At 36.1% G+C, this 72089-nt stretch overlaps 2 protein-coding genes and 2 long non-coding RNA genes across 6 annotated transcripts; 2 read left to right on the forward strand and 2 right to left on the reverse strand.

Moving 5' to 3' along the window:
- Positions 1-33291: 33291 nt before the first annotated feature.
- LOC116618166 lies at positions 33292-36295 on the reverse strand. 2 transcript variants are annotated; one of them, XR_007314046.1, is made up of 4 exons: positions 36227-36295; positions 35017-35917; positions 34548-34657; positions 33292-34053 (listed from the first exon to the last, which is right to left on the reverse strand). It is a non-coding gene; the product is annotated as an uncharacterized LOC116618166 (long non-coding RNA). The 2 variants fall into 2 exon arrangements; XR_007314045.1 differs by lacking the exon at positions 36227-36295 and having other exon boundaries at positions 35017-36173.
- Positions 36296-41040: 4745 nt separating this feature from the next.
- On the forward strand, positions 41041-44852 carry LOC5499018. Its single transcript, XM_048733692.1, has 3 exons — positions 41041-42267; positions 42368-42659; positions 43220-44852. Exons 1-3 carry the CDS (start codon positions 42107-42109, stop codon positions 43673-43675), a joined length of 909 nt encoding a protein of 302 aa, XP_048589649.1. The 5' UTR covers positions 41041-42106; the 3' UTR covers positions 43676-44852.
- On the reverse strand, positions 43942-48545 carry LOC125573261. The gene is made up of 2 exons (XR_007314015.1): positions 47730-48545; positions 43942-45455 (listed from the first exon to the last, which is right to left on the reverse strand). It is a non-coding gene; the product is annotated as an uncharacterized LOC125573261 (long non-coding RNA).
- Positions 45482-47728, forward strand: LOC125573260. Of its 2 annotated transcripts, none has more exons than XM_048733693.1 (5): positions 45482-45684; positions 46007-46148; positions 46487-46667; positions 46965-47182; positions 47494-47728. In XM_048733693.1, the coding sequence occupies exons 1-5, from the start codon at positions 45633-45635 to the stop codon at positions 47651-47653; spliced, it is 753 nt and encodes a 250-aa protein (XP_048589650.1). In that variant the 5' UTR covers positions 45482-45632; the 3' UTR covers positions 47654-47728. The 2 variants fall into 2 exon arrangements, with proteins under 2 accessions (XP_048589650.1, XP_048589651.1); XM_048733694.1 differs by lacking the exon at positions 45482-45684 and adding an exon at positions 45761-45921 and having other exon boundaries at positions 46008-46148.
- Positions 48546-72089: the final 23544 nt, after the last annotated feature.

Consider the following 72089-nt stretch of genomic DNA (forward strand, 5'->3'; position numbering starts at 1 on the left):
TTCATTACAATTCCCTTCAGCAATGCCACGTTATTCTTTCGTTGCGGGCACTTGACTACTAACGCAGCTACCCGGGTTCGATTCCCGCTGATAGCCTATTTTTTTTTTTTTTATTTTTTTTTTAAATATCGATACTTAATTATACTGTTCTTGGTGTGTCATGACATAAAAAGAAGGTATAGGGACATTTTTATGTACTCTCAGCATCTTTGATGTGCTCATGCTTTGTTCAGGATCCTGTACATATTTTATGCACACAAGAACTAACTAGATTCCTTGGATAACTTGATTAAGTAGATTCTAACATAGAGCATAGCGCTCGATAGATTGATATACATTTTTTTCCGAGTATACTGTTTTATTTTTCCTAATGTTACTTTTTGGAATTTACATTCGAAAAAAAAAATTATCGATTGTAACCTTTTGGAGGTTACACTCGTAAAACAAATTCCCGAATGTAACCCTGAAGCTTTTCCCGAATGTAACCTCCAGTCCGATGGTGACTTTGCGTGGGATAGTTTACGATACCAATAGTATTAAAAGTAATTTTCATTACAATTCCCTTCAGCAATGCCACGTTAGTCTTTCGTTGCGGGCACTTGACTCCTAACGCAGCGACCCGGGTTCGATTCCCGCTGATAGCCTTTTTTTTTTCTTTATTTTTTTTAAAAATATCGATACTTAATTATACTGTTCTTGGTGTGTCATGACATAAAAAGAAGGTATATGGTCATTTTTATGTACTCTCAGCATCTTTGATGTGCTCATGCTTTGTTCAGGATCCTGTACATATTTTATGCACACAAGAACTAACTAGATTCCTTGGATAACTTGATTAAGTAGATTCTAACAAAGAGCATAGCGCTCGATAGATTGATATACCTTTTTTTCCGAGTATACTGTTCTATTTTTCCTAATGTTACTTTTTGGAATTTACATTCGTAAAAAAAAATTATCGATTTTAACCTTTTGGAGGTTACACTCGTAAAACAAATTCCCGAATGTAACCCTGAAACTTTTCCCGAATGTAATCTCCAGTCCAATGGTGACTTTGCTTGGGATAGTTTACGATACCAATAGTATTAAAAGTAATTTTCATTACAATCCCCTTCAGCAATGCCACGTTAGTCTTTCGTTGCGGGCACTTGACTACTAACGCAGCGACCCGGGTTCGATTCCCGCTGATAGCCTTTTTTTTTTCTTTATTTTTTTTTTTAAATATCGATACTTAATTATACTGTTCTTGGTGTGTCATGACATAAAAAGAAGGTATATGGTCATTTTTATGTACTCTCAGCTTCTTTGATGTGCTCATGCTTTGTTCAGGATCCTGTACATATTTTTTGCACACAAGAACTAACTAGATTCCTTGGATAACTTGATTAAGTAGATTCTAACATAGAGCATAGCGCTCGATAGATTGATATACCTTTTTTTCCGAGTATAATGTTCTATTTTTCCTAATGTTACTTTTTGGAATTTACATTCGAAAAAAAAAAAAAATTACCGATTGTAACCTTTTGGAGGTTACACTCGTAAAAAAAATTCCCGAATGTAACCCTGAAGCTTTTCCCGAATGTAACCTCCAGTCCGATGGTGACTTTGCTTGGGATAGTTTACGATACCAATAGTATTAAAAGTAATTTTCATTACAATTCCCTTCAGCAATGCCACGTTATTCTTTCGTTGCGGGCACTTGACTACTAACGCAGCTACCCGGGTTCGATTCCCGCTGATAGCCTATTTTTTTTTCTTTATTTTTTTTTTAAATATCGATACTTAATTATACTGTTCTTGGTGTGTCATGACATAAAAAGAAGGTATAGGGACATTTTTATGTACTCTCAGCATCTTTGATGTGCTCATGCTTTGTTCAGGATCCTTTACATATTTTATGCACACAAGAACTAACTAGATTCCTTGGATAACTTGATTAAGTAGATTCTAACATAGAGCATAGCGCTCGATAGATTGATATACCTTTTTTTCCGAGTATACTGTTTTATTTTTCCTAATGTTACTTTTTGGAATTTACATTCGGAAAAAAAATTATCGATTGTAACCTTTTGGAGGTTACACTCGTAAAACAAATTCCCGAATGTAACCCTGAAGCTTTTCTCGAATGTAACCTCCAGTCCGATGGTGACTTTGCTTGGGATAGTTTACGATACCAATAGTATTAAAAGTAATTTTCATTACAATTCCCTTCAGCAATGCCACGTTAGTCTTTCGTTGCGGGCACTTGACTATTAACGCAGCGACCCGGGTTCGATTCCCGCTGATAGCCTATTTTTTTTACTTTATTTTTTTTTTTTAATATCGATACTTAATTATACTGTTCTTGGTGTGTCATGACATAAAAAGAAGGTATAGGGACATTTTTATGTACTCTCAGCATCTTTGATGTGCTCATGCTTTGTTCAGGATCCTTTACATGATTTATGCACACAAGAACTAACTAGTTTCCTTGGATAACTTGATTAAGTAGATTCTAACATAGAGCATAGCGCTCGATAGATTGATATACCTTTTTTTCCGAGTATACTGTTTTATTTTTCCTAATGTTACTTTTTGGAATTTACATTCGGAAAAAAAATTATCGATTGTAACCTTTTGGAGGTTACACTCGTAAAACAAATTCCCGAATGTAACCCTGAAGCTTTTCCCGAATGTAACCTCCAGTAAGATGGTGACTTTGCTTGGGATAGTTTACGATACCAATAGTATTAAAAGTAATTTTCATTACAATTCCCTTCAGCAATGCCACGTTAGTCTTTCGTTGCGGGCACTTGACTACTAACTCAGCGACCCGGGTTCGGTTCCCGCTGATAGATTTTTTTTTCTTTATTTTTTTTTTAAATATCGATACTTAATTATACTGTTCTTGGTGTGTCATGACATAAAGAGAAGGTATAGGGACATTTTTATGTACTCTCAGCATCTTTGATGTGCTCATGCTTTGTTCAAGATCCTGTACATATTTTATGCACACAAGAACTAACTAGATTCCTTGGATAACTTGATTAAGTAGATTCTAACATAGAGCATAGCGCTCGATAGATTGATATACCTTTTTTTCCGAGTATACTGTTTTATTTTTCCTAATGTTACTTTTTGGAATTTACATTCGGAAAAAAAATTATCGATTGTAACCTTTTGGAGGTTACACTCGTAAAACAAATTCCCGAATGTAACCCTGAAGCTTTTCCCGAATGTAACCTTTAGTCCGATGGTGACTTTGCTTGGGATAGTTTACGATACCAATAGTATTAAAAGTAATTTTCATTGCAATTCCCTTCAGCAATGCCACGTTAGTCTTTCGTTGCGGGCACTTGACTATTAACGCAGCGACCCGGGTTCGATTCCCGCTGATAGCCTATTTTTTTTACTTTATTTTTTTTTTTAAATATCGATACTTAATTATACTGTTCTTGGTGTGTCATGACATAAAAAGAAGGTATATGGACATTTTTATGTACTCTTAGCATCTTTGATGTGCTCATGCTTTGTTCAGGATCATGTACATATTTTATGCACACAAGAACTAACTAGATTCCTTGGATAACTTGATTAAGTAGATTCTAACATAGAGCATAGCGCTCGATAGATTGATATACCTTTTTTTCCGAGTATACTGTTTTATTTTTCCTAATGTTACTTTTTGGAATTTACATTCGGAAAAAAATTATCGATTGTAACCTTTTGGAGGTTACACTCGTAAAACAAATTCCCGAATGTAACCCTGAAGCTTTTCCCGAATGTAACCTCCAGTCCGATGGTGACTTTGCTTGGGATAGTTTACGATACCATAGTATTAAAATTAATTTTCATTACAATTCCCTTCAGCAATGCCACGTTAGTCTTTCGTTGCGGGCACTTGACTCCTAACGCAGCGACCCGGGTTCGATTCCCGCTGATAGCCTTTTTTTTTTCTTTATTTTTTTTTTTAAATATCGATACTTAATTATACTGTTCTTGGTGTGTCATGACATAAAAAGAAGGTATATGGTCACTTTTATGTACTCTCAGCATCTTTGATGTGCTCATGCTTTGTTCAGGATCCTGTACATATTTTATGCACACAAGAACTAACTAGATTCCTTGGATAACTTGATTAAGTAGATTCTAACATAGAGCATAGCGCTCGATAGATTGATATACCTTTTTTTCCGAGTATACTGTTCTATTTTTCCTAATGTTACTTTTTGGAATTTACATTCGGAAAAAGAATTATCGATTTTAACCTTTTGGAGGTTACACTCGTAAAACAAATTCCCGAATGTAACCCTGAAACTTTTCCCGAATGTAACCTCCAGTCCAATGGTGACTTTGCTTGGGATAGTTTATGATACCAATAGTATTAAAAGTAATTTTCATTACAATTCCCTTCAGCAATGCCACGTTATTCTTTCGTTGCGGGCACTTGACTACTAACGCAGCTACCCGGGTTCGATTCCCGCTGATAGCCTATTTTTTTTTCTTTATTTTTTTTTTAAATATCGATACTTAATTATACTGTTCTTGGTGTGTCATGACATAAAAAGAAGGTATAGGGACATTTTTATGTACTCTCAGCATCTTTGATGTGCTCATGCTTTGTTCAGGATCCTGTACATATTTTATGCACACAAGAACTAACTAGATTCCTTGGATAACTTGATTAAGTAGATTCTAACATAGAGCATAGCGCTCGATAGATTGATATACATTTTTTTCCGAGTATACTGTTTTATTTTTCCTAATGTTACTTTTTGGAATTTACATTCGGAAAAAAAATTATCGATTGTAACCTTTTGGAGGTTACACTCGTAAAACAAATTCCCGAATGTAACCCTGAAGCTTTTCCCGAATGTAACCTCCAGTCCGATGGTGACTTTGCGTGGGATAGTTTACGATACCAATAGTATTAAAAGTAATTTTCATTACAATTCCCTTCAGCAATGCCACGTTAGTCTTTCGTTGCGGGCACTTGACTCCTAACGCAGCGACCCGGGTTCGATTCCCGCTGATAGCCTTTTTTTTTTCTTTATTTTTTTTAAAAATATCGATACTTAATTGTACTGTTCTTGGTGTGTCATGACATAAAAAGAAGGTATATGGTCATTTTTATGTACTCTCAGCATCTTTGATGTGCTCATGCTTTGTTCAGGATCCTGTACATATTTTATGCACACAAGAACTAACTAGATTCCTTGGATAACTTGATTAAGTAGATTCTAACATAGAGCATAGCGCTCGATAGATTGATATACCTTTTTTTCCGAGTATACTATTCTATTTTTCCTAATGTTACTTTTTGGAATTTACATTCGTAAAAAAAAATTATCGATTTTAACCTTTTGGAGGTTACACTCGTAAAACAAATTCCCGAATGTAACCCTGAAACTTTTCCCGAATGTAATCTCCAGTCCAATGGTGACTTTGCTTGGGATAGTTTACGATACCAATAGTATTAAAAGTAATTTTCATTACAATCCCCTTCAGCAATGCCACGTTAGTCTTTCGTTGCGGGCACTTGACTACTAACGCAGCGACCCGGGTTCGATTCCCGCTGATAGTTTTTTTTTTCTTTATCTTTTTTTTTTAAATATCGATACTTAATTATACTGTTCTTGGTGTGTCATGACATAAAAAGAAGGTATATGGTCATTTTTATGTACTCTCAGCTTCTTTGATGTGCTCATGCTTTGTTCAGGATCCTGTACATATTTTATGCACACAAGAACTAACTAGATTCCTTGGATAACTTGATTAAGTAGATTCTAACATAGAGCATAGCGCTCGATAGATTGATATACCTTTTTTTCCGAGTATAATGTTCTATTTTTCCTAATGTTACTTTTTGGAATTTACATTCGAAAAAAAAAAAATTATCGATTGTAACCTTTTGGAGGTTACACTCGTAAAAAAAATTCCCGAATGTAACCCTGAAGCTTTTCCCGAATGTAACCTCCAGTCCGATGGTGACTTTGCTTGGGATAGTTTACGATACCAATAGTATTAAAAGTAATTTTCATTACAATTCCCTTTAGCAATGCCACGTTATTCTTTCGTTGCGGGCACTTGACTACTAACGCAGCTACCCGGGTTCGATTCCCGCTGATAGCCTATTTTTTTTTCTTTATTTTTTTTTTAAATATCGATACTTAATTATACTGTTCTTGGTGTGTCATGACATAAAAAGAAGGTATAGGGACATTTTTATGTACTCTCAGCATCTTTGATGTGCTCATGCTTTGTTCAGGATCCTGTACATATTTTATGCACACAAGAACTAACTAGATTCCTTGGATAACTTGATTAAGTAGATTCTAACATAGAGCATAGCGCTCGATAGATTGATATACCTTTTTTTCCAAGTATACTGTTTTATTTTTCCTAATGTTACTTTTTGGAATTTACATTCGAAAAAAAAAATTATCGATTGTAACCTTTTGGAGGTTACACTCGTAAAACAAATTCCCGAATGTAACCCTGAAGCTTTTCCCGAATGTAACCTCCAGTCCGATGGTGACTTTGCTTGGGATAGTTTACGATACCAATAGTATTAAAAGTAATTTTCATTACAATTCCCTTCAGCAATGCCACGTTAGTCTTTCGTTGCGGGCACTTGACTCCTAACGCAGCGACCCGGGTTCGATTCCCGCTGATAGCCTTTTTTTTTCTTTATTTTTTTTAAAAATATCGATACTTAATTATACTGTTCTTGGTGTGACATGACATAAAAAGAAGGTATATGGTCATTTTTATGTACTCTCAGCATCTTTGATGTGCTCATGCTTTGTTCAGGATCCTGTACATATTTTATGCACACAAGAACTAACTAGATTCCTTGGATAACTTGATTAAGTAGATTCTAACATAGAGCATAGCGCTCGATAGATTGATATACCTTTTTTTCCGAGTATACTGTTCTATTTTTCCTAATGTTACTTTTTGGAATTTACATTCGTAAAAAAAATTATCGATTTTAACCTTTTGGAGGTTACACTCGTAAAACAAATTCCCGAATGTAACCCTGAAACTTTTCCCGAATGTAATCTCCAGTCCAATGGTGACTTTGCTTGGGATAGTTTATGATACCAATAGTATTAAAAGTAATTTTCATTACAATCCCCTTCAGCAATGCCACGTTAGATCGTTGCGGGCACTTGACTACTAACGCAGCGACCCGGGTTCGATTCCCGCTGATAGCCTTTTTTTTTTCTTTATTTTTTTTTTTTAAATATCGATACTTAATTATACTGTTCTTGGTGTGTCATGACATAAAAAGAAGGTATATGGTCATTTTTATGTACTCTCAGCATCTTTGATGTGCTCATGCTTTGTTCAGGATCCTGTACATATTTTATGCACACAAGAACTAACTAGATTCCTTGGATAACTTGATTAACATTTTACCAATGTAAATGAGATAGCAAATGAGTTCAATTACTTCTTTGCTAATGTTGGCAGAAATATCAGCAACAATATTCCAAAAGTAAACACTTTATTTTCAGAATTTCTTCCAACAGCTAATTCTAACAGCTTTCTTCTAGCTCCCACATCTACAGAGGAAATTAGAAGTATAATCTTAGGAATTAAATCAGGTAAAGCTTGTGGTTCTTCTAGCCTTCCAATTACAGTTCTTAAAATACTAAGCTCTATTATTTCAAGGCCTCTGGAGATATTATACAATCTGTCCTTTTCTTCTGGCATTGTACCTGATGCCTTCAAAATTGCACGTGTCATACCTATTTACAAATCAGGCTCTCATTTTGACACTTCTAATTTTAGACCAATATCATTATTATCTATTTTTAATCAGTTACTTGAAAGGTTAATGTATAACAGAGTCATAAAATTTCTAGACAAATACGATATTTTGTACAAAAATCAATTTGGCTTTCGAGCCAATCATTCTACAGAACATGCTCTTCTGCTTATTACCGATAAAATCCAAAGATCAATTGAGGGTGGTCAATACTCTTGTGGCATATTTCTTGATTTTAGCAAAGCTTTTGATACTGTTGATCATAAAATATTATTAGCAAAACTTTATTCATACGGCATCCGTGGCATAGCTTATGAATGGTTTGTTTCCTACTTATCAAACAGGCAACAGTTTGTTTCTATTGGTAATGTGTCATCTGCACCACTACCAATAACATGTGGAGTGCCTCAAGGTTCAGTACTTGGTCCCCTTCTCTTTCTTCTGTACATTAATGATTTTAATAACTGCTCCAACTTATTTGACTTTCATTTATTTGCTGATGATGCCAATTTATTTTGTGCCGATTCTTCATTGACATCCTTAGAGACCAAAGTAAACACAGATCTGTATAATATAAATCGTTGGCTTTGTGCAAATAAATTGGCTTTGAACATCAGTAAAACTAATTTTGTCATTTTTCGACCAGCACAAAAGAGGCTGGCTAGTTCTATTTCTTTATCAATCAATAATAATACCATTAAACAAAAAAATAATATCAAATATCTTGGTGTAGTTATTGACTCCTTTCTTAACTGGAAGGAGCACATTAACCAGTTAAGTAAGAAAATCTCCAGAGGGGTCGGAATAATAGCAAAGCTGCGTTACTATGTATCACCAACAATTCTCACTCAGCTATATTATTCTCTAATTTATCCATTTCTTACTTATGGTGCTATTATTTGGGGCAACACATATGAATCAACAATCAAGCCTCTTTTTATTTTACAGAAGAAAGCTGTTAGAATCATAACTTTCTCATCTTACATTGAACATACTTCTCCTATCTTTAGAAAACTAAATATCTTGAAATCTCCTGATCTAATCTATTACTTAAACACAATATTTATGTACAAATTTAATTTGAATCTACTTCCAACTCCTTTTGATTCTTTTTTTACTACGGTTGCTTCAAGGCACAAATATAATACAAGACTGGCTTCTAAATCATCGTACTGCCTCCCTTTACCTCGAACTAATTATGGAAAGTTTAATATTCGTTTTAAAGGTGCCTCAATCTGGAATAACATCAAAGAACCTACCAAAACCATGCGTTTGCCTAGCTTCAAGGCTGCAATAAAGACCTCAATCCTTGAAAATTATTAGCCTCTATCTAGTTTTTTTGTTTTATTGCATTTTATTTTGCTGCTGCTTTCATGTATTTTGTATTCGTGCCTTGTACGTCCTTGCTATACGCTCCATTTAATTGAACTATTTTGTGCTGCCTAGCCAGATTAGCTTTTTAGTTACTTCTAGGCAGCCAATACCCAAAATCTGTAATTATTATTTATTTTCTTACTGTAATTTCTGTGTGTGGTATAAAATAAAGTTATATTGTTGTTGTTGTTATTAAGTAGATTCTAACATAGAGCATAGCGCTCGATAGATTGATATACCTTTTTTTCCGAGTATACTGTTCTATTTTTCCTAATGTTACTTTTTGGAATTTACATTCGGAAAAAAAATTATCGATTTTAACCTTTTGGAGGTTACAATCGTAAAAAAAATTCCCGAATGTAACCCTGAAGCTTTTCCCGAATGTAACCTCCAGTCCGATGGTGACTTTGCTTGGGATAGTTTACGATACCAATAGTATTAAAAGTAATTTTCATTACAATTACCTTCAGCAATGCCACGTTATTCTTTCGTTGCGGGCACTTGACTACTAACGCAGCTACCCGGGTTCGGTTCCCGCTGATAGCCTATTTTTTTTTCTTTATTTTTTTTTTAAATATCGATACTTAATTATACTGTTCTTGGTGTGTCATGACATAAAAAGAAGGTATAGTGACATTTTTTATGTACTCTCAGCATCTTTGATGTGCTCATGCTTTGTTCAGGATCCTGTACATATTTTATGCACACAAGAACTAACTAGATTCCTTGGATAACTTGATTAAGTAGATTCTAACATAGAGCATAGCGCTCGATAGATTGATATACCTTTTTTTCCAAGTATACTGTTTTATTTTTCCTAATGTTACTTTTTGGAATTTACATTCGAAAAAAAAAATTATCGATTGTAACCTTTTGGAGGTTACACTCGTAAAACAAATTCCCGAATGTAACCCTGAAGCTTTTCCCGAATGTAACCTCCAGTCCGATGGTGACTTTGCTTGGGATAGTTTACGATACCAATAGTATTGAAAGTAATTTTCATTACAATTCCCTTCAGCAATGCCACGTTAGTCTTTCGTTGCGGGCACTTGACTCCTAACGCAGCGACCCGGGTTCGATTCCCGCTGATAGCCTTTTTTTTTCTTTATTTTTTTTAAAAATATCGATACTTAATTATACTGTTCTTGGTTTGTCATGACATAAAAAGAAGGTATATGGTCATTTTTATGTACTCTCAGCATCTTTGATGTGCTCATGCTTTGTTCAGGATCCTGTACATATTTTATGCACACAAGAACTAACTAGATTCCTTGGATAACTTGATTAAGTAGATTCTAACATAGAGCATAGCGCTCGATAGATTGATATACCTTTTTTTCCGAGTATACTGTTCTATTTTTCCTAATGTTACTTTTTGGAATTTACATTCGGAAAAAAAATTATCGATTTTAACCTTTTGGAGGTTACACTCGTAAAACAAATTCCCGAATGTAACCCTGAAACTTTTCCCGAATGTAACCTCCAGTAAGATGGTGACTTTGCTTGGGATAGTTTACGATACCAATAGTATTAAAAGTAATTATCATTACAATTCCCTTCAGCAATGCCACGTTAGTCTTTCGTTGCGGGCACTTGACTACTAACTCAGCGACCCGGGTTCGGTTCCCGCTGATAGCCTTTTTTTTCTTTATTTTTTTTTTAAATATCGATACTTAATTATACTGTTCTTGGTGTGTCATGACATAAAAAGAAGGTATAGGGACATTTTTATGTACTCTCAGCATCTTTGATGTGCTCATGCTTTGTTCAAGATCCTGTACATATTTTATGCACACAAGAACTAACTAGATTCCTTAGATAACTTGATTAAGTAGATTCTAACATAGAGCATAGCGCTCGATAGATTGATATACCTTTTTTTCCGAGTATACTGTTTTATTTTCCCTAATGTTACTTTTTGGAATTTACATTCGGAAAAAAAAATATCGATTGTAACCTTTTGGAGGTTACACTCGTAAAACAAATTCCCGAATGTAACCCTGAAGCTTTTCCCGAATGTAACCTCCAGTCCGATGGTGACTTTGCTTGGGATAGTTTACGATACCAATAGTATTAAAAGTAATTTTAATTACAATTCCCTTCAGCAATGCCACGTTAGTCTTTCGTTGCGGGCACTTGACTATTAACGCAGCGACCCGGGTTCGATTCCCGCTGATAGCCTATTTTTTTACTTTATTTTTTTTTAAATATCGATACTTAATTATACTGTTCTTGGTGTGTCATGACATAAAAAGAAGGTATAGGGACATTTTTATGTACTCTCAGCATCTTTGATGTGCTCATGCTTTGTTCAGGATCCTGTACATATTTTATGCACACAAGAACTAACTAGATTCCTTGGATAACTTGATTAAGTAGATTCTAACATAGAGCATAGCGCTCGATAGATTGATATACCTTTTTTTCCGAGTATACTGTTCTATGTTTCCTAATGTTACATTTTGGAATTTACATTCGGAAAAAAAATTATCGATTTTAACCTTTTGGAGGTTACACTCGTAAAACAAATTCCCGAATGTAACCCTGAAACGTTTCCCGAATGTAACCTCCAGTCTAATGGTGACTTTGCTTGGGATAGTTTATGATACCAATAGTATAAAAAGTAATTTTCATTACAATCCCCTTCAGCAATGCCACGTTAGTCTTTCGTTGCGGGCACTTGACTACTAACGCAGCGACCCGGGTTCGATTCCCGCTGATAGCCTATTTTTTTTCTTGATTTTTTTTTTAAATATCTATACTTAATTATACTGTTCTTGGTGTGCCATGACATAAAACGAAGGTATAGGGACATTTTTATGTACTCTCAGCATCTTTGATGTGCTCATGCTTTGTTCAGGATCCTGTACATATTTTATGCACACAAGAACTAACTAGATTCCTTGGATAACTTGATTAAGTAGATTCTAACATAGAGCATAGCGCTCGATAGATTGATATACCTTTTTTTCCGAGTATACTGTTTTATTTTTCCTAATGTTACTTTTTGGAATTTACATTCGAAAAAAAAATTATCGATTGTAACCTTTTGGAGGTTACACTCGTAAAACAAATTCCCGAATGTAACCCTGAAGCTTTTCCCGAATGTAACCTCCAGTCCGATGGTGACTTTGCTTGGGATAGTTTACGATACCAATAGTATTAAAAGTAATTTTCATTACAATTCCCTTCAGCAATGTCACGTTAGTCTTTCGTTGCGGGCACTTGACTCCTAACGCAGCTACCCGGGTTCGATTCCCGCTGATAGCCTTTTTTTTTTCTTTATTTTTTTTTTAAAATATCGATACTTAATTATACTGTTCTTGGTGAGTCATGACATAAAAAGAAGGTATATGGTCATTTTTATGTACTCTCAGCATCTTTGATGTGCTCATGCTTTGTTCAGGATCCTGTACATATTTTATGCACACAAGAACTAACTAGATTCCTTAGATAACTTGATTAAGTAGATTCTAACATAGAGCATAGCGCTCGATAGATTGATATACCTATTTTTCCGAGTATACTGTTTTATTTTTCCTAATGTTACTTTTTGGAATTTACATTCGAAAAAAAAATTATCGATTGTAACCTTTTGGAGGTTACACTCGTAAAACAAATTCCCGAATGTAACCCTGAAGCTTTTCCCGAATGTAACCTCCAGTCCGATGGTGACTTTGCTTGGGATAGTTTACGATACCAATAGTATTAAAAGTAATTTTCATTACAATTCCCTTCAGCAATGCCACGTTAGTCTTTCGTTGCGGGCACTTGACTACTAACGCAGCGACCCGGGTTCGATTCCAGCTGATAGCCTATTTTTTTTCTTTATTTTTTTTTTTAAATATCGATACTTAATTATACTGTTCTTGGTGTGTCATGACATAAAAAGAAGGTATAGGGACATTTTTATGTACTCTCATCATCTTTGATGTGCTCATGCTTTGTTCAGGATCCTGTACATATTTTATGCACACAAGAACTAACTAGATTCCTTAGATAACTTGATTAAGTAGATTCTAACATAGAGCATAGCGCTCGATAGATTGATATACCTTTTTTTCCGAGTATACTGTTTTATTTTCCCTAATGTTACTTTTTGGAATTTACATTCGGAAAAAAAAATATCGATTGTAACCTTTTGGAGGTTACACTCGTAAAACAAATTCCCGAATGTAACCCTGAAGCTTTTCCCGAATGTAACCTCCAGTCCGATGGTGACTTTGCTTGGGATAGTTTACGATACCAATAGTATTAAAAGTAATTTTAATTACAATTCCCTTCAGCAATGCCACGTTATTCTTTCGTTGCGGGCACTTGACTATTAACGCAGCGACCCGGGTTCGATTCCCGCTGATAGCCTATTTTTTTACTTTATTTTTTTTTAAATATCGATACTTAATTATACTGTTCTTGGTGTGTCATGACATAAAAAGAAGGTATAGGGACATTTTTATGTACTCTCAGCATCTTTGATGTGCTCATGCTTTGTTCAGGATCCTGTACATATTTTATGCACACAAGAACTAACTAGATTCCTTGGATAACTTGATTAAGTAGATTCTAACATAGAGCATAGCGCTCGATAGATTGATATACCTTTTTTTCCGAGTATACTGTTCTATGTTTCCTAATGTTACATTTTGGAATTTACATTCGGAAAAAAAATTATCGATTTTAACCTTTTGGAGGTTACACTCGTAAAACAAATTCCCGAATGTAACCCTGAAACGTTTCCCGAATGTAACCTCCAGTCTAATGGTGACTTTGCTTGGGATAGTTTATGATACCAATAGTATAAAAAGTAATTTTCATTACAATCCCCTTCAGCAATGCCACGTTAGTCTTTCGTTGCGGGCACTTGACTACTAACGCAGCGACCCGGGTTCGATTCCCGCTGATAGCCTATTTTTTTTCTTGATTTTTTTTTTAAATATCTATACTTAATTATACTGTTCTTGGTGTGCCATGACATAAAACGAAGGTATAGGGACATTTTTATGTACTCTCAGCATCTTTGATGTGCTCATGCTTTGTTCAGGATCCTGTACATATTTTATGCACACAAGAACTAACTAGATTCCTTGGATAACTTGATTAAGTAGATTCTAACATAGAGCATAGCGCTCGATAGATTGATATACCTTTTTTTCCGAGTATACTGTTTTATTTTTCCTAATGTTACTTTTTGGAATTTACATTCGAAAAAAAAATTATCGATTGTAACCTTTTGGAGGTTACACTCGTAAAACAAATTCCCGAATGTAACCCTGAAGCTTTTCCCGAATGTAACCTCCAGTCCGATGGTGACTTTGCTTGGGATAGTTTACGATACCAATAGTATTAAAAGTAATTTTCATTACAATTCCCTTCAGCAATGTCACGTTAGTCTTTCGTTGCGGGCACTTGACTCCTAACGCAGCTACCCGGGTTCGATTCCCGCTGATAGCCTTTTTTTTTTCTTTATTTTTTTTTTAAAATATCGATACTTAATTATACTGTTCTTGGTGAGTCATGACATAAAAAGAAGGTATATGGTCATTTTTATGTACTCTCAGCATCTTTGATGTGCTCATGCTTTGTTCAGGATCCTGTACATATTTTATGCACACAAGAACTAACTAGATTCCTTGGATAACTTGATTAAGTAGATTCTAACATAGAGCATAGCGCTCGATAGATTGATATACCTTTTTTTCCGAGTATACTGTTCTATTTTTCCTAATGTTACTTTTTGGAATTCACATTCGGAAAAAACATTATCGATTTTAACCTTTTGGAGGTTACACTCGTAAAACAAATTCCCGAATGTAACCCTGAAACTTTTCCCGAATGTAACCTCCAGTCCAATGGTGACTTTGCTTGGGATAGTTTATGATACCAATAGTATTAAAAGGAATTTTCAGTACAATCCCCTTCAGCAATGCCACGTTAGTCTTTCGTTGCGGGCACTTGACTACTAACGGAGCGACCCGGGTTCGATTCCCGCTGATAGCCTTTTTTTTTTCTTTATTTTTTTTTTTAAAATATCGATACTTAATTATACTGTTCTTGGTGTGTCATGACATGAAAAGAAGGTATATGGTCATTTTTATGTACTCTCAGCATCTTTGATGTGCTCATGCTTTGTTCAGGATCCTGTACATATTTTATGCACACAAGAACTAACTAGATTCCTTGGATAACTTGATTAAGTAGATTCTAACATAGAGCATAGCGCTCGATAGATTGATATACCTTTTTTTTCCGAGTATACTGTTCTATTTTTCCTAATGTTACTTTTTGGAATTTACATTCGGAAAAAAAATTATCGATTTTAACCTTTTGGAGGTTACACTCGTAAAACAAATTCCCGAATGTAACCCTGAAACTTTTCCCGAATGTAACCTCCAGTCCAATGGTGACTTTGCTTGGGATAGTTTATGATACCAATAGTATTAAAAGTAATTTTCATTACAATTCCCTTCAGCAATGCCACGTTAGTCTTTCGTTGCGGGCATTTGACTACTAACGCAGCGACCCGGGTTCGATTCCCGCTGATAGCCTTTTTTTTTTCTTTATTTTTTTTTTAAATATCGATACTTAATTATACTGTTCTTGGTGTGTCATGACATAAAAAGAAGGTATAGGGACATTTTTATGTACTCTCAGCATCTTTGATGTGCTCATGCTTTGTTCAGGATCCTGTACATATTTTATGCACACAAGAACTAACTAGATTCCTTGGATATTTGATTAAGTAGATTCTAACATAGAGCATAGCGCTCGATAGATTGATATACCTTTTTTTCCGAGTATACTGTTTTATTTTCCCTAATGTTACTTTTTGGAATTTACATTCGGAAAAAAAAATATCGATTGTAACCTTTTGGAGGTTACACTCGTAAAACAAATTCCCGAATGTAACCCTGAAGCTTTTCCCGAATGTAACCTCCAGTCCGATGGTGACTTTGCTTGGGATAGTTTACGATACCAATAGTATTAAAAGTAATTTTAATTACAATTCCCTTCAGCAATGCCACGTTAGTCTTTCGTTGCGGGCACTTGACTATTAACGCAGCGACCCGGGTTCGATTCCCGCTGATAGCCTATTTTTTTACTTTATTTTTTTTTAAATATCGATACTTAATTATACTGTTCTTGGTGTGTCATGACATAAAAAGAAGGTATAGGGACATTTTTATGTACTCTCAGCATCTTTGATGTGCTCATGCTTTGTTCAGGATCCTGTACATATTTTATGCACACAAGAACTAACTAGATTCCTTGGATAACTTGATTAAGTAGATTCTAACATAGAGCATAGCGCTCGATAGATTGATATACCTTTTTTTCCGAGTATACTGTTCTATGTTTCCTAATGTTACATTTTGGAATTTACATTCGGAAAAAAAATTATCGATTTTAACCTTTTGGAGGTTACACTCGTAAAACAAATTCCCGAATGTAACCCTGAAACGTTTCCCGAATGTAACCTCCAGTCTAATGGTGACTTTGCTTGGGATAGTTTATGATACCAATAGTATAAAAAGTAATTTTCATTACAATCCCCTTCAGCAATGCCACGTTAGTCTTTCGTTGCGGGCACTTGACTACTAACGCAGCGACCCGGGTTCGATTCCCGCTGATAGCCTATTTTTTTTCTTGATTTTTTTTTTAAATATCTATACTTAATTATACTGTTCTTGGTGTGCCATGACATAAAACGAAGGTATAGGGACATTTTTATGTACTCTCAGCATCTTTGATGTGCTCATGCTTTGTTCAGGATCCTGTACATATTTTATGCACACAAGAACTAACTAGATTCCTTGGATAACTTGATTAAGTAGATTCTAACATAGAGCATAGCGCTCGATAGATTGATATACCTTTTTTTCCGAGTATACTGTTCTATTTTTCCTAATGTTACTTTTTGGAATTTACATTCGGAAAAAAAATTATCGATATTAACCTTTTGGAGGTTACACTCGTAAAACAAATTCCCGAATGTAACCCTGAAACTTTTCCCGAATGTAACCTCCAGTCCAATGGTGACTTTGCTTGGGATAGTTTATGATACCAATAGTATTAAAAGTAATTTTCATTACAATTCCCTTCAGCAATGCCACGTTAGTCTTTCGTTGCGGGCATTTGACTACTAACGCAGCGACCCGGGTTCGATTCCCGCTGATAGCCTTTTTTTTTTCTTTATTTTTTTTTTAAATATCGATACTTAATTATACTGTTCTTGGTGTGTCATGACATAAAAAGAAGGTATAGGGACATTTTTATGTACTCTCAGCATCTTTGATGTGCTCATGCTTTGTTCAGGATCCTGTACATATTTTATGCACACAAGAACTAACTAGATTCCTTAGATAACTTGATTAAGTAGATTCTAACATAGAGCATAGCGCTCGATAGATTGATATACCTTTTTTTCCGAGTATACTGTTCTATGTTTCCTAATGTTACATTTTGGAATTTACATTCGGAAAAAAAATTATCGATTTTAACCTTTTGGAGGTTACACTCGTAAAACAAATTCCCGAATGTAACCCTGAAACGTTTCCCGAATGTAACCTCCAGTCTAATGGTGACTTTGCTTGGGATAGTTTATGATACCAATAGTATAAAAAGTAATTTTCATTACAATCCCCTTCAGCAATGCCACGTTAGTCTTTCGTTGCGGGCACTTGACTACTAACGCAGCGACCCGGGTTCGATTCCCGCTGATAGCCTATTTTTTTTCTTGATTTTTTTTTTAAATATCTATACTTAATTATACTGTTCTTGGTGTGCCATGACATAAAACGAAGGTATAGGGACATTTTTATGTACTCTCAGCATCTTTGATGTGCTCATGCTTTGTTCAGGATCCTGTACATATTTTATGCACACAAGAACTAACTAGATTCCTTGGATAACTTGATTAAGTAGATTCTAACATAGAGCATAGCGCTCGATAGATTGATATACCTTTTTTTCCGAGTATACTGTTTTATTTTTCCTAATGTTACTTTTTGGAATTTACATTCGAAAAAAAAATTATCGATTGTAACCTTTTGGAGGTTACACTCGTAAAACAAATTCCCGAATGTAACCCTGAAGCTTTTCCCGAATGTAACCTCCAGTCCGATGGTGACTTTGCTTGGGATAGTTTACGATACCAATAGTATTAAAAGTAATTTTCATTACAATTCCCTTCAGCAATGCCACGTTAGTCTTTCGTTGCGGGCACTTGACTCCTAACGCAGCTACCCGGGTTCGATTCCCGCTGATAGCCTTTTTTTTTTCTTTATTTTTTTTTTAAAATATCGATACTTAATTATACTGTTCTTGGTGAGTCATGACATAAAAAGAAGGTATATGGTCATTTTTATGTACTCTCAGCATCTTTGATGTGCTCATGCTTTGTTCAGGATCCTGTACATATTTTATGCACACAAGAACTAACTAGATTCCTTGGATAACTTGATTAAGTAGATTCTAACATAGAGCATAGCGCTCGATAGATTGATATACCTTTTTTCCGAGTATACTGTTCTATTTTTCCTAATGTTACTTTTTGGAATTCACATTCGGAAAAAACATTATCGATTTTAACCTTTTGGAGGTTACACTCGTAAAACAAATTCCCGAATGTAACCCTGAAACTTTTCCCGAATGTAACCTCCAGTCCAATGGTGACTTTGCTTGGGATAGTTTATGATACCAATAGTATTAAAAGGAATTTTCAGTACAATCCCCTTCAGCAATGCCACGTTAGTCTTTCGTTGCGGGCACTTGACTACTAACGGAGCGACCCGGGTTCGATTCCCGCTGATAGCCTTTTTTTTTTCTTTATTTTTTTTTTTAAAATATCGATACTTAATTATACTGTTCTTGGTGTGTCATGACATGAAAAGAAGGTATATGGTCATTTTTATGTACTCTCAGCATCTTTGATGTGCTCATGCTTTGTTCAGGATCCTGTACATATTTTATGCACACAAGAACTAACTAGATTCCTTGGATAACTTGATTAAGTAGATTCTAACATAGAGCATAGCGCTCGATAGATTGATATACCTTTTTTTCCGAGTATACTGTTCTATTTTTCCTAATGTTACTTTTTGGAATTTACATTCGGAAAAAAAATTATCGATATTAACCTTTTGGAGGTTACACTCGTAAAACAAATTCCCGAATGTAACCCTGAAACTTTTCCCGAATGTAACCTCCAGTCCAATGGTGACTTTGCTTGGGATAGTTTATGATACCAATAGTATTAAAAGTAATTTTCATTACAATTCCCTTCAGCAATGCCACGTTAGTCTTTCGTTGCGGGCATTTGACTACTAACGCAGCGACCCGGGTTCGATTCCCGCTGATAGCCTTTTTTTTTTTATTTTTTTTTTAAATATCGATACTTAATTATACTGTTCTTGGTGTGTCATGACATAAAAAGAAGGTATAGGGACATTTTTATGTACTCTCAGCATCTTTGATGTGCTCATGCTTTGTTCAGGATCCTGTACATATTTTATGCACACAAGAACTAACTAGATTCCTTAGATAACTTGATTAAGTAGATTCTAACATAGAGCATAGCGCTCGATAGATTGATATACCTTTTTTTCCGAGTATACTGTTTTATTTTCCCTAATGTTACTTTTTGGAATTTACATTCGGAAAAAAAAATATCGATTGTAACCTTTTGGAGGTTACACTCGTAAAACAAATTCCCGAATGTAACCCTGAAGCTTTTCCCGAATGTAACCTCCAGTCCGATGGTGACTTTGCTTGGGATAGTTTACGATACCAATAGTATTAAAAGTAATTTTAATTACAATTCCCTTCAGCAATGCCACGTTAGTCTTTCGTTGCGGGCACTTGACTATTAACGCAGCGACCCGGGTTCGATTCTCGCTGATAGCCTATTTTTTTACTTTATTTTTTTTTAAATATCGATACTTAATTATACTGTTCTTGGTGTGTCATGACATAAAAAGAAGGTATAGGGACATTTTTATGTACTCTCAGCATCTTTGATGTGCTCATGCTTTGTTCAGGATCCTGTACATATTTTATGCACACAAGAACTAACTAGATTCCTTGGATAACTTGATTAAGTAGATTCTAACATAGAGCATAGCGCTCGATAGATTGATATACCTTTTTTTCCGAGTATACTGTTCTATTTTTCCTAATGTTACTTTTTGGAATTCACATTCGGAAAAAACATTATCGATTTTAACCTTTTGGAGGTTACACTCGTAAAACAAATTCCCGAATGTAACCCTGAAACTTTTCCCGAATGTAACCTCCAGTCCAATGGTGACTTTGCTTGGGATAGTTTATGATACCAATAGTATTAAAAGGAATTTTCAGTACAATCCCCTTCAGCAATGCCACGTTAGTCTTTCGTTGCGGGCACTTGACTACTAACGGAGCGACCCGGGTTCGATTCCCGCTGATAGCCTTTTTTTTTTCTTTATTTTTTTTTTTAAAATATCGATACTTAATTATACTGTTCTTGGTGTGTCATGACATGAAAAGAAGGTATATGGTCATTTTTATGTACTCTCAGCATCTTTGATGTGCTCATGCTTTGTTCAGGATCCTGTACATATTTTATGCACACAAGAACTAACTAGATTCCTTGGATAACTTGATTAAGTAGATTCTAACATAGAGCATAGCGCTCGATAGATTGATATACCTTTTTTTCCGAGTATACTGTTCTATTTTTCCTAATGTTACTTTTTGGAATTTACATTCGGAAAAAAAATTATCGATATTAACCTTTTGGAGGTTACACTCGTAAAACAAATTCCCGAATGTAACCCTGAAACTTTTCCCGAATGTAACCTCCAGTCCAATGGTGACTTTGCTTGGGATAGTTTATGATACCAATAGTATTAAAAGTAATTTTCATTACAATTCCCTTCAGCAATGCCACGTTAGTCTTTCGTTGCGGGCATTTGACTACTAACGCAGCGACCCGGGTTCGATTCCCGCTGATAGCCTTTTTTTTTTCTTTATTTTTTTTTTAAATATCGATACTTAATTATACTGTTCTTGGTGTGTCATGACATAAAAAGAAGGTATAGGGACATTTTTATGTACTCTCAGCATCTTCGATGTGCTCATGCTTTGTTCAGGATCCTGTACATATTTTATGCACACAAGAACTAACTAGATTCCTTAGATAACTTGATTAAGTAGATTCTAACATAGAGCATAGCGCTCGATAGATTGATATACCTTTTTTTCCGAGTATACTGTTTTATTTTCCCTAATGTTACTTTTTGGAATTTACATTCGGAAAAAAAAATATCGATTGTAACCTTTTGGAGGTTACACTCGTAAAACAAATTCCCGAATGTAACCCTGAAGCTTTTCCCGAATGTAACCTCCAGTCCGATGGTGACTTTGCTTGGGATAGTTTACGATACCAATAGTATTAAAAGTAATTTTAATTACAATTCCCTTCAGCAATGCCACGTTAGTCTTTCGTTGCGGGCACTTGACTATTAACGCAGCGACCCGGGTTCGATTCCCGCTGATAGCCTATTTTTTTACTCTTTTTTTTTTTAAATATCGATACTTAATTATACTGTTCTTGGTGTGTCATGACATAAAAAGAAGGTATAGGGACATTTTTATGTACTCTCAGCATCTTTGATGTGCTCATGCTTTGTTCAGGATCCTGTACATATTTTATGCACACAAGAACTAACTAGATTCCTTGGATAACTTGATTAAGTAGATTCTAACATAGAGCATAGCGCTCGATAGATTGATATACCTTTTTTTCCGAGTATACTGTTTTATTTTTCCTAATGTTACTTTTTGGAATTTACATTCGAAAAAAAAATTATCGATTGTAACCTTTTGGAGGTTACACTCGTAAAACAAATTCCCGAATGTAACCCTGAAGCTTTTCCCGAATGTAACCTCCAGTCCGATGGTGACTTTGCTTGGGATAGTTTACGATACCAATAGTATTAAAAGTAATTTTCATTACAATTCCCTTCAGCAATGCTACGTTAGTCTTTCGTTGTGGGCACTTGACTACTAACGCAGCGACCCGGGTTCGATTCCCGCTGAGAGCCTATTTTTTTTTTCTTTATTTTTTTTTTAAATATCGATACTTAATTATACTGTTCTTGGTGTGTCATGACATAAAAAGAAGGTATTGGGACATTTTTATGTACTCTCAGCATCTTTGATGTGCTCATGCTTTGTTCAGGATCCTGTACATATTTTATGCACACAAGAACTAACTAGATTCCTTGGATAACTTGATTAAGTAGATTCTAACATAGAGCATAGCGCTCGATAGATTGATATACCTTTTTTTCCGAGTATACTGTTCTATGTTTCCTAATGTTACATTTTGGAATTTACATTCGGAAAAAAAATTATCGATTTTAACCTTTTGGAGGTTACACTCGTAAAACAAATTCCCGAATGTAACCCTGAAACGTTTCCCGAATGTAACCTCCAATCTAATGGTGATTTTGCTTGGGATAGTTTATGATACCAATAGTATAAAAAGTAATTTTCATTACAATCCCCTTCAGCAATGCCACGTTAGTCTTTCGTTGCGGGCACTTGACTACTAACGCAGCGACCCGGGTTCGATTCCCGCTGAGAGCCTATTTTTTTTTTCTTTATTTTTTTTTTTTAAATATCGATACTTAATTATACTGTTCTTGGTGTGTCAGGACATAAAAAGAAGGTATTGGGACATTTTTATGTACTCTCAGCATCTTTGATGTGCTCATGCTTTGTTCAGGATCCTGTACATATTTTATGCACACAAGAACTAACTAGATTCCTTGGATAACTTGATTAAGTAGATTCTAACATAGAGCATAGCGCTCGATAGATTGATATACCTTTTTTTCCGAGTATACTGTTCTATGTTTCCTAATGTTACATTTTGGAATTTACATTCGAAAAAAAAATTATCGATTTTAACCTTTTGGAGGTTACACTCGTAAAACAAATTCCCGAATGTAACCCTGAAACGTTTCCCGAATGTAACCTCCAGTCTAATGGTGACTTTGCTTGGGATAGTTTATGATACCAATAGTATAAAAAGTAATTTTCATTACAATCCCCTTCAGCAATGCCACGTTAGTCTTTCGTTGCGGGCACTTGACTACTAACGCAGCGACCCGGGTTCGATTCCCGCTGATAGCCTATTTTTTTTCTTTATTTTTTTTTTTAAATATCGATACTTAATTATACTGTTCTTGGTGTGTCATGACATAAAACGAAGGTATAGGGACATTTTTATGTACTCTCAGCATCTTTGATGTGCTCATGCTTTGTTCAGGATCCTGTACATATTTTATGCACACAAGAACTAACTAGATTCCTTGGATAACTTGATTAAGTAGATTCTAACATAGAGCATAGCGCTCGATAGATTGATATACCTTTTTTTCCGAGTATACTGTTTTATTTTTCCTAATGTTACTTTTTGGAATTTACATTCGAAAAAAAAATTATCGATTGTAACCTTTTGGAGGTTACACTCGTAAAACAAATTCCCGAATGTAACCCTGAAGCTTTTCCCGAATGTAACCTCCAGTCCGATGGTGACTTTGCTTGGGATAGTTTACGATACCAATAGTATTAAAAGTAATTTTCATTACAATTCCCTTCAGCAATGCCACGTTAGTCTTTCGTTGCGGGCACTTGACTCCTAACGCAGCTACCCGGGTTCGATTCCCGCTGATAGTCTTTTTTTTTTTCTTTATTTTTTTTTTTAAAATATCGATACTTAATTATACTGTTCTTGGTGTGTCATGACATAAAAAGAAGGTATATGGTCATTTTTATGTACTCTCAGCATCTTTGATGTGCTCATGCTTTGTTCAGGATCCTGTACATATTTTATGCACACAAGAACTAACTAGATTCCTTGGATAACTTGATTAAGTAGATTCTAACATAGAGCATAGCGCTCGATAGATTGATATACCTTTTTTTCCGAGTATACTGTTCTATTTTTCCTAATGTTACTTTTTGGAATTTACATTCGGAAAAAACATTATCGATTTTAACCTTTTGGAGGTTACACTCGTAAAACAAATTCCCGAATGTAACTCTGAAACTTTTCCCGAATGTAACCTCCAGTCCAATAGTGACTTTGCTTGGGATAGTTTATGATACCAATAGTATTAAAAGTAATTTTCATTACAATCCCCTTCAGCAATGCCACGTTAGTCTTTCGTTGCGGGCACTTGACTACTAACGCAGCGACCCGGGTTCGATTCCCGCTGATAGCCTTTTTTTTTTCTTTTTTTTTTTTTAAAAAAATATCGATACTTAATTATACTGTTCTTGGTGTGTCATGACATGAAAAGAAGGTATATGGTCATTTTTATGTACTCTCAGCATCTTTGATGTGCTCATGCTTTGTTCAGGATCCTGTACATATTTTATGCACACAAGAACTAACTAGATTCCTTGGATAACTTGATTAAGTAGATTCTAACATAGAGCATAGCGCTCGATAGATTGATATACCTTTTTTTCCGAGTATACTGTTCTATTTTTCCTAATGTTACTTTTTGGAATTTACATTCGGAAAAAAAATTATCGATTTTAACCTTTTGGAGGTTACACTCGTAAAACAAATTCCCGAATGTAACCCTGAAACTTTTCCCGAATGTAACCTCCAGTCCAATGGTGACTTTGCTTGGGATAGTTTATGATACCAATAGTATTAAAAGTAATTTTCATTACAATCCCCTTCAGCAATGCCACGTTAGTCTTTCATTGCGGGCACTTGACTACTAACGCAGCGACCCGGGTTCGATTCCCGCTGATAGCCTATTTTTTTTTCTTTATTTTTTTTTTAAATATCGATACTTAATTATACTGTTCTTGGTGTGTCATGACATAAAACGAAGGTATAGGGACATTTTTATGTACTCTCAGCATCTTTGATGTGCTCATGCTTTGTTCAGGATCCTGTACATATTTTATGCACACAAGAACTAACTAGATTCCTTGGATAACTTGATGAAGTAGATTCTAACATAGAGCATAGCGCTCGATAGATTGATATACCTTTTTTTCCGAGTATATTGTTTTATTTTTCCTAATGTTACTTTTTGGAATTTACATTCGAAAAAAAAATTATCGATTGTAACCTTTTGGAGGTTACACTCGTAAAACAAATTCCCGAATGTAACCCTGAAGCTTTTCCCGAATGTAACCTCCAGTCCGATGGTGACTTTGCTTGGGATAGTTTACGATACCAATAGTAATAAAAGTAATTTTCATTACAATTCCCTTCAGCAATGCCACGTTAGTCTTTCGTTGCGGGCACTTGACTCCTAACGCAGCTACCCGGGTTCGATTCCCGCTGATAGCCTTTTTTTTTTCTTTATTTTTTTTTTTTAAAATATCGATACTTAATTATACTGTTCTTGGTGTGTCATGACATAAAAAGAAGGTATATGGTCATTTTTATGTACTCTCAGCATCTTTGATGTGCTCATGCTTTGTTCAGGATCCTGTACATATTTTATGCACACAAGAACTAACTAGATTCCTTGGATAACTTGATTAAGTAGATTCTAACATAGAGCATAGCGCTCGATAGATTGATATACCTTTTTTTCCGAGTATACTGTTCTATTTTTCCTAATGTTACTTTTTGGAATTTACATTCGGAAAAAACATTATCGATTTTAACCTTTTGGAGGTTACACTCGTAAAACAAATTCCCGAATGTAACCCTGAAACTTTTCCCGAATGTAACCTCCAGTCCAATGGTGACTTTGCTTGGGATAGTTTATGATACCAATAGTATTAAAAGGAATTTTCATTACAATCCCCTTCAGCAATGCCACGTTAGTCTTTCGTTGCGGGCACTTGACTACTAACGCAGCGACCCGGGTTCGATTCCCGCTGATAGCCTATTTTTTTACTTTATTTTTTTTTTAAAAATATCGATACTTAATTATACTGTTCTTGGTGTGTCATGACATGAAAAGAAGGTATATGGTCATTTTTATGTACTCTCAGCATCTTTGATGTGCTCATGCTTTGTTCAGGATCCTGTACATATTTTATGCACACAAGAACTAACTAGATTCCTTGGATAACTTGATTAAGTAGATTCTAACATAGAGCATAGCGCTCGATAGATTGATATACCTTTTTTTCCGAGTATACTGTTCTATTTTTCCTAATGTTACTTTTTGGAATTTACATTCGGAAAAAAAATTATCGATTTTAACCTTTTGGAGGTTACACTCGTAAAACAAATTCCCGAATGTAACCCTGAAACTTTTCCCGAATGTAACCTCCAGTCCAATGGTGACTTTGCTTGGGATAGTTTATGATACCAATAGTATTAAAAGGAATTTTCATTACAATCCCCTTCAGCAATGCCACGTTAGTCTTTCGTTGCGGGCACTTGACTACTAACGCAGCGACCCGGGTTCGATTCCCGCTGATAGCCTATTTTTTTACTTTATTTTTTTTTTAAAAATATCGATACTTAATTATACTGTTCTTGGTGTGTCATGACATGAAAAGAAGGTATATGGTCATTTTTATGTACTCTCAGCATCTTTGATGTGCTCATGCTTTGTTCAGGATCCTGTACATATTTTATGCACACAAGAACTAACTAGATTCCTTGGATAACTTGATTAAGTAGATTCTAACATAGAGCATAGCGCTCGATAGATTGATATACCTTTTTTTCCGAGTATACTGTTCTATTTTTCCTAATGTTACTTTTTGGAATTTACATTCGGAAAAAAAATTATCGATTTTAACCTTTTGGAGGTTACACTCGTAAAACAAATTCCCGAATGTAACCCTGAAACTTTTCCCGAATGTAACCTCCAGTCCAATGGTGACTTTGCTTGGGATAGTTTATGATACCAATAGTATTAAAAGTAATTTTCATTACAATCCCCTTCAGCAATGCCACGTTAGTCTTTCGTTGCGGGCACTTGACTACTAACGCAGCGACCCGGGTTCGATTCCCGCTGATAGCCTATTTTTTTTTCTTTATTTTTTTTTTAAATATCGATACTTAATTATACTGTTCTTGGTGTGTCATGACATAAAAAGAAGGTATAGGGACATTTTTATGTACTCTCAGCATCTTTGATGTGCTCATGCTTTGTTCAGGATCCTGTACATATTTTATGCACACAAGAACTAACTAGATTCCTTGGATAACTTGATTAAGTAAATTCTAACATAGAGCATAGCGCTCGATAGATTGATATACCTTTTTTTCCGAGTATACTGTTTTATTTTTCCTAATGTTACTTTTTGGAATTTACATTCGGAAAAAAAATTATCGATTGTAACCTTTTGGAGGTTACACTCGTAAAACAAATTCCCGAATGTAACCCTGAAGCTTTTCCCGAATGTAACCTCCAGTCCGATTGTGACTTTGCTTGGGATAGTTTACGATACCAATAGTATTAAAAGTAATTTTCATTACAATTCCCTTCAGCAATGCCACGTTAGTCTTTCGTTGCGGGCACTTGACTATTAACGCAGCGACCCGGGTTCGATTCCCGCTGATAGCCTATTTTTTTACTTTATTTTTTTTTTAATATCGATACTTAATTATACTGTTCTTGGTGTGTCATGACATAAAAAGAAGGTATATGGTCATTTTTATGTACTCTCAGCATCTTTGATGTGCTCATGCTTTGTTCAGGATCCTGTTCATATTTTATGCACACAAGAACTAACTAGATTCCTTGGATAACTTGATTAAGTAGATTCTAACATAGAGCATAGCGCTCGATAGATTGATATACCTTTTTTTCCGAGTATACTGTTCTATGTTTCCTAATGTTACATTTTGGAATTTACATTCGGAAAAAAAATTATCGATTTTAACCTTTTGGAGGTTACACTCGTAAAACAAATTCCCGAATGTAACCCTGAAGCTTTTCCCGAATGTAACCTCCAGTCCGATGGTGACTTTGCTTGGGATAGTTTACGATACCAATAGTATTAAAAGTAATTTTCATTACAATTCCCTTCAGCAATGCCACGGTAGTCTTTCGTTGCGGGCTTTTGACTCCTAACGCAGCTACCCGGGTTCGATTCCCGCTGATAGCCTTTTTTTTTTCTTTATTTTTTTTTTAAATATCGATACTTAATTATACTGTTCTTGGTGTGTCATGACATAAAAAGAAGGTATATGGTCATTTTTATGTACTCTCAGCATCTTTGATGTGCTCATGCTTTGTTCAGGATCCTGTACATATTTTATGCACACAAGAACTAACTAGATTCCTTGGATAACTTGATTAAGTAGATTCTAACATAGAGCATAGCGCTCGATAGATTGATATACCTTTTTTTCCGAGTATCATGTTCTATTTTTCCTAATGTTACTTTTTGGAATTTACATTCGGAAAAAACATTATCGATTTTAACCTTTTGGAGGTTACACTCGTAAAACAAATTCCCGAATGTAACCCTGAAACTTTTCCCGTATGTAACCTCCAGTCCAATGGTGACTTTGCTTGGGATAGTTTATGATACCAATAGTATTAAAAGGAATTTTCATTACAATCCCCTTCAGCAATGCCACGTTAGTCTTTCGTTGCGGGCACTTGACTACTAACGCAGCGACCCGGGTTCGATTCCCGCTGATAGCCTTTTTTTTTTCTTTATTTTTTTTTTTAAAATATCGATACTTAATTATACTGTTCTTGGTGTGTCATGACATGAAAAGAAGGTATATGGTCATTTTTATGTACTCTCAGCATCTTTGATGTGCTCATGCTTTGTTCAGGATCCTGTACATATTTTATGCACACAAGAACTAACTAGATTCCTTGGATAACTTGATTAAGTAGATTCTAACATAGAGCATAGCGCTCGATAGATTGATATACCTTTTTTTCCGAGTATACTGTTCTATTTTTCCTAATGTTACTTTTTGGAATTTACATTCGGAAAAAAAATTATCGATTTTAACCTTTTGGAGGTTACACTCGTAAAACAAATTCCCGAATGTAACCCTGAAACTATTCCCGAATGTAACCTCCAGTCCAATGGTGACTTTGCTTGGGATAGTTTATGATACCAATAGTATTAAAAGTAATTTTCATTACAATCCCCTTCAGCAATGCCACGTTAGTCTTTCGTTGCGGGCACTTGACTACTAACGCAGCGACCCGGGTTCGATTCCCGCTGATAGCCTATTTTTTTTTCTTTATTTTTTTTTTAAATATCGATACTTAATTATACTGTTCTTGGTGTGTCATGACATAAAAAGAAGGTATATGGTCATTTTTATGTACTCTCAGCATCTTTGATGTGCTCATGCTTTGTTCAGGATCCTGTTCATATTTTATGCACACAAGAACTAACTAGATTCCTTGGATAACTTGATTAAGTAGATTCTAACATAGAGCATAGCGCTCGATAGATTGATATACCTTTTTTTCCGAGTATACTGTTCTATGTTTCCTAATGTTACATTTTGGAATTTACATTCGGAAAAAAAATTATCGATTTTAACCTTTTGGAGGTTACACTCGTAAAACAAATTCCCGAATGTAACCCTGAAGCTTTTCCCGAATGTAACCTCCAGTCCGATGGTGACTTTGCTTGGGATAGTTTACGATACCAATAGTATTAAAAGTAATTTTCATTACAATTCCCTTCAGCAATGCCACGGTAGTCTTTCGTTGCGGGCTTTTGACTCCTAACGCAGCTACCCGGGTTCGATTCCCGCTGATAGCCTTTTTTTTTTCTTTATTTTTTTTTTAAATATCGATACTTAATTATACTGTTCTTGGTGTGTCATGACATAAAAAGAAGGTATATGGTCATTTTTATGTACTCTCAGCATCTTTGATGTGCTCATGCTTTGTTCAGGATCCTGTACATATTTTATGCACACAAGAACTAACTAGATTCCTTGGATAACTTGATTAAGTAGATTCTAACATAGAGCATAGCGCTCGATAGATTGATATACCTTTTTTTCCGAGTATCATGTTCTATTTTTCCTAATGTTACTTTTTGGAATTTACATTCGGAAAAAACATTATCGATTTTAACCTTTTGGAGGTTACACTCGTAAAACAAATTCCCGAATGTAACCCTGAAACTTTTCCCGTATGTAACCTCCAGTCCAATGGTGACTTTGCTTGGGATAGTTTATGATACCAATAGTATTAAAAGGAATTTTCATTACAATCCCCTTCAGCAATGCCACGTTAGTCTTTCGTTGCGGGCACTTGACTACTAACGCAGCGACCCGGGTTCGATTCCCGCTGATAGCCTTTTTTTTTTCTTTATTTTTTTTTTTAAAATATCGATACTTAATTATACTGTTCTTGGTGTGTCATGACATGAAAAGAAGGTATATGGTCATTTTTATGTACTCTCAGCATCTTTGATGTGCTCATGCTTTGTTCAGGATCCTGTACATATTTTATGCACACAAGAACTAACTAGATTCCTTGGATAACTTGATTAAGTAGATTCTAACATAGAGCATAGCGCTCGATAGATTGATATACCTTTTTTTCCGAGTATACTGTTCTATTTTTCCTAATGTTACTTTTTGGAATTTACATTCGGAAAAAAAATTATCGATTTTAACCTTTTGGAGGTTACACTCGTAAAACAAATTCCCGAATGTAACCCTGAAACTATTCCCGAATGTAACCTCCAGTCCAATGGTGACTTTGCTTGGGATAGTTTATGATACCAATAGTATTAAAAGTAATTTTCATTACAATCCCCTTCAGCAATGCCACGTTAGTCTTTCGTTGCGGGCACTTGACTACTAACGCAGCGACCCGGGTTCGATTCCCGCTGATAGCCTATTTTTTTTTCTTTATTTTTTTTTTAAATATCGATACTTAATTATACTGTTCTTGGTGTGTCATGACATAAAAAGAAGGTATAGGGACATTTTTATGTACTCTCAGCATCTTTGATGTGCTCATGCTTTGTTCAGGATCCTGTACATATTTTATGCACACAAGAACTAACTAGATTCCTTGGATAACTTGATTAAGTAGATTCTAACATAGAGCATAGCGCTCGATAGATTGATATACCTTTTTTTCCGAGTATACTGTTTTATTTTTCCTAATGTTACTTTTTGGAATTTACATTCGGAAAAAAAATTATCGATTGTAACCTTTTGGAGGTTACACTCGTAAAACAAATTCCCGAATGTAACCCTGAAGCTTTTTCCGAATGTAACCTCCAGTCCGATGGTGACTTTGCTTGGGATAGTTTACGATACCAATAGTATTAAAAGTAATTTTCATTACAATTCCCTTCAGCAATGCCACGTTAGTCTTTCGTTGTGGGCACTTGACTCCTAACGCAGCGACCCGGGTTCGATTCCCGCTGATAGCCTTTTTTTTTTCCTTATTTTTTTTAAAAATATCGATACTTAATTATACTGTTCTTGGTGTGTCATGACGTAAAAAGAAGGTATATGGTCATTTTTATGTACTCTCAGCATCTTTGATGTGCTCATGCTTTGTTCAGGATCCTGTACATATTTTATGCACACAAGAACTAACTAGATTCCTTGGATAACTTGATTAAGTAGATTCTAACATAGAGCATAGCGCTCGATAGATTGATATACCTTTTTTTCCGAGTATACTGTTTTATTTTTCCTAATGTTACTTTTTGGAATTTACATTCGGAAAAAAAATTATCGATTGTAACCTTTTGGAGGTTACACTCGTAAAACAAATTCCCGAATGTAACCCTGAAGCTTTTTCCGAATGTAACCTCCAGTCCGATGGTGACTTTGCTTGGGATAGTTTACGATACCAATAGTATTAAAAGTAATTTTCATTACAATTCCCTTCAGCAATGCCACGTTAGTCTTTCGTTGTGGGCACTTGACTCCTAACGCAGCGACCCGGGTTCGATTCCCGCTGATAGCCTTTTTTTTTTCCTTATTTTTTTTAAAAATATCGATACTTAATTATACTGTTCTTGGTGTGTCATGACGTAAAAAGAAGGTATATGGTCATTTTTATGTACTCTCAGCATCTTTGATGTGCTCATGCTTTGTTCAGGATCCTGTACATATTTTATGCACACAAGAACTAACTAGATTCCTTGGATAACTTGATTAAGTAGATTCTAACATAGAGCATAGCGCTCGATAGATTGATATACCTTTTTTTCCGAGTATACTGTTTTATTTTTCCTAATGTTACTTTTTGGAATTTACATTCGGAAAAAAAATTATCGATTGTAACCTTTTGGAGGTTACACTCGTAAAACAAATTCCCGAATGTAACCCTGAAGCTATTCCCGAATGTAACCTCCAGTCCGATGGTGACTTTGCTTGGGATAGTTTACGATACCAATAGTATTAAAAGTAATTTTCATTACAATTCCCTTCAGCAATGCCACGTTAGTCTTTCGTTGTGGGCACTTGACTACTAACGCAGCGACCCGGGTTCGATTCCCGCTGAGAGCCTATTTTTTTTTTCTTTATTTTTTTTTTTTTAATATCGATACTTAATTATACTGTTCTTGGTGTGTCATGACATAAAAAGAAGGTATTGGGACATTTTTATGTACTCTCAGCATCTTTGATGTGCTCATGCTTTGTTCAGGATCCTGTACATATTTTATGCACACAAGAACTAACTAGATTCCTTGGATAACTTGATTAAGTAGATTCTAACACTGGACGAAAAAACGGATTTGCAGATATAGTAAATATGTTTTGCAACTATGGTGAAGTCCATATTTACTCGCCTTTACTCAAATTCAAATATTGAATTTGCTTTATATTTGGCACCAAGACAAACCAAGTGAAGGCCGATTTTACTTCATATTTGCTAATATTTAAAAACAGTGCAAAGAACGGATTTGCAGTTATATTCACGCACCGGTAAATACGATAGCAAATGTTATGTTTTCGTCATGTTTGCTTGCATTTGCTCATGATGCAAAGAGTGTATATTCATTATATTTACTACTACAGCAAGGGTCACTTTTGCAAATTATTTGCCCATCAAAAAACATCTTAGCAAATTTGCCTTTTGCACGGCGTGCGAATGTTACCAATTAATACATTTGTTCTAAATTTGCAGTCAGGACAAACCAATAGATCCCATCTGCCCCTTCCCACAAAATATGTTAAGATATATACAGAGAGACCAACAAGAATATCTAGTGAAATCATTTATTTCGTGTATTTTCTGTAATCAGTAAAATATAATCGGTATTTATACATTTGGTTTGGTCCAATAAGTGTATATTTCAAAATCAATAAATTACTATAAACATTATTTTATCAGCTCTTGGTCAAAGTAATAATTCTTTGAATATTATTCTTTCAATATTCTAAATAAATCATATCTCCTTTATTTAATAAATTGTAGCCTCATCTACTGTTTTTCGAGGAAAATAGTTCAATAATAAATCTGAATACTCATAAACTTGTTGTAATAAAAATCGTTGTGAATTTGTAAATCAAGTCGATCACTATATGCTTTAACAATAACATTTTTGTGCCAACGCACAAGTCCATCATTCATAGCAAAATAGAGAAGATGGTGCTAATTCGAAAAGAATAGCTTGCATGTAGGCAACCTAAAGCTGATGCTTCACAGCCCAATCGGGAGCATCAATTGGTGCAGTTCTTTTCGAATTAGCACCATCTTTCCTCCTGTACATGATGTTTGTGCTTCTCTGGCCCCTGCCCTTCCAACTTTTTAGGCCATCAATGAATCCCCCTCCTCACTCCTCCATGGAAGCTTATGCTTGTAAAGCAGTTTAGGTGCTTCCTCGTCAGACCCCTCATTTTCTCCATCAGACCTTGTGTGCTCCGAGGACATATAGTCCACGGACCTGATTTCAAAGTATTTCCCTTTTCTCTCCTCGTTGATGCTGGAGCTTTCCCTCAAGGTCTTTTTTCGTAGCGTTGTTTTCTACAAAAAGAGAAGAGAAACAAATGTATTTGATTTTCTGAATATTGTGAGTTGTTGTCCAGGGAATTCTTGCCTTTTTGAATCATGCATTAAAAATTGAGATTTGGACCTTGACTATATAAACTGAATCACAAGAGTACCTTGTTTTCATGTGACTGTGAAATAGATACTAACCAAATACCTACTGCTATACACAATGAAGGTAATTTTTATTGTATTTTCCTTTTCACTCTTGACTAGTAAACACTATTAAACACTGATTATTAGTAGTTTTTGTTTCAAAGTCAGATGAATACCACTCTAAGGGGCCATTTACATAGACTAGGGTTCCTCGGGGGGGGGGGGGGGGGGGGGAATTTGGATTTGATAATTGGTAGAAATATCTAGCAATAGTCTGGCAATGGGATAGGAGACCAACATCTTAGAGGATTAAGGTCTTCAAAATTATCTATGCCATAGCTATCACATCAATCATTAGTTTTAGTCATACTCACTGTGTTAAGCTGGCTGCGCTTTCTCGGCCTGTTTAAGGTGGCATCATAACTGTCATTTGCTTTTGTGACATGCCCCCTCTTTTTAGTTCTGAAATAGACATGCATTGCAGCTGCAAAAGAAAAAAAAAAGGAATTTGTCATCAGGGGCAGATGCAGGATTTTTCCATAGGGGTGGTTGCAGTACTAATTTGAACTGGTGGGGAGTATAATGGATCATTGATTAAATGGGTTTCATCATGGGTATATGTATAGGTGTATGGTGGATGTGTGCCCCTGGTCATGAGTCAAGGTTAGTAGCAAAAGACCTGTGAGGAAGTAGACGATTTTGCCTTCAATCTAAACAGTTTGGTTTCTTAACAATATCCAGGGTCCAGAATAAGCTTTTGAAAAAGGTTGTCTGCTGAGATGAACGGTAATACTCACTGTGGACCTAGGCACACAGAGACAACTCTCCGTCACACAAACAAACCTTTTATGGCAGTTGACGATGACTTGCTATCTGTACTGCGCACTCCCGCAAATATGCCACGACTAACTTCTTTGTTGAAGTCATCATCATAACTAAAATAAACAATAACAAGTTTTATTTTTTATTGTACTATATATTTATTTGAACCGGAACTTTATATTTATTTGAACCGGAACAATCGTTAAATTATTATTACAATTATTAAAACACATTTAGTCAATTATTTGGCCAAAGAGCTTTAGAGACTGATCAGGTTTTGTTTTGTTTAGCCCTTCTAATTTCTAGGGTGTCAGGATGCCTGTGTTTTGCTGAAATCCCAGGTCATATGCTGATCAGTTCCATCTTCGTCGTCATTGCTGAGCTCTTTATAGACCTGCCTAACATGAGCCTAAAACAAAATGTTCTATCATTACAACTTGAAACTTCTTTGTAGGGATTTTGAATGACCAATACGCACACCCAATGCTTTAAAGGGTATAATCACTGTAAGGTGATTAGAATGTGAGAAATCAATGCTCTCATATAATCAACATGAAAAATCTCTCAGCTACATATAAGCTATGAGTCATTATGAGTCCATTCGTCCAGCTTCAAATTGTCTACTCTACTCCATGGAATATTCAAGACCCCGGGGTGCTGGGGTGGGGTTCCCGAAATGTCAGGCGCAGCCGCTTGGCAAGAAAACATACAACTAGAAAATGGCTGTAGAAAAAGGTTTTGGAACAACCATCCTATTGTCGACATGATTGTCTTTTTTACAAAGGGAAAGGCCATCTTAACTATTTTAGCTGCTTCTACTTTGTTTATAGTGAGGTATTTATACTTGAGAAGTTTAAAGACATCATCACACTTTGTCTTCCATGACTTTGAATTTTCCAAGCCTTCCATCTGTGTTTTTAGCCTGAGTATGACATAAAAGTATCACAATTAAGATGGATAATTAAATAATAACTGTAGCATAACATAAAAGCAATTGATTGTAGTGTCTAAACCTATATCTCATAATTATTTATAATATAGACACCAGTGTTTTGCTAGGTAATAAGCTTATATACACAACTCGTAAAATTATAATATAGGAAACTACATTCGGGACCTCGAGTGATGAATTCTGATGAATCATTTGAAGCGATTTTGTCTGTTTTTTTGTGTATGTCTATATAATTAAGGTAAAAAACGGTGGTAGTAAGATTACATGGCCAATGCTTACCATTCAGCTTTCTCTGCTCTAAAATCGGACTCCAGCTTCATGGAGGACGCCATCTTGTGAGTAGAATACAAATGTCACGTGGTTTTACTGTATGTAAGCGACATACAGAGAAACCACGTGACTGTGACGCAAGATACTAAAATATCTTGACTGCAGGATTTTCGAACAATGTTTTAAGGGTAAAATAAATAAGTTATTTACCGACTTGAGGTCGGTCCAAATAGAGAAAAACTGTGACAGAGGTCTGGGAAATGCTGACCGAGGCCGGACCTCCCAGCCGGTAAATAACCTTACACCGCCATCTGGTCGCTCTCGCCTTTTTTCCATCAAACCCGCGTATAAGAAACACACACAAAAACCCCGACGATTTTCACTAGTACCTTGATGATGATTTTAGATGTTTGGCCTACTAAAAGCGACAACAAAAAAATTTGTCGCACACGACTGTCACCGTCAAACACTAAGTGATATTACAACACACCTTGCAGATATAAGTAAAGATAATCTAGTGAGTGTAAATCCATGCAAATCTAAATTCGATCTTTGAACTGTATTTGCACAAAATACAAACATGAAATTTACATACAAATTTACCACCCAAGCAAATTATTCAAAGTTGATCTTTGAACTGTATTTGCACAAAATAAAAACATGGAATTTACATAAAAAATTACCATCCAAGCAAATCAGTCAAAGTTGATCGGATCAGTTCACCGTCCTGGGCCATCGTGAAGGATTTTCAAAATCGTGAAGGATTTCGAAATCCTTCACGATTTTTAAAATCCTTCACGATTTTTAAAATCCTTCACGATTTCGAAATCGTTCACGATTTTTAAAATCCTTCACGATTTCGAAATCCTTCACGATTTTTAAAATCCTTCACGATTTGGAAATCCTTCACGATTACGAAATCGTTCACGTTATTGTATTAGTCCGGCTTCACGACTTTCGAATTTGTGTGAAATTGTTATAGCGGATATAGCTTTCCCGTTCGCTTAGCCACCAGTGCACGGTGGAATGCGGCAAGTGCGCCCACTCGAATGGTTTCACAAGTCATTTAGATAGAAGGAAGTAGTTTGTTAAAATACTGCTCATGGGTAATACAATGTTTGAACTTAGTCTATACACTGTAATATTTTTGTTCTCTTTTGTTCTGGCTTGACTATTACACATTAACAATTACATTTTGTTGCACGGGATTTTAAAAACCACTCTATCACCTTTGTTAGCTTGAACATGTATTTTTCATTCAGTTCGGAGATATAGTGACACGGCATCGAACATACGCGTTTGGGAGGGGGGGGGGGGGGTTCAATTTGGATTTTTTTTAGGTAATAAACAATGCAACTTATCCACTTCTCCGTATACAAATTTAGTACATAGGTTTGGCTGAAAGTGAATTATAAAGTCAGAGTCTTCATCAACATCCCCATCATCTTTGGAGGGTTAAGTATTTAGAGCAAAATTCTGTCTCTCCGATTTCTTAGCGAAATCAAATCACCAGGATCTGCTAGATTTTTCGAAAAAGTTTGTTCTTAACTGCGCATATTTACTGCACGACAAAGTGGAACTCGTCCTCTACCGTGTCCGGACATAATTGGTATGTCCGTTCATGAACTGTTACACCTCCCCTTCTCTATTTCGAGGTCATGGTCGAGGTAAAAATGGTGGCGCAAAGTATGACGCCTCCCCCCCCCCCCCATCCCCCAAGCAAAAAATTAAATAATAATAATGAAATAAAGGGCTTGTAATTTGTATAAGTTGTCTTTGTTGAAATAACATTCCATAGTCATGTGATGTGGCGACTCAATAATCACCGGGTTTTTCTAGCTATTTAAGTACCGTAATGACTGGTAAAGACGCCCTACTTCAGATAAGCGCCCCTCTTCGATCTCGCATATTGAAATAAGTTCACCCTTCCCTATGAGCACCCCCCCCTCCTTTTTATCTATCTCACATTGACATCCACACACCACACGACGGTTCCTTTTTATCCGTTCATCTTCTATGTCCAATGAGCGCCTCTCTCCCTGGCCCAACTGCGTACACGAGCTAGTGATACCCGAATCCGCACAAGTACTGCCTAAGGAGGTCCGGTAGTTTAGTTGGAGAAGCTGATATGGAACACTGGACCTTACGTCAATCACTTGTGTACTACAGGAGGGACTTCTACATACTAGCTTGTAGTACAAGCTAGTATGTTATTTGTTGCAAAAAACATTGATATGTATAGGTAATCTAGTTATCTAAATATAGTTTTCCATACTCATATTTATATTATATTATTCTAAATCAGTGTACTTTTACCTTGAACGTCGAAGATTATTTTTGATCGCTATTGCCTCTCTTGGATCAAGCCACTTGTTGTACCAGAGTAATTAAAACGATAAACCAAAAAGTGAAGCGGACTCTAAAAAGTTTTCGTTGACCGTCGTTGCAGACAAAACCATTTTTATGAAAAAGGTTTTAAATCAACGACGGGAAAAAACTCTCAAAATTTAATAAAATTACATTTTGAAGAAAGCAAAGCACACATTGCGGTTGTGAAAGGAAGAAAAGTAAGCAGGAGATGAACACGTATCGATTCTCGAAAAAGTTCTTCCATTATGTACAGTATGTCGTTTTTTGTTAATATACGCAATTTCTTGTAACGTTTCGTGTTGATACCCCTCCAAAAGTTCTTCTTAGTTGTTAGTAAAAGTATTCTTTATCATTGTAGTATAATCAGCCCTTTTTGTTCCCAAATTTTATTTATGCTTATATAAGTTTACTGATTGAAATTAGTTTTTTTTTTCTTCTGGGTTAAATGGTAATGGTAATTAATATATATTTACATTAGTATAAAAGTTGTACAACCGGTTCAAAATGGCGGCCAAATCAATATTCATTATTAAATCAGAAATTAAAACCGAATTGAGTTTGGCTCTATATCCTATCTTGTAAAATTGATAACTTTAGCAAAAAATGCGCAATTCAAGGTAAAAACTGCACATATCCGCCGGACTAATAGTTAGGTACATTTTTTCTTTCTATCCAAATTTTCTCACGGGCGGTGTCGCGCCCGTGGAGCACCCTCGCGTAAAAGCCGGTTTGCAAAATAAATTAATTTCGGGTCCAAAGTCTTTTCTAATTAAATGTTTTTCTTTTTCAGTTTACACATTTTATAGTGGAGTTTGGGCAAGGGATTAAAAATTAGTCAAATAACTCTCCCTTTTTTCTCTCTCTAGATTCGCGCGCTACTATAAACTTACTTTCAACTGCAATTCTGCCTTCGTATACTCAAATTGAATCTCTTTATTCCTAAAATACACCAAAAACTGGAAATCGACTCTGCCAAATTTTCGTCTTTAATAAGACTTCTTCAGGGCAGACTGAAGAAGGTGAATCGTTACAAGCTTTTTTTACATCAGAATAGTGGCGCGAGACGCAAAAACATTACAACTGACAAAAACGCGCATTTTCTAGGATAGCGCGCGCTATGGATAAAAAGAATTTACACATCTCTACGTGGGTTCCTACTACAAAAAAAGTCATCACTATTAAGACCCCGCGGGTAGATAGACTTAAGCCGATAAGCCCACTGGCCTTCCCTTTCCATAAGCTGAGCCTCAGAGTTACACTTATCTATAAGTTGTACCATAACATTATTAAGACCTAAATGATTGTCGCAATGAAAATGTTGATAGATCAGGTCATCCTTAACTCTTTCACTAACCGGTAAACTAGGGTGCTTATTTAACCTACTTTTATGATTATTAAAACGCTTCCTAAAACTATTGATAGTAGACCCTACGTATTGCTTGCTACACATAGAGCAAGTAATTAGATAAACAACAAAATCTGAGTTACAGTCCAAGTCAAAATTAATGACATATTTCTTATTAGTAACTGTACTGTGAAACTCCCGCCCTGTCTTAAGAAAGTTACACACCCTACACCTTTTACCGCCACACTTACCACAACCTCTAACCTGAGTACTATCCTCTTTAAGAGAGGAGTGCACCAACATATCCTTTAAACTCCTAGGTTTCCTATAAGCCACCATAGGTACCCTACCAATAGCACCCCTACATCTACTAGAAGATTTTAGAACTGGCTGTAAATTACGAAGAATACCAGGCAAATTAGGTAAAGCTGGATGAAAAGTGACTACAAAAGGTACACGATCATTCTTACCTTTACGCCTGTCTTTCAATGTGTCGTCCCTAGGAATACGTCTAACCCGGTCAACTTCCCTCCCCACAAACCTGCTGTCATAACAGGGGAGGGAAGTTGACCGGGTTAGACGGATAGCATTGAGGGTGTGGTCAACAACAATTCTTACCCCTAAGGACTTGTAACACCTGCACACGATTCCTTAAACCATCACGATAATCAGTTATGTGGATCCAACTTCTTTATTAGTGGAAATATTTCCCTTACATGTTTCTCCCACCTTGAATTATCATTTCTCCCCAAATGGAAGTATCATACAGATAATACGCTACGGAGAAAAGGAGGAACTAGAAAAATCAAGAAAATCACCATTGACAATCCTAAGCCAATTGGGGGTAATTGAGGGATACTTTCTACTTCATTGATAAGGCAGAGAGAGGAGCTGCTCTCCACAAAGACCCAAAAAGCAGGGGCGTACGCAGGATTTTAACAAGTTGCAGTCAAAGCATTCAGAAGCTAAATAAAGGCGTGGCCCCTTATCCCGCATCCCCGTGAAGAATTCATAACTCCCGCTTTTGGGTTTAAAATTGGCGTCAATGCGTCAGACTTTTCGGAATATTACACGATCCTCTGTCAACCTCGATCTGAAATAGGACTTCATTCGTCGCGTGGCACTGAACGACATAACAATATGTTTGGAAATCATCTGTAGATTAACATGATTAAGAAAATTATAGTTTTTATCCTCATCATATATATAAAACTACGTGCATAAAAATGAATGAGTAAGCATTTGATTTTTTGCCCTCTTAATGCAAATAAGATCGCCAAATTCTTTTGCAGTCCAGTAACTGCAGGCCTATAGGCTGCGTACGCCCCATATCTCATAGCCAAAAGCACCATTCAGAATTTCGATGTTTTCAAACAAGTCTCATTTAGTTTTCTGGCGAGGTGTTGCCAGGGTAGCACTTTGAGGACTTTCTTTTGGCGTCTTTCACGAGTACAGAACCGGGGTTCGAGCTCGGGCCGCAGTGTCGAGGGGCCAGTGTGATAGCCACCAGCCCACCTGTGCTTCACGATGGTTTGAGTAGTGTCCGTGCGAAACAAAGCCACATCTATTCCGATGACTGCAATCTGTACTCATTGCTTAAAGGATGTCCATCTGACACTCCTTTGTTTTGTTTTGCGTTAAAAATGCATGGTCTATTTGCAAGATAAATAACCATTCACAATTGAATAATTATACTTTGACGACAATTTTTTATTGAAAGGACTTCAGTTTATACTTGCTTGAATTAGCCGATGGAAATGGATGCTTTGTGTCACTCGGTATTGAGCGGGGGTGTAAAATGACGGCGTGATTGGCCTTCTTAAAGGTCGTTACTTCGATTCGTTTATGTCTTTCCGTTCATTAATACCGCGGAAACAGCAGTTAAACAGGTTTATTCACCGGCGAAATAAGAGATGAAACGCGCGCATCGAGTCCTACCACCAAATACCCCGATCAAATTGCTCTCAAAGACAACTGTGCTCTTTCAAAACAAAACAAATCAGTTTGGTTGCCAATAAGGCCTTTCAGTTACATGTTTCTTTAGAAATTGAGGTGTGAAGTCCATTTGTCCGCACATCCTACCTTAGACTCTGGGCATATATTAAGAAACTTGAAGTCTGGGCTAACGTTTCATAACAACAGCAACAAATAACACGATATAAAAAAAAATCAACATGCAAAATATATTACAGCTTGCTCAAGTAGTATGTGGACCGCGTAGAGAATTCTACGATTGGCTACTAACTTTAAATTTTCTCCACACCCTCTACTGCGGGATGTGTGGAATTAACATGGAGCTTAAAGAAAGAGCAACACATATCGATGGTTATCAGTGGTAAGTAATGATAATTTGGTAAGTAATGATAATTTTGCATGATATATCTTCTTTAAGGACGTAGTAGGCGAAATCTCATAACTTCTATTTGTTCTCTTAGGAAATGTCCGCGTTGCCTTATTCGTAGGAGCCTAAGAACCAACAGCTTTTTCGAATTGTTTCCCAAGACGCCCCTTTCGAAGCTCGTTGTTCTCATATATTTCTGGTCGGTGGAAGTTTTACAAGTGCAGGCAAGCACAATGTTAGGTATGACACCTCAAATGGTTGGAAAAGTCTGCAGGGCCTTAAGACTATTGTGCTCGCGGGATGTCGTCGATCGCCCAGTCTATCCGTTCGGCGGCCCGAACCATGTTTGCAAGTGCGACGAAACCGTTATTTCGTTCAAGCGAAAGGTGGGTGAAAAAACTATCCTGTAACTGCTACAAAACGGTATGGTTGGAATTATATGTCTTGTTATTTTTACTTGGCCACACAAGGTGCATATAAATGACATTTAATGGATTTCATTCTAAGGTGATTCTACATGACGGAAAAACATGACGTGAGGCTTCAAATAAGCCCACTTCACATCGAATAAGGCGGAGAATTTCTCTGAGTACTTAGTAACTTATAGCAAACAAAATAGCAAGTGCGACTTTTTTTAAATTGATGCGATCTTTTGTAAAGTGTCATTGGAATTTGAGCTTTTCGTTCCTGAACTGATACACAGGGCAATTATGATCAAGGAAAAATTATCTTAAAAAGCCAAAATCTGGTTATGTGCACCTCTGCCTCATCTTATTTGTGTTTTGAAAATCAGTCCGTAATATAAGGAACCTATAGCCATTGTAAGAAATTGTGTCTTTTCTCTCTATCTGGAATTGCGCGTTTTCCAGGTTTTTCCGTCATGTCAGGTGATTCACATGTGATAGAAAAACTAACTATAGAACAATTTGCTTTATTATGTTTATAGTATGGCAGAGGAAGGATATCCCGACAAAGATGGGTGTTTGGTCTGGTGACTACGGCCTTCCAGCCTTGCCGAGGGTATTACACTGTTGTAAACAAGCGAACGAGAGAAGTCTTGGCGCCGATTATTCAGGAAGTCCTTCAGCCAGGAAGTGTTCTCCATTCGGATGACTGGGGGGCATACAGGAACATTACTGCTCATGCTCCCAACGTTTCCAGTCACCGGGTGGTGGTCCATAAAGACTATTTCGTCGACCCGGTGACTGGAGTCAACACTCAAGAGATAGAGTCTACGTGGGCAAGAGTGAAAAGAATGGTAAAAAGCAAAAAAGGGATCCCTACAGCTGATCTGCAAAGCCACCTAGACGAAGTGATGTGGAGACAATGGCGAGGAGAAAAATGCCCCTTCGACAACATGGTACTTTTAATTAGTCGGTACTACCGGAATACCACAATTTAAAGCCGATCCCAATATTGAAATACTCCGCCTATAATAACACATTGGGTTAGGCATAGGTTTCAGATAACTACGATCTCTTTTGAATCAATGGCCCTTTGTCAGTATTATATAGTATTCTGATCACGGATTTTTCATTTTGTTTGTAAATTACTAAGTTATTTGGTCTAAAATTCACCGGAAGTGTTGATTTCACATGCCTTTGTAATTGCTCTATTGTAAAAGGTGAACCCTTTATGGGTCGACACCTATCATTTTTTTTCTTTTTCGCTTCGTACTGATCTAGTATTGTCATTTTACTTATCCGATATTTTTAGCCTAAACTTAAATTTTCTGAATTAAAAAAGACCTTCCACATTTATTTAGAACAGCCAAGCGATGGGTTTGAGTTTAAAATCACATGCAACAGATTACATGCTTGGCACACCGGTAACGAAGCGTAAGTTTATGAGAAATCAACAGTTCCGGTGAATATGAGCGGCGAAGATATCCACCCTTATAAAAGTCAGGTATATTTTCCCATTGGAGTAAATAAAAAACTAGATTCTAAATCTGTATCCGGAGAAAATGAATCGCGCATTCTTATCGACATCAACCAACATACATTTAAGTGTCTCAGGCATTTTCACCTCCCCACTACGTCGGCTTCTTTACATAACGGCTCTAAAGACTCGCGCACCCAGAAGTAGAACAGAATCATTTTCTCTCTAGCTGCATAGCTTACCTGGGTATAATCGAGAAACTATCCTTTGCATAGATAATAACTATTTCTTTAGCGCGCCCGCTTCTTAATTGCCGTTTGTTCCTTATTCGGCTCGCGCGCGATTCGCCGGCCATTGTTCACTACTCTATTGTAAATACAACCCCTCAACCGGCTTTGTTGTGCATTACTTTCAAGAAGAACTCATATTCCATTGTATTACATTAGAGTTCTAATTTTATTTTGAATGAAATAAACGGTCATTTTACCATTACACCATTGCAGTAAAATAATTAAATCACATGAGCGGCGGATCAATACATATATTCCCCTAGGACGTTAACTCAGACGTTATAAAATACAAATGGAAATAGAGATGGAGTACCATCTAACAACGCCATACATTATAGCAAATCGATATACCCATTGTATTTAATTTGCCAAGTAAAATAAAACAAACGTTTCCCAACCGCATTTCTAGGAAAAAAAAAAAAAAAACGAGCGGGCAATCCTCGAGAAGCAAGTCGACGCGGGCAGCGTTATGAGACGCGAAAGAGCGAGGCGGCGCGGCGGAACGGCGAGGAGAAAGTGGGGCGGGTAGCTTTTATTTGTATTTCCTGTATTTCCTGTACCATTATTATTGATCTATCCACAATGGACCTCCAAAAGGATTTTTTTGACTGGCTCCATATCATAACGCCAACAAAAGCAAATACGAATGGAGTTTTTCACTGACGAAGGCTAAGGGAACGTCTAAAATCGCGAAAAAGGTTAATTATAGGAGTTTGAAAATTAGCAAATGTTGAAATTTTGAATCGGCCCTAAAAAAATGACGCCGGCGAGGACGAATATTTGTATTTGTTAACTTGGCCTAGTCGAGTCCATTTGTTAAAAAAACTCGCTAGTAGTTCTTGCTTTGTAATAATAAAAGAATCCAGGCTTCCCGTGAGGAACTCAAGATCACGTGTGCTAGGCTAGGCATGTTGCTGCTCGTGAGTGGTGATAGACGGCTGCGCAGGAGACTAGAGAGGTGACCACGCCAGCACACTCCTAAATTTCCGCTAGGTTTGTCTTGATCTGAAACTGGAACGGAAGTCGGTGATGCCTCATATATAGTTTGTATAGAGTCTACTTCCCTAGTCAGCGTTGTTACAGCATTGGGTAAAAAAAGATCTCAACAAAGCGTTTGGATAGAATATAGTATAGTATTGCATACGACTTCTATCTGTGATATTCTCTATTCAGCACGTAGCAATTAAAATGCAAGAAAACGTTGGAGCGACTAATGCCAGTGTGTTCGGCTCAAAAAACAGTCATCGTCTAACGTTTGAAAAACGTTCCCGTTCTCTAGCGGTAAATACACTCTTTTTATCTAATACGCTTAGAAAATTCCGAGGCTCAGAAACTAGGAAAATCTTTTCTTATCAGAGTGAATCGTTCTAAGATGCAGAATTTATTGTGTCTATAATACTTAATTGGTATTATGCTTCACCCATATATACACATTGTGTTTTTTAAGGCTCTGCCACAACTGAAAATAGATTTAAAGGTGAAGAGTGCACGGCGGTTGTCGGTTGTGCGGGCAACAATGACGCGCATAAAAATTATACCTGTATCCTTGTTTTATTTTTAAAGGGGAAGCCCTGCTGAGGAGTCATGTTCTGACTGCATGGAGATTGTGGGAAGTCTAAAAGACCACAAGGCAATATGCTGTGGAAGGATGGTGGAATGCCCTTTTCCACCCCCTGGATCCAAGGCCAGCCACAAAGTGAAATTGTGAGTCACTAAGTACTGTAAAACCTAATAGTAGAACTCCGCATTTTTGAACGCGTGCTCTATCCTTTTTTTCCTTGGGATACTACGTGACCATATTTTACCTGATATATCAATATATCAATAAAATAATTTGAATCATGTTTTCAGAAGTTTCGGCAAATGCTACCTTTATCTTTTTTTCAACTGTTTATGTTGGTAATTATCTACTGCTAAAGGTAGAAACAAAGATTGTGCATTATAAATTAAAGGAATCGTAGATGCTTTTATTTTACAGTTTATCTTTGTGGAAGATTAATATAATTACTTGATGTTATCTTATTTATTTTCAAATTTTACAGAATAGATGTGAGCAGACATATGAAGATTTGCCCGTCAAGAGCAATTGAATGTCCCATTGCCGGGTGTCGGTTTATTGGAAATGAGAGCGAGATGGCGGAGCATAATTTTACAGCGGCTGATAGCCACCTCAAACTTCTGCAAAAAGTATGCAGAACGCTCCGAAAAGCAGCGTTAGTAAAGGTTTGTAAGAATTGTAGTTTCCCAGCTGCTATGGCAGTAGTGTAGTCCCTCGCGTAAGGCTCACACGTGCCCGACACAAAGGACAGCTGCGCAGGGGACTAGAAGCAGTATAAAACCGGTCTCCCGACTAAGAAAATTGAAAAAAAGAAAGAAAGCACAAGAGTCAGCTTTTTGGCTGGTTTTCGAAAGTGATTATTTTCTCAGCTTGCCAATTTGGGAAAGGGGGTTTTAGAACTAGTAATTGTGGTTTAGGAAATAGTTGCTACCATAATTTACTGTTCTTATTTTACTATTTAGTTTGAGGAGCTAGACAAAAACTACAAGAAAGTAGAGGAAGAGAGGTGGTCTCTGGAATGGACAATAAAAAAGGAGCGTTTGGCGGCAGATAACCCCATATTTTTCAGCCCCGCCATAGAAAGAGAAAACAGCCAAGTGTGGAGGGCTTTCCTGACTGTGAAGGGTGCTATTGGCCTTCAGCTTGTCAAAGCCCCATCTCCGGTTGTCGCTAAACTTGCGTAAGTAACGATTGATATTATAATAGCATGCGAAATAATTCCCAAGTTATGTCTGAAATTTTAAAATATACGAGTATAACCATTGAATGTACAACAACCACCTCGCATTGTGTGTTACACTTTTACATGCTTGTTGTCTTTACACGATATTCCCACAGTTTGCCGGGGAATGCATTTTTGTAGAGGTGGCTTATAAGTGGAAGCGTATCATTGTGGTCCTGTTTATATCACCGGGGAGGGGGGTCTCCAAATGGCTACATTACTTTATCAAAATGCTGCTATTTCACTAATGCAATCTATCAATCCCGCAGGATACGGAATGGGGACATAAACATGAACATCGAGGAGGAGTTCGTAGCGCCTGGCACCCTACTTGGCGTGAGGGCTGAAGCCTTTGAGAAATTAAATTTCAGTTCTGGAAGAGTTATGTTTACGTTTGGAATTATTACTTATGACTTCATTAGTAACTAACGTTTTTTTTTTGAAAATTAATAACTTGTCGCATATGTGTTATAGTGTTATAAAAATAAATATCAAAATTTTAAACCTGTTTTGTTTCTTCTGCGTAGGCTCTATTTCCACCCGTCGCTAAGTCTCGTTTTGTCTGCGGGTCCACAGAAATGAAAGCTAGAACCTACTTGCACTACCCCTAGCCTGCGTAGCGGTTCAAGGGAGAGAGACGGGGGGAGGGGGGCTTAGAGAAGAAAAAGCGAGCGCCTCTACCTCTCCCCTTCCCTTGAGCCGCCACTACCTAACTACCCCGGGTTGAAAATCTAAAATTAATTAAAAAAGGTGGTGATCGTCGGCAAAATATATTTTAACACTTAGGAAAAGCACTACTAGCCTGCATGCAGCCGGAAATAGTTCTATTATTACCGTAATAACGGAACTATTTCCGGCTGGACGCAGGCTAAAGCACTACTAGCATCAACATGTTTTGCAGCTTAATTTTAAGTACAAAAGCGCCGATCGAGTCGATGGAATAGGAAGGTGTCTAAGGCTGCTAGCATGGCTCTCGTCTGACCACGGAACGCCTAGTGTGTCCGAAATCAGTATTTAGAACTACAACCGGGCTATGGGATTACAAGACGCCCCCCCTCGGGCTATCGACATTCCTTTCAATCTTCATACAAAGAAGTACCGAATTTCCCCTTCCTACATAACGCCCTTGGTTCCCGAATATGCTTCCTACGCCTAGCCTGCGTGCATCCGGGTTCGAAGTTTTTACTCTGTAACAGAGTAAAAACTATGATACCGGATGCACGCAAGCTACGCCGGCTTATTGGTCCTGTTGACCGAGTCTCATATTACACGTCACATGTTATGTCCGCTTAAGCACGGTTCGGAAGGTTCTTGATCAGTGTGCGAGATTTTACGTGGAAGACGAAGCTATGAGAAAAGCAAAGTGTACCTCACTGAGAACGATCTTTTTGTCCGAAAAAGACCTAAATTTTAATTGCGTGCCCAGAGGGAGCAGGCTGAAACAGGCGGAGCGAGAGGGGAGAGTCCGAACCTTAGACCTGGCCACCAATCACTCCAGCGAGGATGTCCTAAGCATCCTAAAATCAAAATTTCCGACGCTACGTAATGAACTGGAGTTGCCAAAGAGGTAAGTGTCTTTGCAAGTACACGTATTGCCTTTCTTATCCCAGTATTGATGTCATATAATTCGCCGCTGGCCTAAGTTACAATCCGTTACAATGCGGTGAAGCCATTTCAAGGGACAAGTTATTTGTTGCGTAACGAATTCCTCTTTGTCGTTTTCACCGGGTAAACTCCAAGTGTAAGAAACAAAACTTTATTTCTGTGAATTAGAAGTTTCGTGTACCAAATAGTTAACGACGGAAAATTTAAACCATATTAAAATGGTTATATTTCAAATGCGCTTCTTGTGGTAAAATGATAGCCAGAACATGTATTACACATGTCACCGGATTTCCGGTGCTATTAATCCCACTCTATTACAGTAAAAACCCATTTATATAAGACCAGGGAACTATTCCCTGATAAGGCCAAGCTCACTCCCGCGTAATTTTTGCGACAGCAGCTTTAAAAACATATATATTTTTAACTAAAAGCCCTTTTCACATTCTATAGACATCTGCTTTCTATAAGTGAAGAAACACTCGCTTTGTATTCGGCGAAAAAAGATGGTCAAAGGGCGCCTATTGGGTGGGGTCGCTTATTTGAACGCGTGCGCGTATACGAATCATCGAAAGTGGCGATTAATTTGGGACCACTGATTGGAAAGCTGGTTTATAGATGTATATTGCTTTTGAACGCTTTTGTCATTCATTCCAGACACAAGAACTAACTAGATTCCTTGGATAACTTGATTAAGTAGATTCTAACATAGAGCATAGCGCTCGATAGATTGATATACCTTTTTTTCCGAGTATACTGTTCTATTTTTCCTAATGTTACTTTTTGGAATTTACATTCGAAAAAAAAAAAATTATCGATTGTAACCTTTTGGAGGTTACACTCGTAAAAAAAATTCCCGAATGTAACCCTGAAGCTTTTCCCGAATGTAACCTCCAGTCCGATGGTGACTTTGCTTGGGATAGTTTACGATACCAATAGTATTAAAAGTAATTTTCATTACAATTCCCTTCAGCAATGCCACGTTATTCTTTCGTTGCGGGCACTTGACTACTAACGCAGCTACCCGGGTTCGATTCCCGCTGATAGCCTATTTTTTTTTCTTTATTTTTTTTTTAAATATCGATACTTAATTATACTGTTCTTGGTGTGTCATGACATAAAAAGAAGGTATAGGGACATTTTTATGTACTCTCAGCATCTTTGATGTGCTCATGCTTTGTTCAGGATCCTGTACAGTTTTATGCACACAAGAACTAACTAGATTCCTTGGATAACTTGATTAAGTAGATTCTAACATAGAGCATAGCGCTCGATAGATTGATATACCTATTTTTCCGAGTATACTGTTTTATTTTTCCTAATGTTACTTTTTGGAATTTACATTCGGAAAAAAAATAATCGATTGTAACCTTTTGGAGGTTACACTCGTAAAACAAATTCCCGAATGTAACCCTGAAGCTTTTCCCGAATGTAACCTCCAGTCCGATGGTGACTTTGCTTGGGATAGTTTACGATACCAATAGTATTAAAAGTAATTTTCATTACAATTCCCTTCAGCAATGCCACGTTAGTCTTTCGTTGAGGGCACTTGACTACTAACGCAGCGACCCGGGTTCGATTCCCGCTGATAGCTTTTTTTTTTCTTTATATTTTTTTTTTAAATATCGATACTTAATTATACTGTTCTTGGTGTGTCATGACATAAAAAGAAGGTATAGGGACATTTTTATGTACTCTCAGCATCTTTGATGTGCTCATGCTTTGTTCAGGATCCTGTACAGTTTTATGCACACAAGAACTAACTAGATTCCTTGGATAACTTGATTAAGTAGATTCTAACATAGAGCATAGCGCTCGATAGATTGATATACCTATTTTTCCGAGTATACTGTTTTATTTTTCCTAATGTTACTTTTTGGAATTTACATTCGGAAAAAAAATAATCGATTGTAACCTTTTGGAGGTTACACTCGTAAAACAAATTCCCGAATGTAACCCTGAAGCTTTTCCCGAATGTAACCTCCAGTCCGATGGTGACTTTGCTTGGGATAGTTTACGATACCAATAGTATTAAAAGTAATTTTCATTACAATTCCCTTCAGCAATGCCACGTTAGTCTTTCGTTGAGGGCACTTGACTACTAACGCAGCGACCCGGGTTCGATTCCCGCTGATAGCTTTTTTTTTTCTTTATATTTTTTTTTTAAATATCGATACTTAATTATACTGTTCTTGGTGTGTCATGACATAAAAAGAAGGTATAGGGACATTTTTATGTACTCTCAGCATCTTTGATGTGCTCATGCTTTGTTCAGGATCCTGTACAGTTTTATGCACACAAGAACTAACTAGATTCCTTGGATAACTTGATTAAGTAGATTCTAACATAGAGCATAGCGCTCGATAGATTGATATACCTATTTTTCCGAGTATACTGTTTTATTTTTCCTAATGTTACTTTTTGGAATTTACATTCGGAAAAAAAATTATCGATTGTAACCTTTTGGAGGTTACACTCGTAAAACAAATTCCCGAATGTAACCCTGAAGCTTTTCCCGAATGTAACCTCCAGTCCGATGGTGACTTTGCTTGGGATAGTTTACGATACCAATAGTATTAAAAGTAATTTTCATTACAATTCCCTTCAGCAATGCCACGTTAGTCTTTCGTTGCGGGCACTTGACTACTAACGCAGCGACCCGGGTTCGATTCCCGCTGAGAGCCTATTTTTTTTTCTTTATTTTTTTTTAAATATCGATACTTAATTATACTGTTCTTGGTGTGTCATGACATAAAAAGAAGGTATAGGGACATTTTTATGTACTCTCAGCATCTTTGATGTGCTCATGCTTTGTTCAGGATCCTGTACATATTTTATGCACACAAGAACTAACTAGATTCCTTGGATAACTTGATTAAGTAGATTCTAACATAGAGCATAGCGCTCGATAGATTGATATACCTATTTGTCCGAGTATACTGTTTTATTTTTCCTAATGTTACTTTTTGGAATTTACATTCGGAAAAAAAATTATCGATTGTAACCTTTTGGAGGTTACACTCGTAAAACAAATTCCCGAATGTAACCCTGAAGCTTTTCCCGAATGTAACCTCCAGTCCGATGGTGACTTTGCTTGGGATAGTTTACGATACCAATAGTATTAAAAGTAATTTTCATTACAATTCCCTTCAGCAATGCCACGTTAGTCTTTCGTTGAGGGCACTTGACTACTAACGCAGCGACCCGGGTTCGATTCCCGCTGATAGCTTTTTTTTTTCTTTATTTTTTTTTTTTTAAATATCGATACTTAATTATACTGTTCTTGGTGTGTCATGACATAAAAAGAAGGTATAGGGACATTTTTATGTACTCTCAGCATCTTTGATGTGCTCATGCTTTGTTCAGGATCCTGTACAGTTTTATGCACACAAGAACTAACTAGATTCCTTGGATAACTTGATTAAGTAGATTCTAACATAGAGCATAGCGCTCGATAGATTGATATACCTATTTTTCCGAGTATACTGTTTTATTTTTCCTAATGTTACTTTTTGGAATTTACATTCGGAAAAAAAATTATCGATTGTAACCTTTTGGAAGTTACACTCGTAAAACAAATTCCCGAATGTAACCCTGAAGCTTTTCCCGAATGTAACCTCCAGTCCGATGGTGACTTTTCTTGGGATAGTTTACGATACCAATAGTATTAAACGTAATTTTCATTACAATTCCCTTCAGCAATGCCACGTTAGTCTTTCGTTGCGGGCACTTGACTACTAACGCAGCGACCCGAGTTCGATTCCCGCTGATAGCCTATTTTTTTTTTATTATTTTTTTTTAAATATCGATACTTAATTATACTGTTCTTGGTTTGTCATGACATAAAAAGAAGGTATAGGGACATTTTTATGTACTCTCAGCATCTTTGATGTGCTCATGCTTTGTTCAGGATCCTGTACATATTTTATGCACACAAGAACTAACTAGATTCCTTGGATAACTTGAATAAGTAGATTCTAACATAGAGCATAGCGCTCGATAGATTGATATACCTTTTTTTCCGAGTATACTGTTCTATTTTTCCTAATGTTACTTTTTGGAATTTACATTCGGAAAAAAAAATTATCGATTTTAACCTTTTGGAGGTTACACTCGTAAAACAAATTCCCGAATGTAACCCTGAAACTTTTCCCGAATGTAACCTCCAGTCCAATGGTGACTTTGCTTGGGATAGTTTATGATACCAATAGTATTAAAAGTAATTTTCATTACAATCCCCTTCAGCAATGCCACGTTAGTCTTTCGTTGAGGGCACTTGACTACTAACACAGCGACCCGGGTTCGATTCCCGCTGATAGCCTAATTTTTTTCTTTATTTTTTTTTTTTTAAATATCGATACTTAATTATACTGTTCTTGGTGTGTCATGACATAAAAAGAAGGTATAGGGACATTTTTATGTACTCTCAGCATCTTTGATGTGCTCATGCTTTGTTCAGGATCCTGTACAGTTTTATGCACACAAGAACTAACTAGATTCCTTGGATAACTTGATTAAGTAGATTCTAACATAGAGCATAGCGCTCGATAGATTGATATACCTATTTTTCCGAGTATACTGTTTTATTTTTCCTAATGTTACTTTTTGGAATTTACATTCGGAAAAAAAATTATCGATTGTAACCTTTTGGAGGTTACACTCGTAAAACAAATTCCCGAATGTAACCCTGAAGCTTTTCCCGAATGTAACCTCCCGTCCGATGGTGACTTTGCTTGGGATAGTTTACGATACCAATAGTATTAAAAGTAATTTTCATTACAATTCCCTTCAGCAATGCCACGTTAGTCTTTCGTTGCGGGCACTTGACTACTAACGCAGCGACCCGGGTTCGATTCCCGCTGAGAGCCAATTTTTTTTTCTTAATTTTTTTTTTTTAAATATCGATACTTAATTATACTGTTCTTGGTGTGTCATGACATAAAAAGAAGGTATAGGGACATTTTTATGTACTCTCAGCATCTTTGATGTGCTCATGCTTTGTTCAGGATCCTGTACATATTTTATGCACACAAGAACTAACTAGATTCCTTGGATAACTTGATTAAGTAGATTCTAACATAGAGCATAGCGCTCGATAGATTGATATACCTATTTTTCCGAGTATACTGTTTTATTTTTCCTAATGTTACTTTTTGGAATTTACATTCGGAAAAAAAATTATCGATTGTAACCTTTTGGAAGTTACACTCGTAAAACAAATTCCCGAATGTAACCCTGAAGCTTTTCCCGAATGTAACCTCCAGTCCGATGGTGACTTTTCTTGGGATACTTTACGATACCAATAGTATTAAACGTAATTTTCATTACAATTCCCTTCAGCAATGCCACGTTAGTCTTTCGTTGCGGGCACTTGACTACTAACGCAGCGACCCGAGTTCGATTCCCGCTGATAGCCTATTTTTTTTTTATTAATTTTTTTTTAAATATCGATACTTAATTATACTGTTCTTGGTTTGTCATGACATAAAAAGAAGGTATAGGGACATTTTTATGTACTCTCAGCATCTTTGATGTGCTCATGCTTTGTTCAGGATCCTGTACAGTTTTATGCACACAAGAACTAACTACATTCCTTGGATAACTTGATTAAGTAGATTCTAACATAGAGCATAGCGCTCGATAGATTGATATACCTATTTTTCCGAGTATACTGTTCTATTTTTCCTAATGTTACTTTTTGGAATTTACATTCGGAAAAAAAATTATCGATTGTAACCTTTTGGAGGTTACACTCGTAAAACAAATTCCCGAATGTAAACCTGAAGCTTTTCCCGAATGTAACCTCCAGTCCGATGGTGACTTTGCTTGGGATAGTTTACGATACCAATAGTATTAAAAGTAATTTTCATTACAATTCCCTTCAGCAATGCCACGTTAGTCTTTCGTTGCGGGCACTTGACTCCTAACGCAGCGACCCGGGTTCGATTCCCGCTGATAGCCTTTTTTTTTTCTTTATTTTTTTTTAAAAATATCGATACTTAATTATACTGTTCTTGGTGTGTCATGACATAAAAAGAAGGTATATAGTCATTTTTATGTACTCTCAGCATCTTTGATGTGCTCATGCTTTGTTCAGGATCCTGTACATATTTTATGCACACAAGAACTAACTAGATTCCTTGGATAACTTGATTAAGTAGATTCTAACATAGAGCATAGCGCTCGATAGATTGATATACCTATTTTTCCGAGTATACTGTTCTATTTTTCCTAATGTTACTTTTTGGAATTTACATTCGGAAAAAAAATTATCGATTGTAACCTTTTGGAGGTTACACTCGTAAAACAAATTCCCGAATGTAACCCTGAAGCTTTTCCCGAATGTAACCTCCAGTCCGATGGTGACTTTGCTTGGGATAGTTTACGATACCAATAGTATTAAAAGTAATTTTCATTACAATTCCCTTCAGCAATGCCACGTTAGTCTTTCGTTGCGGGCACTTGACTACTAACGCAGCGACCCGAGTTCGATTCCCGCTGATAGCCTATTTTTTTTTTATTATTTTTTTTTAAATATCGATACTTAATTATACTGTTCTTGGTTTGTCATGACATAAAAAGAAGGTATAGGGACATTTTTATGTACTCTCAGCATCTTTGATGTGCTCATGCTTTGTTCAGGATCCTGTACAGTTTTATGCACACAAGAACTAACTAGATTCCTTGGATAACTTGATTAAGTAGATTCTAACATAGAGCATAGCGCTCGATAGATTGATATACCTATTTTTCCGAGTATACTGTTCTATTTTTCCTAATGTTACTTTTTGGAATTTACATTCGGAAAAAAAATTATCGATTGTAACCTTTTGGAGGTTACACTCGTAAAACAAATTCCCGAATGTAACCCTGAAGCTTTTCCCGAATGTAACCTCCAGTCCGATGGTGACTTTGCTTGGGATAGTTTACGATACCAATAGTATTAAAAGTAATTTTCATTACAATTCCCTTCAGCAATGCCACGTTAGTCTTTCGTTGCGGGCACTTGACTCCTAACGCAGCGACCCGGGTTCGATTCCCGCTGATAGCCTTTTTTTTTTTCTTTATTTTTTTTTAAAAATATCGATACTTAATTATACTGTTCTTGGTGTGTCATGACATAAAAAGAAGGTATATAGTAATTTTTATGTACTCTCAGCATCTTTGATGTGCTCATGCTTTGTTCAGGATCCTGTACATATTTTATGCACACAAGAACTAACTAGATTCCTTGGATAACTTGAATAAGTAGATTCTAACATAGAGCATAGCGCTCGATAGATTGATATACCTTTTTTTCCGAGTATACTGTTCTATTTTTCCTAATGTTACTTTTTGGAATTTACATTCGGAAAAAAAAATTATCGATTTTAACCTTTTGGAGGTTACACTCGTAAAACAAATTCCCGAATGTAACCCTGAAACTTTTCCCGAATGTAACCTCCAGTCCAATGGTGACTTTGCTTGGGATAGTTTATGATACCAATAGTATTAAAAGTAATTTTCATTACAATTCCCTTCAGCAATGCCACGTTAGTCTTTCGTTGAGGGCACTTGACTACTAACACAGCGACCCGGGTTCGATTCCCGCTGATAGCCTAATTTTTTTCTTTATTTTTTTTTTTTAAATATCGATACTTAATTATACTGTTCTTGGTGTGTCATGACATAAAAAGAAGGTATAGGGACATTTTTATGTACTCTCAGCATCTTTGATGTGCTCATGCTTTGTTCAGGATCCTGTACAGTTTTATGCACACAAGAACTAACTAGATTCCTTGGATAACTTGATTAAGTAGATTCTAACATAGAGCATAGCGCTCGATAGATTGATATACCTATTTTTCCGAGTATACTGTTTTATTTTTCCTAATGTTACTTTTTGGAATTTACATTCGGAAAAAAAATTATCGATTGTAACCTTTTGGAGGTTACACTCGTAAAACAAATTCCCGAATGTAACCCTGAAGCTTTTCCCGAATGTAACCTCCCGTCCGATGGTGACTTTGCTTGGGATAGTTTACGATACCAATAGTATTAAAAGTAATTTTCATTACAATTCCCTTCAGCAATGCCACGTTAGTCTTTCGTTGCGGGCACTTGACTACTAACGCAGCGACCCGGGTTCGATTCCCGCTGAGAGCCAATTTTTTTTTCTTTGTTTTTTTTTTTAAATATCGATACTTAATTATACTGTTCTTGGTGTGTCATGACATAAAAAGAAGGTATAGGGACATTTTTATGTACTCTCAGCATCTTTGATGTGCTCATGCTTTGTTCAGGATCCTGTACAGTTTTATGCACACAAGAACTAACTAGATTCCTTGGATAACTTGATTAAGTAGATTCTAACATAGAGCATAGCGCTCGATAGATTGATATACCTATTTTTCCGAGTATACTGTTTTATTTTTCCTAATGTTACTTTTTGGAATTTACATTCGGAAAAAAAATTATCGATTGTAACCTTTTGGAGGTTACACTCGTAAAACAAATTCCCGAATGTAACCCTGAAGCTTTTCCCGAATGTAACCTCCCGTCCGATGGTGACTTTGCTTGGGATAGTTTACGATACCAATAGTATTAAAAGTAATTTTCATTACAATTCCCTTCAGCAATGCCACGTTAGTCTTTCGTTGCGGGCACTTGACTACTAACGCAGCGACCCGGGTTCGATTCCCGCTGAGAGCCAATTTTTTTTTCTTTATTTTTTTTTTTAAATATCGATACTTAATTATACTGTTCTTGGTGTGTCATGACATAAAAAGAAGGTATAGGGACATTTTTATGTACTCTCAGCATCTTTGATGTGCTCATGCTTTGTTCAGGATCCTGTACATATTTTATGCACACAAGAACTAACTAGATTCCTTGGATAACTTGATTAAGTAGATTCTAACATAGAGCATAGCGCTCGATAGATTGATATACCTATTTTTCCGAGTATACTGTTTTATTTTTCCTAATGTTACTTTTTGGAATTTACATTCGGAAAAAAAATTATCGATTGTAACCTTTTGGAAGTTACACTCGTAAAACAAATTCCCGAATGTAACCCTGAAGCTTTTCCCGAATGTAACCTCCAGTCCGATGGTGACTTTTCTTGGGATACTTTACGATACCAATAGTATTAAACGTAATTTTCATTACAATTCCCTTCAGCAATGCCACGTTAGTCTTTCGTTGCGGGCACTTGACTACTAACGCAGCGACCCGAGTTCGATTCCCGCTGATAGCCTATTTTTTTTTTATTAATTTTTTTTTAAATATCGATACTTAATTATACTGTTCTTGGTTTGTCATGACATAAAAAGAAGGTATAGGGACATTTTTATGTACTCTCAGCATCTTTGATGTGCTCATGCTTTGTTCAGGATCCTGTACAGTTTTATGCACACAAGAACTAACTAGATTCCTTGAATAACTTGATTAAGTAGATTCTAACATAGAGCATAGCGCTCGATAGATTGATATACCTATTTTTCCGAGTATACTGTTCTATTTTTCCTAATGTTACTTTTTGGAATTTACATTCGGAAAAAAAAATTATCGATTGTAACCTTTTGGAGGTTACACTCGTAAAACAAATTCCCGAATGTAAACCTGAAGCTTTTCCCGAATGTAACCTCCAGTCCGATGGTGACTTTGCTTGGGATAGTTTACGATACCAATAGTATTAAAAGTAATTTTCATTACAATTCCCTTCAGCAATGCCACGTTAGTCTTTCGTTGCGGGCACTTGACTCCTAACGCAGCGACCCGGGTTCGATTCCCGCTGATAGCCTTTTTTTTTTCTTTATTTTTTTTTAAAAATATCGATACTTAATTATACTGTTCTTGGTGTGTCATGACATAAAAAGAAGGTATATAGTCATTTTTATGTACTCTCAGCATCTTTGATGTGCTCATGCTTTGTTCAGGATCCTGTACATATTTTATGCACACAAGAACTAACTAGATTCCTTGGATAACTTGAATAAGTAGATTCTAACATAGAGCATAGCGCTCGATAGATTGATATACCTTTTTTTTCCGAGTATACTCTTCTATTTTTCCTAATGTTACTTTTTGGAATTTACATTCGGAAAAAAAAATATCGATTTTAACCTTTTGGAGGTTACACTCGTAAAACAAATTCCCGAATGTAACCCTGAAACTTTTCCCGAATGTAACCTCCAGTCCAATGGTGACTTTGCTTGGGATAGTTTATGATACCAATAGTATTAAAAGTAATTTTCATTACAGTCCCCTTCAGCAATGCCACGTTAGTCTTTCGTTGCGGGCACTTGACTACTAACGCAGCGACCCGGGTTCGATTCCCGCTGATAGCCTAATTTTTTTCTTTATTTTTTTTTTTTTAAATATCGATACTTAATTATACTGTTCTTGGTGTGTCATGACATAAAAAGAAGGTATAGGGACATTTTTATGTACTCTCAGCATCTTTGATGTGCTCATGCTTTGTTCAGGATCCTGTACAGTTTTATGCACACAAGAACTAACTAGATTCCTTGGATAACTTGATTAAGTAGATTCTAACCTAGAGCATAGCGCTCGATAGATTGATATACCTATATTTCCGAGTATACTGTTTTATTTTTCCTAATGTTACTTTTTGGAATTTACATTCGGAAAAAAAATTATCGATTGTAACCTTTTGGAAGTTACACTCGTAAAACAAATTCCCGAATGTAACCCTGAAGCTTTTCCCGAATGTAACCTCCAGTCCGATGGTGACTTTTCTTGGGATAGTTTACGATACCAATAGTATTAAACGTAATTTTCATTACAATTCCCTTCAGCAATGCCACGTTAGTCTTTCGTTGCGGGCACTTGACTACTAACGCAGCGACCCGAGTTCGATTCCCGCTGATAGCCTATTTTTTTTTTATTAATTTTTTTTAAATATCGATACTTAATTATACTGTTCTTGGTTTGTCATGACATAAAAAGAAGGTATAGGGACATTTTTATGTACTCTCAGCATCTTTGATGTGCTCATGCTTTGTGCAGGATCCTGTACAGTTTTATGCACACAAGAACTAACTAGATTCCTTGGATAACTTGATTAAGTAGATTCTAACATAGAGCATAGCGCTCGATAGATTGATATACCTATTTTTCCGAGTATACTGTTTTATTTTTCCTAATGTTACTTTTTGGAATTTACATTCGGAAAAAAAATTATCGATTTTAACCTTTTGGAGGTTACACTCGTAAAACAAATTCCCGAATGTAACCCTGAAACTTTTCCCGAATGTAACCTCCAGTCCAATGGTGACTTTGCTTGGGATAGTTTATGATACCAATAGTATTAAAAGTAATTTTCATTACAATCCCCTTCAGCAATGCCACGTTAGTCTTTCGTTGCGGGCACTTGACTACTAACGCAGCGACCCGGGTTCGATTCCCGCTGATAGCCTAATTTTTTTCTTTATTTTTTTTTTAAATATCGATACTTAATTATACTGTTCTTGGTGTGTCATGACATAAAAAGAAGGTATAGGGACATTTTTATGTACTCTCAGCATCTTTGATGTGCTCATGCTTTGTTCAGGATCCTGTACAGTTTTATGCACACAAGAACTAACTAGATTCCTTGGATAACTTGATTAAGTAGATTCTAACATAGAGCATAGCGCTCGATAGATTGATATACCTATTTTTCCGAGTATACTGTTTTATTTTTCCTAATGTTACTTTTTGGAATTTACATTCGGAAAAAAAATTATCGATTGTAATCTTTTGGAGGTTACACTCGTAAAACAAATTCCCGAATGTAACCCTGAAGCTTTTCCCGAATGTAACCTCCAGTCCGATGGTGACTTTGCTTGGGATAGTTTACGATACCAATAGTATTAAAAGTAATTTTCATTACAATTCCCTTCAGCAATGCCACGTTAGTCTTTCGTTGAGGGCACTTGACTACTAACGCAGCGACCCGGGTTCGATTCCCGCTGATAGCTTTTTTTTTTCTTTATTTTTTTTTTTTAAATATCGATACTTAATTATACTGTTCTTGGTGTGTCATGACATAAAAAGAAGGTATAGGGTCATTTTTATGTACTCTCAGCATCTTTGATGTGCTCATGCTTTGTTCAGGATCCTGTACAGTTTTATGCACACAAGAACTAACTAGATTCCTTGGATAACTTGATTAAGTAGATTCTAACATAGAGCATAGCGCTCGATAGATTGATATACCTATTTTTCCGAGTATACTGTTTTATTTTTCCTAATGTTACTTTTTGGAATTTACATTCGGAAACAAAATTATCGATTGTAACCTTTTGGAGGTTACACTCGTAAAACAAATTCCCGAATGTAACCCTGAAGCTTTTCCCGAATGTAACCTCCCGTCCGATGGTGACTTTGCTTGGGATAGTTTACGATACCAATAGTATTAAAAGTAATTTTCATTACAATTCCCTTCAGCAATGCCACGTTAGTCTTTCGTTGCGGGCACTTGACTACTAACGCAGCGACCCGGGTTCGATTCCCGCTGAGAGCCTATTTTTTTTTTTTTTTCTTTTTTTTTAAATATCAATACTTAATTATACTGTTCTTGGTGTGTCATGACATAAAAAGAAGGTATAGGGACATTTTTATGTACTCTCAGCATCTTTGATGTGCTCATGCTTTGTTCAGGATCCTGTACATATTTTATGCACACAAGAACTAACTAGATTCCTTGGATAACTTGATTAAGTAGATTCTAACATAGAGCATAGCGCTCGATAGATTGATATACCTATTTTTCCGAGTATACTGTTTTATTTTTCCTAATGTTACTTTTTGGAATTTACATTCGGAAAAAAAATTATCGATTGTAACCTTTTGGAAGTTACACTCGTAAAACAAATTCCCGAATGTAACCCTGAAGCTTTTCCCGAATGTAACCTCCAGTCCGATGGTGACTTTTCTTGGGATACTTTACGATACCAATAGTATTAAACGTAATTTTCATTACAATTCCCTTCAGCAATGCCACGTTAGTCTTTCGTTGCGGGCACTTGACTACTAACGCAGCGACCCGAGTTCGATTCCCGCTGATAGCCTATTTTTTTTTTATTAATTTTTTTTTAAATATCGATACTTAATTATACTGTTCTTGGTTTGTCATGACATAAAAAGAAGGTATAGGGACATTTTTATGTACTCTCAGCATCTTTGATGTGCTCATGCTTTGTTCAGGATCCTGTACAGTTTTATGCACACAAGAACTAACTAGATTCCTTGGATAACTTGATTAAGTAGATTCTAACATAGAGCATAGCGCTCGATAGATTGATATACCTATTTTTCCGAGTATACTGTTCTATTTTTCCTAATGTTACTTTTTGGAATTTACATTCGGAAAAAAAATTATCGATTTTAACCTTTTGGAGGTTACACTCGTAAAACAAATTCCCGAATGTAAACCTGAAGCTTTTCCCGAATGTAACCTCCAGTCCGATGGTGACTTTGCTTGGGATAGTTTACGATACCAATAGTATTAAAAGTAATTTTCATTACAATTCCCTTCAGCAATGCCACGTTAGTCTTTCGTTGCGGGCACTTGACTCCTAACGCAGCGACCCGGGTTCGATTCCCGCTGATAGCCTTTTTTTTTTCTTTATTTTTTTTTAAAAATATCGATACTTAATTATACTGTTCTTGGTGTGTCATGACATAAAAAGAAGGTATATAGTCATTTTTATGTACTCTCAGCATCTTTGATGTGCTCATGCTTTGTTCAGGATCCTGTACATATTTTATGCACACAAGAACTAACTAGATTCCTTGGATAACTTGAATAAGTAGATTCTAACATAGAGCATAGCGCTCGATAGATTGATATACCTTTTTTTTCCGAGTATACTGTTCTATTTTTCCTAATGTTACTTTTTGGAATTTACATTCGGAAAAAAAAATATCGATTTTAACCTTTTGGAGGTTACACTCGTAAAACAAATTCCCGAATGTAACCCTGAAACTTTTCCCGAATGTAACCTCCAGTCCAATGGTGACTTTGCTTGGGATAGTTTATGATACCAATAGTATTAAAAGTAGTTTTCATTACAGTCCCCTTCAGCAATGCCACGTTAGTCTTTCGTTGCGGGCACTTGACTACTAACGCAGCGACCCGGGTTCGATTCCCGCTGATAGCCTAATTTTTTTCTTTATTTTTTTTTTTTTAAATATCGATACTTAATTATACTGTTCTTGGTGTGTCATGACATAAAAAGAAGGTATAGGGACATTTTTATGTACTCTCAGCATCTTTGATGTGCTCATGCTTTGTTCAGGATCCTGTACAGTTTTATGCACACAAGAACTAACTAGATTCCTTGGATAACTTGATTAAGTAGATTCTAACATAGAGCATAGCGCTCGATAGATTGATATACCTATTTTTCCGAGTATACTGTTTTATTTTTCCTAATGTTACTTTTTGGAATTTACATTCGGAAAAAAAATTATCGATTGTAACCTTTTGGAAGTTACACTCGTAAAACAAATTCCCGAATGTAACCCTGAAGCTTTTCCCGAATGTAACCTCCAGTCCGATGGTGACTTTTCTTGGGATAGTTTACGATACCAATAGTATTAAACGTAATTTTCATTACAATTCCCTTCAGCAATGCCACGTTAGTCTTTCGTTGCGGGCACTTGACTACTAACGCAGCGACCCGAGTTCGATTCCCGCTGATAGCCTATTTTTTTTTTATTAATTTTTTTTAAATATCGATACTTAATTATACTGTTCTTGGTTTGTCATGACATAAAAAGAAGGTATAGGGACATTTTTATGTACTCTCAGCATCTTTGATGTGCTCATGCTTTGTGCAGGATCCTGTACAGTTTTATGCACACAAGAACTAACTAGATTCCTTGGATAACTTGATTAAGTAGATTCTAACATAGAGCATAGCGCTCGATAGATTGATATACCTATTTTTCCGAGTATACTGTTCTATTTTTCCTAATGTTACTTTTTGGAATTTACATTCGGAAAAAAAATTATCGATTTTAACCTTTTGGAGGTTACACTCGTAAAACAAATTCCCGAATGTAACCCTGAAACTTTTCCCGAATGTAACCTCCAGTCCAATGGTGACTTTGCTTGGGATACTTTATGATACCAATAGTATTAAAAGTAATTTTCATTACAATCCCCTTCAGCAATGCCACGTTAGTCTTTCGTTGCGGGCACTTGACTACTAACGCAGCGACCCGGGTTCGATTCCCGCTGATAGCCTAATTTTTTTCTTTATTTTTTTTTTTAAATATCGATACTTAATTATACTGTCCTCGGTGTGTCATGACATAAAAAGAAGGTATAGGGACATTTTTATGTACTCTAAGCATCTTTGATGTGCTCATGCTTTGTTCAGGATCCTGTACATATTTTATGCACACAAGAACTAACTAGATTCCTTGGATAACTTGATTAAGTAGATTCTAACATAGAGCATAGCGCTCGATAGATTGATATACCTTTTTTTCCGAGTATACTGTTTTATTTTTCCTAATGTTACTTTTTGGAATTTACATTCGGAAAAAAAATTATCGATTGTAACCTTTTGGAGGTTACACTCGTAAAACACATTCCTGAATGTAACCCTGAAGCTTTTCCCGAATGTAACCTCCAGTCCGGTGGTGACTTTTCTTGGGATAGTTTACGATACCAATAGTATTAAACGTAATTTTTTTATTACAATTCCCTTCAGCAATGCCACGTTAGTCTTTCGTTGCAGGCACTTGACTACTAACGCAGCGACCCGGGTTCGATTCCCGCTGATAGCCTATTTTTTTTCTTTATTTTTTTTTTTAATATCGATACTTAATTATACTGTTCTTGGTGTGTCATGACATAAAAAGAAGGTATAGGGACACTTTTATGTACTCTCAGCATCTTTGATGTGCTCATGCCTTGTTCAGGATCCTGTACATATTTTATGCACACAAGAACTAACTAGATTCCTTGGATAACTTGATTAAGTAGATTCTAACATAGAGCATAGCGCTCGATAGATTGATATACCTATTTTTTCGAGTATACTGTTTTATTTTTCATAATGTTACTTTTTGGAATTTACATTCGGAAAAAAATTATCGATTGTAACCTTTTGGAGGTTACACTCGTAAAACAAATTCCCGAATGTAACCCTGAAGCTTTTCCCGAATGTAACCTCCAGTCCGATGGTGACTTTTCTTGGGATAGTTTACGATACCAATAGTATTAAACGTAATTTTCATTACAATTCCCTTCAGCAATGCCACGTTAGTCTTTCGTTGCGGGCACTTGACTACTAACGCAGCGACCCGAGTTCGATTCCCGCTGATAGCCTATTTTTTTTTTATTAATTTTTTTTAAATATCGATACTTAATTATACTGTTCTTGGTTTGTCATGACATAAAAAGAAGGTATAGGGACATTTTTATGTACTCTCAGCATCTTTGATGTGCTCATGCTTTGTGCAGGATCCTGTACAGTTTTATGCACACAAGAACTAACTAGATTCCTTGGATAACTTGATTAAGTAGATTCTAACATAGAGCATAGCGCTCGATAGATTGATATACCTATTTTTCCGAGTATACTGTTCTATTTTTCCTAATGTTACTTTTTGGAATTTACATTCGGAAAAAAAATTATCGATTTTAACCTTTTGGAGGTTACACTCGTAAAACAAATTCCCGAATGTAACCCTGAAACTTTTCCCGAATGTAACCTCCAGTCCAATGGTGACTTTGCTTGGGATAGTTTATGATACCAATAGTATTAAAAGTAATTTTCATTACAATCCCCTTCAGCAATGCCACGTTAGTCTTTCGTTGCGGGCACTTGACTACTAACGCAGCGACCCGGGTTCGATTCCCGCTGATAGCCTAATTTTTTTCTTTATTTTTTTTTTAAATATCGATACTTAATTGTACTGTTCTTGGTGTGTCATGACATAAAAAGAAGGTATAGGGACATTTTTATGTACTCTCAGCATCTTTGATGTGCTCATGCTTTGTTCAGGATCCTGTACAGTTTTATGCACACAAGAACTAACTAGATTCCTTGGATAACTTGATTAAGTAGATTCTAACATAGAGCATAGCGCTCGATAGATTGATATACCTATTTTTCCGAGTATACTGTTTTATTTTTCCTAATGTTACTTTTTGGAATTTACATTCGGAAAAAAAATTATCGATTGTAATCTTTTGGAGGTTACACTCGTAAAACAAATTCCCGAATGTAACCCTGAAGCTTTTCCCGAATGTAACCTCCAGTCCGATGGTGACTTTGCTTGGGATAGTTTACGATACCAATAGTATTAAAAGTAATTTTCATTACAATTCCCTTCAGCAATGCCACGTTAGTCTTTCGTTGAGGGCACTTGACTACTAACGCAGCGACCCGGGTTCGATTCCCGCTGATAGCTTTTTTTTTTCTTTATTTTTTTTTAAATATCGATACTTAATTATACTGTTCTTGGTGTGTCATGACATAAAAAGAAGGTATAGGGACATTTTTATGTACTCTCAGCATCTTTGATGTGCTCATGCTTTGTTCAGGATCCTGTACAGTTTTATGCACACAAGAACTAACTAGATTCCTTGGATAACTTGATTAAGTAGATTCTAACATAGAGCATAGCGCTCGATAGATTGATATACCTATTTTTCCGAGTATACTGTTTTATTTTTCCTAATGTTACTTTTTGGAATTTACATTCGGAAAAAAAATTATCGATTGTAATCTTTTGGAGGTTACACTCGTAAAACAAATTCCCGAATGTAACCCTGAAGCTTTTCCCGAATGTAACCTCCAGTCCGATGGTGACTTTGCTTGGGATAGTTTACGATACCAATAGTATTAAAAGTAATTTTCATTACAATTCCCTTCAGCAATGCCACGTTAGTCTTTCGTTGAGGGCACTTGACTACTAACGCAGCGACCCGGGTTCGATTCCCGCTGATAGCTTTTTTTTTTCTTTATTTTTTTTTTTTAAATATCGATACTTAATTATACTGTTCTTGGTGTGTCATGACATAAAAAGAAGGTATAGGGTCATTTTTATGTACTCTCAGCATCTTTGATGTGCTCATGCTTTGTTCAGGATCCTGTACAGTTTTATGCACACAAGAACTAACTAGATTCCTTGGATAACTTGATTAAGTAGATTCTAACATAGAGCATAGCGCTCGATAGATTGATATACCTATTTTTCCGAGTATACTGTTTTATTTTTCCTAATGTTACTTTTTGGAATTTACATTCGGAAACAAAATTATCGATTGTAGCCTTTTGGAGGTTACACTCGTAAAACAAATTCCCGAATGTAACCCTGAACTTTTCCCGAATGTAACCTCCCGTCCGATGGTGACTTTGCTTGGGATAGTTTACGATACCAATAGTATTAAAAGTAATTTTCATTACAATTCCCTTCAGCAATGCCACGTTAGTCTTTCGTTGCGGGCACTTGACTACTAACTCAGCGACCCGGGTTCGATTCCCGCTGAGAGCCTATTTTTTTTTTTTTTTTCTTTTTTTTAAATATCAATACTTAATTATACTGTTCTTGGTGTGTCATGACATATAAAAAGGTATAGGGACATTTTTATGTACTCTCAGCATCTTTGATGTGCTCATGCTTTGTTCAGGATCCTGTACATATTTTATGCACACAAGAACTAACTAGATTCCTTGGATAACTTGATTAAGTAGATTCTAACATAGAGCATAGCGCTCGATAGATTGATATACCTATTTTTCCGAGTATACTGTTTTATTTTTCCTAATGTTACTTTTTGGAATTTACATTCGGAAAAAAAATTATCGATTGTAACCTTTTGGAAGTTACACTCGTAAAACAAATTCCCGAATGTAACCCTGAAGCTTTTCCCGAATGTAACCTCCAGTCCGATGGTGACTTTTCTTGGGATACTTTACGATACCAATAGTATTAAACGTAATTTTCATTACAATTCCCTTCAGCAATGCCACGTTAGTCTTTCGTTGCGGGCACTTGACTACTAACGCAGCGACCCGAGTTCGATTCCCGCTGATAGCCTATTTTTTTTTTATTAATTTTTTTTAAATATCGATACTTAATTATACTGTTCTTGGTTTGTCATGACATAAAAAGAAGGTATAGGGACATTTTTATGTACTCTCAGCATCTTTGATGTGCTCATGCTTTGTTCAGGATCCTGTACAGTTTTATGCACACAAGAACTAACTAGATTCCTTGGATAACTTGATTAAGTAGATTCTAACATAGAGCATAGCGCTCGATAGATTGATATACCTATTTTTCCGAGTATACTGTTCTATTTTTCCTAATGTTACTTTTTGGAATTTACATTCGGAAAAAAAATTATCGATTGTAACCTTTTGGAGGTTACACTCGTAAAACAAATTCCCGAATGTAACCCTGAAGCTTTTCCCGAATGTAACCTCCAGTCCGATGGTGACTTTGCTTGGGATAGTTTACGATACCAATAGTATTAAAAGTAATTTTCATTACAATTCCCTTCAGCAATGCCACGTTAGTCTTTCGTTTCGGGCACTTGACTCCTAACGCAGCGACCCGGGTTCGATTCCCGCTGATAGCCTTTTTTTTTTTCTTTATTTTTTTTTTAAAATATCGATACTTAATTATACTGTTCTTGGTGTGTCATGACATAAAAAGAAGGTATATAGTCATTTTTATGTACTCTCAGCATCTTTGATGTGCTCATGCTTTGTTCAGGATCCTGTACATATTTTATGCACACAAGAACTAACTAGATTCCTTGGATAACTTGAATAAGTAGATTCTAACATAGAGCATAGCGCTCGATAGATTGATATACCTTTTTTTCCGAGTATACTGTTCTATTTTTCCTAATGTTACTTTTTGGAATTTACATTCGGAAAAAAAAATATCGATTTTAACATTTTGGAGGTTACACTCGTAAAACAAATTCCCGAATGTAACCCTGAAACTTTTCCCGAATGTAACCTCCAGTCCAATGGTGACTTTGCTTGGGATAGTTTATGATACCAATAGTATTAAAAGTAATTTTCATTACAGTCCCCTTCAGCAATGCCACGTTAGTCTTTCGTTGCGGGCACTTGACTACTAACGCAGCGACCCGGGTTCGATTCCCGCTGATAGCCTAATTTTTTTCTTTATTTTTTTTTTTTAAATATCGATACTTAATTATACTGTTCTTGGTGTGTCATGACATAAAAAGAAGGTATAGGGACATTTTTATGTACTCTCAGCATCTTTGATGTGCTCATGCTTTGTTCAGGATCCTGTACAGTTTTATGCACACAAGAACTAACTAGATTCCTTGGATAACTTGATTAAGTAGATTCTAACATAGAGCATAGCGCTCGATAGATTGATATACCTATTTTTCCGAGTATACTGTTTTATTTTTCCTAATGTTACTTTTTGGAATTTACATTCGGAAAAAAAATTATCGATTGTAACCTTTTGGAGGTTACACTCGTAAAACAAATTCCCGAATGTAACACTGAAGCTTTTCCCGAATGTAACCTCCAGTCCGATGGTGACTTAGCTTGGGATAGTTTACGATACCAATAGTATTAAAAGTAATTTTCATTACAATTCCCTTCAGCAATGCCACGTTAGTCTTTCGTTGCGGGCACTTGACTACTAACTCAGCGACCCGGGTTCGATTCCCGCTGATAGCCTTTTTTTTCTTTTTTTTTTTTTTTAAATATCGATACTTAATTATACTGTTCTTGGTGTGTCATGACATAAAAAGAAGGTATAGGGACATTTTTATGTACTCTCAGCATCTTTGATGTGCTCATGCTTTGTTCAGGATCCTGTACATATTTTATGCACACAAGAACTAACTAGATTCCTTGGATAACTTGATTAAGTAGATTCTAACATAGTGCATAGCGCTCGATAGATTGATATACCTTTTTTTCCGAGTATACTGTTTTATTTTTCCTAATGTTACTTTTTGGAATTTACATTCGGAAAAAAAATATCGGTTGTAACCTTTTGGAGGTTACACTCGTAAAACAAATTCCCGAATGTAACCCTGAAGCTTTTCTCGAATGTAACCTCCAGTCCGATGGTGACTTTGCTTGGGATAGTTTACGATACCAATAGTATTAAAAGTAATTTTCATTACAATTCCGTTCAGCAATGCCACGTTAGTCTTTCGTTGCGGGCACTTGACTCCTAACGCAGCGACCCGGGTTCGATTCCCGCTGATAGCCTTTTTTTTTTTCTTTATTTTTTTTTTAAAATATCGATACTTAATTATACTGTTCTTGGTGTGTCATGACATAAAAAGAAGGTATATTGTCATTTTTATGTACTCTCAGCATCTGTGATGTGCTCATGCTTTGTTCAGGATCCTGTACATATTTTATGCACACAAGAACTAACTAGATTCCTTGGATAACTTGAATAAGTAGATTCTAACATTAAGCATAGCGCTCGATAGATTGATATACCTTTTTTTCCGAGTATACTGTTCCATTTTTCCTAATGTTACTTTTTCGAATTTACATTCGGAAAAAAAATTATCGATTTTAACCTTTTGGAGGTTACACTCGTAAAACAAATTCCCGAATGTAACCCTGAAACTTTTCCCGAATGTAACCTCCAGTCCAATGGTGACTTTGCTTGGGATACTTTATGATACCAATAGTATTAAAAGTAATTTTCATTACAATCCCCTTCAGCAATGCCACGTTAGTCTTTCGTTGCGGGCACTTGACTACTAACGCAGCGACCCGGGTTCGATTCCCGCTGATAGCCTAATTTTTTTCTTTATTTTTTTTTTTAAATATCGATACTTAATTATACTGTCCTCGGTGTGTCATGACATAAAAAGAAGGTATAGGGACATTTTTATGTACTCTAAGCATCTTTGATGTGCTCATGCTTTGTTCAGGATCCTGTACATATTTTATGCACACAAGAACTAACTAGATTCCTTGGATAACTTGATTAAGTAGATTCTAACATAGAGCATAGCGCTCGATAGATTGATATACCTTTTTTTCCGAGTATACTGTTTTATTTTTCCTAATGTTACTTTTTGGAATTTACATTCGGAAAAAAAATTATCGATTGTAACCTTTTGGAGGTTACACTCGTAAAACACATTCCTGAATGTAACCCTGAAGCTTTTCCCGAATGTAACCTCCAGTCCGGTGGTGACTTTTCTTGGGATAGTTTACGATACCAATAGTATTAAACGTAATTTTTTTATTACAATTCCCTTCAGCAATGCCACGTTAGTCTTTCGTTGCAGGCACTTGACTACTAACGCAGCGACCCGGGTTCGATTCCCGCTGATAGCCTATTTTTTTTCTTTATTTTTTTTTTTAATATCGATACTTAATTATACTGTTCTTGGTGTGTCATGACATAAAAAGAAGGTATAGGGACACTTTTATGTACTCTCAGCATCTTTGATGTGCTCATGCCTTGTTCAGGATCCTGTACATATTTTATGCACACAAGAACTAACTAGATTCCTTGGATAACTTGATTAAGTAGATTCTAACATAGAGCATAGCGCTCGATAGATTGATATACCTATTTTTTCGAGTATACTGTTTTATTTTTCATAATGTTACTTTTTGGAATTTACATTCGGAAAAAAATTATCGATTGTAACCTTTTGGAGGTTACACTCGTAAAACAAATTCCCGAATGTAACCCTGAAGCTTTTCCCGAATGTAACCTCCAGTCCGATGGTGACTTTTCTTGGGATAGTTTACGATACCAATAGTATTAAACGTAATTTTCATAACAATTCCCTTCAGCAATGCCACGTTAGTCTTTCGTTGCGGGCACTTGACTACTAACGCAGCTACGCGGGTTCGATTCCCGCTGATAGCCTATTTTTTTTTTCTTTTTTTTTTTTATAATCGATACTTAATTATACTGTTCTTGGTGTGTCATGACATAAAAAGAAGGTATAGGGACATTTCTATGTACTCTCAGCATCTTTGATGTGCTCATGCTTTGTTCAGGATCCTGTACATATTTTATGCACACAAGAACTAACTAGATTCCTTGGATAACTTGATCAAACAGATTCTAACATAGAGCATAGCGCTCGATAGATTGATATACCTTTTTTTCCGAGTATACTGTTTTATTTTTCCTAATGTTACTTTTTGGAATTTACATTCGGAAAAAAATTATCGATTGTAACCTTTTGGAGGTTACACTCGTAAAACAAATTCCCGAATGTAACCCTGAAGCTTTTCCCGAATGTAACCTCCAG

Source organism: Nematostella vectensis, chromosome 10 (assembly GCF_932526225.1).
Source record: "Nematostella vectensis chromosome 10, jaNemVect1.1, whole genome shotgun sequence".
NCBI lineage: Eukaryota > Metazoa > Cnidaria > Anthozoa > Actiniaria > Edwardsiidae > Nematostella > Nematostella vectensis.

What these genes read in the sequence shown, in the direction of transcription:
- LOC5499018 (XM_048733692.1), top strand. Translation starts at nt 42,107, where the DNA reads ATGCAAAATATATTACAGCTTGCTCAAGTAGTATGTGGACCGCGTAGA. An exon ending in CATATCGATGGTTATCAGTG is followed by an intron (nt 42,268 to 42,367) that starts GTAAGTAATGAT and finishes TTGTTCTCTTAG; the next exon opens with GAAATGTCCGCGTTGCCTTA. An exon ending in TTATTTCGTTCAAGCGAAAG is followed by an intron (nt 42,660 to 43,219) that starts GTGGGTGAAAAA and finishes TTATGTTTATAG; the next exon opens with TATGGCAGAGGAAGGATATC.
- LOC125573260 (XM_048733693.1), top strand. Translation starts at nt 45,633, where the DNA reads ATGCAAGAAAACGTTGGAGCGACTAATGCCAGTGTGTTCGGCTCAAAA. An exon ending in GAAAAGCAGCGTTAGTAAAG is followed by an intron (nt 46,668 to 46,964) that starts GTTTGTAAGAAT and finishes TTTACTATTTAG; the next exon opens with TTTGAGGAGCTAGACAAAAA. An exon ending in CCGGTTGTCGCTAAACTTGC is followed by an intron (nt 47,183 to 47,493) that starts GTAAGTAACGAT and finishes TCAATCCCGCAG; the next exon opens with GATACGGAATGGGGACATAA.